This window comes from Centroberyx affinis, unplaced genomic scaffold (assembly GCF_046629955.1).
Source record: "Centroberyx affinis isolate AG114_WGS23_722 - 3 ecotype Tasmania unplaced genomic scaffold, CSIRO-AGI_Caff_v1 ptg002853l_1, whole genome shotgun sequence".
NCBI lineage: Eukaryota > Metazoa > Chordata > Actinopteri > Beryciformes > Berycidae > Centroberyx > Centroberyx affinis.
The window spans coordinates 602,893-674,199 of NW_027280989.1; the positions used below are offsets into that span (position 1 = coordinate 602,893).

At 41.9% G+C, this 71,307-nt stretch overlaps 3 protein-coding genes and 1 long non-coding RNA gene across 7 annotated transcripts; 3 read left to right on the plus strand and 1 right to left on the minus strand.

Annotated features, from left to right (window-relative positions):
- The first annotated feature begins 11,496 nt into the window (after positions 1-11,496).
- On the plus strand, positions 11,497-18,899 carry skor1b (SKI family transcriptional corepressor 1b). Its single transcript, XM_071536298.1, has 7 exons — positions 11,497-13,221; positions 13,667-13,760; positions 13,846-13,950; positions 14,068-14,127; positions 15,030-15,104; positions 17,738-17,812; positions 18,802-18,899. The coding sequence occupies exons 1-7, from the start codon at positions 11,497-11,499 to the stop codon at positions 18,897-18,899; spliced, it is 2,232 nt and encodes a 743-aa protein (XP_071392399.1).
- A 1,084-nt stretch (positions 18,900-19,983) lies between these two features.
- Positions 19,984-30,038, plus strand: pias1b (protein inhibitor of activated STAT, 1b). 3 transcript variants are annotated; one of them, XM_071536253.1, is made up of 15 exons: positions 19,999-20,022; positions 21,734-22,166; positions 22,549-22,633; positions 22,893-22,940; positions 23,618-23,708; positions 23,822-23,956; positions 24,102-24,207; positions 24,613-24,686; positions 25,161-25,321; positions 27,016-27,149; positions 27,233-27,410; positions 27,494-27,633; positions 27,770-27,807; positions 27,870-27,872; positions 27,920-30,038. In XM_071536253.1, the coding sequence occupies exons 1-15, from the start codon at positions 19,999-20,001 to the stop codon at positions 28,262-28,264; spliced, it is 1,995 nt and encodes a 664-aa protein (XP_071392354.1). In that variant the 3' UTR covers positions 28,265-30,038. The 3 variants fall into 3 exon arrangements, with proteins under 3 accessions (XP_071392355.1, XP_071392354.1, XP_071392353.1); XM_071536254.1 differs by lacking the exon at positions 27,870-27,872 and having other exon boundaries at positions 19,984-20,022; XM_071536252.1 differs by lacking the exon at positions 27,870-27,872 and having other exon boundaries at positions 27,770-27,806; positions 27,916-30,038.
- A 2,795-nt stretch (positions 30,039-32,833) lies between these two features.
- Positions 32,834-38,077, plus strand: morf4l1 (mortality factor 4 like 1). Of its 2 annotated transcripts, XM_071536289.1 has the most exons (12): positions 32,834-32,950; positions 33,717-33,763; positions 33,863-33,930; positions 34,028-34,114; positions 34,614-34,691; positions 34,854-34,879; positions 35,198-35,289; positions 35,818-35,919; positions 36,072-36,160; positions 36,400-36,572; positions 37,421-37,505; positions 37,599-38,077. In XM_071536289.1, the coding sequence occupies exons 1-12, from the start codon at positions 32,911-32,913 to the stop codon at positions 37,681-37,683; spliced, it is 972 nt and encodes a 323-aa protein (XP_071392390.1). In that variant the 5' UTR covers positions 32,834-32,910; the 3' UTR covers positions 37,684-38,077. The 2 variants fall into 2 exon arrangements, with proteins under 2 accessions (XP_071392390.1, XP_071392391.1); XM_071536290.1 differs by lacking the exon at positions 33,717-33,763 and having other exon boundaries at positions 32,835-32,950; positions 37,599-38,076.
- A 22,681-nt stretch (positions 38,078-60,758) lies between these two features.
- LOC139658190 (uncharacterized) lies at positions 60,759-63,572 on the minus strand. Its single transcript, XR_011696201.1, has 3 exons — positions 63,497-63,572; positions 62,546-62,804; positions 60,759-60,858 (listed from the first exon to the last, which is right to left on the minus strand). It is a non-coding gene; the product is annotated as an uncharacterized lncRNA (long non-coding RNA).
- Positions 63,573-71,307: the final 7,735 nt, after the last annotated feature.

The following is a 71,307-nucleotide window of genomic DNA, read 5'->3' on the forward strand; positions in this document are numbered from 1 at the left end:
ATTCGCTCATTTTTTCTTCTTTCTTATCTTTGGGTTGGCCTCTGTGTTTTCCAAACAGTTTGGAGAGATGAGAGGTGCAGATGCTGCAGAGACAGACTCCCAAGATATTTGTCATCATTGTTATTCTACATTTCCTAGTTTTACATCTGGAACTGAGAAACATAGTTGGAATAGAACTGGAGTTTTCTGTTTACCTTAAAATCAACTTGTGATGTTGCTCTGCAAATACACATTATCCTGTAATACACATATTGTGTATTTTATGCAACAGTGATTTTAGAACTGTTGGTCTGTTGTAAACTGTGATCCTATTGTAAACTGTAAGTTGCAATGTTTTATCATCTAAATAAGCAATAATACTAGGCTGCTACTACTACTAATATATATATTTTTTTATTTATGTAGCACTTTACCATTGAGTAATAAAGATTCCTTAATTGTATTATTGGTAATATTATTTTAAAGATCATTATTGTAGGAAATTTGTAAAAGCTTTATTGTGAAATTGATAATAATTTGATAGTTATTACCAGTCTATACATTAGTCTTCGGGCATAAAGGCTGTGAGCATTTACTGTGCAACAGTACCTGTCCCTCATCAGTCCACTGCACGCTCCTATTTTCCATGAATCTTAAAAGCTTTCCGTTCACAGAGGTCTGATTTTCTCGTTAAGTCTGAGATGAGATGTGAGGATAGGGAAGGCTACTAGTGGAGTCGTATTGACTGGGTTGGTGGGTAAGGTTGGTTTCCTGAGGAAAGTTGGGAAAATGTGGTGATAAAATTTGTCAACCACTGGGGGAGGCCGTGTCCAGGGTCACGGCTAAATCTGTGTGCCGCGGGCGTAAGGCTAGCCCATAATTCCAGCACAGACGAGCGGAGAGCTGACCTCAGTGCAGCTGAGGCCAAGCCACGCCGATTTCTGCTCACCCACAGGATTGTCAATGGGATAACAATGAGGGAGCGGGGAGAGACGGGGAGGTCTCACTCTCTTCTCCTCTTGGCCTGTCTGTGAAGACATCATCTGAATGTCCTTGGACACTGACTGTCCCCTTCGCCCTGCTTTTTCTTCATTCCTCCTCAAAATAATACAATTGTTCACATAACTGTGTTTGGTGCTTTTCTGTTAAACTAGGAAATACAGTTTTCAAGGTATTCCTAGAAATAGTTAGGCTATCAGAGAAATAGCTCAACAAAACACTAAAATGACAAGAATTGCAATCTTACATTTCCATTCACATCTTGTTTTTCTGCTATATTAAAGTGTTGTATCAACATGCAATCATGTTAATACTTCTTACCTATTGTGAGTCATGGCTCATTCAACTGATAAATATGTAAATTAAAATGTTTTATTGTTGATAGCCAACATTAATCTCATTTGGATGTCTTAAACCAAATTAAATGAGAAAGTGTAGCACCTAGCAGTTTGGAAAGTGTGTGTGAATTCATCTCTGAATTAAAAAGGAAATGAGCAGGGAACAGAACTTGCTTTTTTTATTACAAATGTTAATGAAAAATGTTATTGACTTGAACAAATGGAGAATACACCTGGAAATGTATATTAAAACCTCTTTCCAATTTCTCTCTCTGCGTAGTTTGCAATTATAGTTATTTCAGCAATAGTGAGGGAATTAATTTTGCGTGCAGACTGATAATGTTTCCTGTGTAAGAAGAATGGATATTGTGTTGGATGGGGGGCCTCTAGGTATTTACAAGGAGTGGAGAGAGCAAAGCTTTATTTAATTGAAAGAATGAATCAATAACAGCAGTACCGCTTTGTCAGAAAAGGCCTTGCGAAATGAGCAAGTAATTTACTGTGGACAATCCAAGGCCCAATGGATCGCTGATTGAATGAAGGTATTCTGGGTGCAGGGCCATCATGGAAAGCTAGATGCAGGTGGGTATCTTAAAAACTTCGCAAATTACAAGGATAAGTACTTCCACGGATGGTTAGCTTTACTATGGAGGAGTGACAGAAAAAATTTGTCAATACTGTCTTCTCACCTGAAGTGACGATAGGACCAGCAGATGCTTCTATGTCACTTGCCATATCTTGGTGTGTATGGACTTCTTTAAAGGCCCAATTCATATAATCATAAATAAAGATATTTGCACATAGCACGGTTCAACTGGTTTTGAAGTTCAAGACATCCTTTTCATTCTCAACTGCTTTTCTTGATGCGATTGCTAACAGTAAACAAACAACCTGTAATATATTTTTCGTGAAGGTTTCAAAGGTTTGTTTAGTTGTCAGTAATGATTTTTTTTTTCTGATGTTTGCAACATTGCACAAAGCTTCTTTCCACTCTGTAAGACAAATTCTTCTATATGAATATAAACAAAATGTATTTTGTCTTTAATTATACTAGTTACATCTCGCAGTTCAGTTTGCCATGTTTTCTAAAGAAATGCTGTCGTTAAATGTTTTCTCTGATCTAACTTATGCATCATTGCTCTTATGCCATCAATGAGATCCTTTAAAAAAAAATCAATCTTTAAGGTAAATTATTCTCCATGCATATTGGCAAGCATCCCAATATGCAAATTCATGTGCTAATTCACAACATGTGATTTCATTTCAACTTCCTAGTAAATGAGATTTTAATTGAAAATGAGATTTTCCATGGAGTCTCTCACTGGAGACGTGTGGCAGGGGAATGATACTTTTCACAGAGTGTTTTAAGAGACAAGGAGACTTTTCCTTTTTCCAAGCCATTTACAAAAAGATTGTATATATGCGTTTTCTCAACCCTGCATTCACACAACCTGGAGGTTAGTGAAAATGCACTGTGAAATTAACATTGTGCTTCCTCTCCTCGTCCGTATCAAGAGGCAGGCTATTAACATTTGTGTATTTTCATTATGTTAATGGTGTTAACACATGCCCACAGATTGCCACCAGCAGTGCAGTAATTTTGTCTTGCTGATCATAAAGTGTCCGAGTGGGTCATTTTGATTATGACACGCTAATTACATATTGCCTCTCCTCTCTATATTCTGCCTTCCAAACTCAGAGCAACCTAGAATCTTTAATGGTAATCTTTTATGAGTTGGAGTAGAGGAAATAGGAGGAAAAGATCTCTGCCTATGTTCCTGACGGCTATGCTGCACCCATGCTTCAGTGCCTCCCTTTAAACTTCCTAAATTGTGTTTCACAATAAATAGATGCCCAAGCCTTTAACTGCCAGTATTAGATTAGATACCATTAGATGTAATAGAAAATTCTCTCCCTGTAATATTTTCATAAGAGTTTGAGGCATTTGATTAATCTGACCACATTTTATTGCATTAATGATTTTTTTTCCCCTTTCCACTCTGCTGTAAAGACATTGTATACAGGCTAATGCTGTTTTCTCTCTCCCCTCTCTCCTCACTCTCATTCATCCTCCGCCGTTATTGCAATGCATTGTTGATGAGGTGAGTCGGCGTCTTATGTGCTTTCACTCCTAAAGTCATTCCTAATGGAGTGGAAACCTTATATTTTGTTTCCTAATGAAGCACAGGAGTGGCAGACAGCTCCGCTTGGGCTGTCCTATGGCTGCCTGCAGGTTGGAGCCTCCGCCCTGAGCCAAGCTGCTCTGAGGGAGCCAGCAGGGAGGCTTGGCTGGGCGGCAGGCAGCTTACACATGAACTTATACAGACAGGGCATTTTGCTAACAAAAATCTGAAAAAAGGCCATTTGTAGAGTTTGTACTGCCAGGAAGCAACCACTTAAATGCATGACATACAGCAGCAGCATCAGTCTTCACTGCACATCAAACTGTAGAGAACTGGCGCTGTAGCTGAAGGTAAACCAGTCTAACTACATCACAGTGTTACAGCACAGCATTTGAAAGGTTAAAATTATCAGCATTTCATCAGCACAAACTCTGCAGTTTTGATGGCCCCATTCACTGTATAAAGCACTGTTTAAACAGAACCTGAAGTGATAGGTCTGTGCACCGAGAGTCCACGGAAAACTATCTGAGCTATTCTGAGCTGAGGTTTCAGAGCAAGGTCACTTTTAAAACAAAATGTCTCCACCACTATCTAGGTCATAGCGCACACTGTTACTTTCTCCGAAACTTCCTTCCTGCTACAGCTTATAATTAAACACACACAATTATCCCAAATTTAATGGGATTTCAGAACCAGGCTTTTATTTAAGAGGTAATGAATAATATTTTAATTGCATATGTAACTGTGTGATCGAAATGTGCTTCTCTCATCACGTGTAATTACTATGCCATTCTTTTAGACCCAGTGTGATATTCTGAGAATATGATCAATAGCTGATGAGTGTGGACTGTCCTTTGTCTGTATTTTTAAGGTAACGGTGTGACAGTTACTAATTGTGAAATGATCCAATAGGGAAAAGAGGCGCCGTAGCCACACTTCAACATATGGAAGATGTCCTATTGTTTATTGATGTCTGTAATTAATGATATAATGCATGCCACTGAAGTAGGTTGACCTCTGAACCAATCATTATTCAGAGTGTAGAAGCATCAATCAAACTGTGCTTTTTTCAGATCTATTTCTGTACACCCCCTCAGGGACAGACTGAGCACCCACTGTATCCTCATTTGTATTCGGCTGACCAAGGCCTTAGTAAGAATGATTTAGAACTCGGTTTCAGACATGGACGGAATGAGAGAGAGTAATATGAGATTTACAATCCACTGCTGAAGTTTGAAAACACTATGTAGAACCAATCTCACGGCCTTTCACTGAAAAGAAATCAAAGAGTTGTCCTCCTTAGCAGACTTTGTTTTATTTACTGATAATCTTTGTCTTGCCAATTGGACCATAGAAACATGTATATTTACTCATCTTGGGGTGTGTTTCGAGTTTACTTTTGTTTGTTTTTTTGTATATATTTTTGGTGTCTAGTAATGATAGACTTAGTGGTGTCATTCACCCTCTCCCCCAGCCATAAGCCACCATAATGACCATACGAATGTCTGCCATAGGATGGAGTGTTGGCCAGATTGTTTGGCTATCTGGAAGGAGTGACACGCAACACTGCCCAGCCTGAGGTTTAGAGGTGGTGTGCACGTGTGTGATGTTGATGTACCACTCAAGCAAGCGTCTGAGGCACTCCTGAGGACAGACATATTAGAATAAGTCATTCCATTGTTAATTTAAATGGCTTAATACATCACTCTAAGGTAACAGAGTGATGTGAGCAGAGGAGAGAGAGGGAGAGAGAGAGAGCATGAGAGAGAGAGATGCCAAGGGGTGTTTCTTTAATATCAAATGAAATTGAATCCTGCATTACCTCACTTCTGCCGTTTCTCAAGCAGCTCCCAGGCTATTAATGGAACGCGGTAACAGGATTGGTTCAGTCTTTCAGTTCTTTAATTTCACTGCAACTCCCAGACGTTAGGTCTTTGTCTCATTGCTGATCCCTGGCTGATCTATGGTGTTGTCTTTATCCTGCCTCCAGTCCATTGTGGCTGTGTGTTGTGTTATTGGGTCAGGTGAATCTATCAAGGACAGAGAGTTGGGCAGTTCAGACACCAGGGGGATAATTACAGGGTGATTGGTGTCCTCACGCTCACTGCTCTCACTATCTTTGTCTCCTCTCTGTTAGCCTTGCCCTTACATAAACGCACACAGCGTGTCTGCCACTGGAAGTCGACCAAAGCCTCCTTAGTCCCAGGATCCTGGCCTCTGGCCTGCTCCATCTCTGGGGCCCGTTTTAACCAGCTGTGTATGTTTGATAGAAAACATGTGCACTGCTGTTTACAGATGTTTGTGGACTTATTTACACCAGCGGGTTGGCTGGAACACAGGAGACAACAGAGTTTAATTCTCTATCACCACGTCTATTGCTATTATTAACCTAACCTCCTCCCATATATAATTCATCACAGTTGCCTTCTAATCTCTTGCACTTTTTCTGTCTCGCTCAACCCTGAATCTCTTGCATGTCCTTTCTGGGTCATAATGACATACTCTCACAAGCTACTGTTCAAGTTCACATAGAAGGAATGAGTTTGACTCATTATAAGCAGCTCATTCTTGCCCTTACACTTGCTTGATGCACCCTGCATTTCTGGGATCTGTGTGCTTTTGAAAGTTTGTCATGTAACCTTGAGTTTTTTGGGCTTTTATTTGTTTGTTAGGCAAGGTTTCCCTCAATCCCTGGTGCTGACAAGCATGTTGCACACCCTCTCACCTGCATGTGATCTTGATGGAAATCTCTAGTCCTCTGTTCACACACACCACAGCCCTAGCTATTTGCACTTCCTGACTTTGAAAGCTGTCAGCAGAGCAACAGTGGGCTGTTTCAGTACTCTGGACAGCTCCTCCACAGAGACCAAGGGAGTGTTCAAACAGGAGCCTCTCACCTCACCCCAAAGTCTGACTGGGGGCTGCAAGAGTGAGTTGAACACTGTGATTTGCTATTCACAGACCATGATTGTGTATGTCTGTGCAGACAGTCCATGGAGTCACCCAGCCCTTCCCCCACACACACATATCATCCACCCAGAGCCATTCTATCTGTATGGAAATTTGGGCTCCACAGCTGGAATCCCACAAAGCACTGTCATCTACTAATAGTTATTATCTCTTTGGCCTGCTCCCTCAGCAAACCCTGCAATACAAGCACATCGCATCTTTATGGTAATGCCCTACAATACAGCCTCAAGCTATGGTGCATAGACCTTTGTTATCATTACTATAATTCCCATTCTCACTTGACTCCTCATTACACTATTGAAACTGCTCGTTGGTTGGATATAGGCAACCTCTTGTATCTTTCTTTATTCCACTGTAGCTTACATGTTGATGCACAAAACTTAAACTCTCTAAATACTCTCTAAATGCAGTGAGGGAGTTGGTACAATGAAGATTAGAGCAGTTGTCATGATGAATGACCAATAAAGAGTATTATGTGCTGTGGTATCTAGGAGAAACTGCTTAATTGAGCATGGCTGTATTCATGAATTTTGTCAGATGTGAGTAAATCCAACTCTTTCTCATTTGGAATAAAATACTCGCAAAATCTCTCTCCTTCCTTGTACTTGTAAAATTGTAGTAACACTGCCATCACCATCATCTCCTTATCCTTGTCTCCTTAGCTCAATAAAAAGGGAAAGCTGAAATTGTGAGTGGCTTTAAAGAATATTTTGCTTACTAAGGAATATTTTGGTGGTATTTATTAATGTTTACATGACCAAATCAACAGAAGAGCAAGTGACTTGCTATACATTTGTGTCATGATGTACCAAAGGGCCAGTTGTATGCAAGGAAGTGCAGAGAGACACGGACCTCACCCCGGCTGCCTTGTGTCCTTGTGTCTATCCCAGAATGCCCACACAAGGCCTCTGGATTGTACAAAAAAGTAATTGCAGAGTGATTGGCGTAGCTTGTCCCGTGCAGCCTGTGTCCCGCACTTGAAGGCTCTCCTCGGAGCACCCTCATTGTCACACAGCCTTTTAGCACCTTTGTTCCTCTCTTCCCCCAGGACCTCACAGCTCACCATTGGCAGATGAGTCCCTGTCTGTGACAAAAGGGTCCCTGCGCCCAGCCTCATTTGATGCAGTGATGAACTCCCCCAACTCCCCCCACCCCCCACTCTCTCTCTCTCTCACACACACACACACACATGTGGTGCACTCCCACACCACCTCCTGCGAGATGAAATGTTCCGTTTAGCGGTGGAGGATGTGGGGGTCAGGACCCAGGGGTGGGCTTTTAGGAGACAAATAAACATCAGCGCAGGAGAGGAGTGATGTCTTGTTTACACATTAGCAACCATTTAGCAAGTCTCACTGTTTTCACTGCGTCTCTCCGGTGGCCTCTAAAACAGCTGATCTTCCTCTTTTGTTGTCCTCGCAGCTCAGTCGTCGTAGAATCTATTCAGGATGGGCTACAATCAAATCGTGGTCAGCAGTGAATGATCTGAACAGTCTGGCTTGATCTTGATGACGATCTGTACGGCTGCAACTGACAAGAAGTCAGTTACAATAAGTCGTTTATCTTTGACTGACTTACCCAGTCAAAGACCAAACACTAGAAAGATCCACAATGATTGTCTGTCATCCAACAGTGGGATCTTGGGATCTCTCTCTCTCTCTCTCTCTCTCTCTCTCTCTCTCTCTCTCTCTCTCTCTCAATCTGTGTCTCTCTTTCTCCCCCCATCTTGCTCTGCTCTTGCTCTCACTCTCACCCTTCCTCTGTTAATTTTTTGTCATACCCAATCAGGCTAACACACACACACACACACACACACACACACACACACACACACACACACACACACACACACACACATACATACAAACTGCATCTATCCAATACCATCTAATGAGGTGATGACCAACCACTTGTTATAATTGCTTCAGTCTCCTTTTAATTTTCAAGCTTATTAATCATATGTAGAGTTATTTAAGAATGCATAAATTAATCTTAGATTAAAAAGCCTATCAAAGCCTCAAAACAATTAAAGAGTAAGGTAAGATTTCCCCTGGGCTGGCACTTTTATTTTAATAGTGTTCAGGTGATTATCATACTTTGATGCAGCACTGTGATTAATGTAGACACACTTTTAAATGAGCTTTTCTTTCTTGCACAAAAGGTAGTATAAGCATGAGCCAGATAATGACCTCACTGACTTTTTCTGCTACTTTCCCCATTCCCCTGCCTGGTTTGGGCTGAAATGCACTCAAAATATGTGATACCTGTGTATGCTACTGGTCTCATTCACAATATAACTGGTAAGCAGTATCAATGCACCTCACATAGAGGCATACACAGTGGTCTAATGTATGTGTATGAGTCTATCAATACTAGATTTGAATTGAAATTATGGATTTATAATCAATTTCTAATGATAGGATTTGTCACTGAGAAGGTGGATACGTCACTCACAACCTCAAACAATTTTCTTATAATGAAGCAAGATTAGAAATAACAGTTTTTATTCGAATTTCAGTTGGATTTTGCAGTGCCCATCAGATCTTGTCTGATGGCAACAGCGACTTTTAATTAAGTGGTTTATGTTGATGCGATACAGGCGAAGACCATAGGCTTACCTCTTCAATGATCGATAGGCACATGGAGAAGATTGACCGGCTACTAAATTTGAATTTGGTGACTGTGTTTTAACGTGAAGAGACGTGTTAAATTGGAGAACCGTCTACATTCATTCTCGTAGATTTTTGCTCTCAAGCAAGATAGCCTAGGCCTATATTTTCATTTAGTTACACAAGTTGTGACATTGATCTCAGGTGTAGCCCATACAAAACCAGTGTTCGTCTTCCCAATTGTAAGCTATAGGCTACCGATTGTAAAATAGTGATCATCATTGAAAACATCTAATTATTCAGCAGAAGCGGAAATTCTAATTTTATCCAATAGCCTGGCCTTATTATAACTGTTTTACATTTTCATTTATAACTTTATGGCGTGACAATAATTTGTTTTAAATTCAATATTGTCAAGTTTTGCTTTTGGCTTATGGCTATGCACTTCAACAACCTATTCAAAGACCAACACGTTGCGTTAAGAGACCTAGCTTACTAAAACAGCTAAACCTGTTGTTACTTGCTTTACGTTTATTTATTTATTTATTTATTTATTTATTTATTTGTTCTTTGTATTTTTTATTTTTATTTTTTCAAAATTAGGCTATTACCCAAAACTGTGCACGGGTATGGATACTGGCTATTCAAATTAATAGTGCTTGCTATGATCTTGCTTATTCATATTAACAATGACTGAATAATTACTGGACAAATTGTCATTATTGGGGAGTAAAATTCTTTCTCGCCCACTGAAGTCAATAGGACCAATGGGAACGAGTCCGGTTACCTTCATCAATATTGCATCGGGAGCGTCGTGCTCGTGCCAAATGGAAATGATTAACACGAGGCTTTATTGACTTAAAAAAAAAGAAAAAAAAAGTTATTTGCCTATATAGCGCAAGGCTGTAGGACTTCTACCTGATCTTTTTCTTTCAGCATGGGAAAGAATTACGGGCAGATCCCAGAGAATGACCTTTTGAGCAGCTGGTAATTGTCAACATGCGTGCAGGCGAGGTGTAGCTTGTAAACTGTGAATCCGTGGGAACCCAGCACATGATCAAGGCCTGCACACCGTATTCATCACTGGGCCCTGACTCCGCGCACACAATGTGTCTTGGGTCCCTGCTGTTTTTAGCGAAATGCCAAATCCCACTGCAGCCTCCCCCATGCATAATGCCAATAACATTGCGTTTTTTAAACAGAAAGGAGCGGAAGAATTAATTAAATGCATTATGACCGACACAATAGGCTACAGATTAATGAAAGATTGATTGGAATGTTTTATTTAAACATAGGCTATTTATATCGAATTTGTTTAAATGTCGAGCTATACATTAAAATGAAATAAAATGTTGAATATTGCTGTTTATTATTTAATACTTTCCTATTTTATTCTCCTCGTTCCTATGACTTATGAAAACCAAGAGCAAGCAAAACACCCGAAAACAAAAACGAGACAATCTTCAATGGTCACGAATCCATAGTTAATGCAGACTGCCTGTGTGAGTGGGAGTGCCTTGCCATAAGTTTTGCTGTCACTTGATTGCTGTCGGTGTCGTAGAGGGGGTTGTACTACAGACTGCCATGTGGACACTCTGGCGCACCACAAACCAGGCGCACACACACAGAGAGAGAGGGAGAGAGAGAGCAGAGCAAAGCAAAGAGAGAAGGACATTCACCAAGAGGGAGGAGGCACCGGACAGCCGCTGCGTCGGGCTTATAAAGCAAACACCTTTACATCTTTTTCCCAGGCTGGACTCCGTTTAGCTTCGCCGTATAGACTTGATCACAATTTTCTCATTTCAGAACGGAGGGAAGACTTTGCGATCATTAGAGGTGAGTTTTTGAAACTGATTACGGCAATATGTTACAGTCTATGTTATAGCCTGCATTTTCATTAAGTGTGAAGACTTGCATATACGTCCACTACAATCCTCTGACGTCCATGCTATTAAAATAACATTTGCAAATGTATAACCTATTTGGAACACTCTGTAACCTATATACAACCGGTGTCTTATTAACAGTGAAAAAGCTGAAGCTGGGGGTTAAATACAATTAGTCTTATTATTGTTATTAGTCTAGTTAATGCATGGAATATATATTTTTACCCTCCAACATCATGCTATAACCTCTCGGACATTGCTCCACTTCGTGCCATAGTTAAGCACCAGTGAAGGTCAGCTTTTCTTCATCCTCAAGAATCATATACCGAGTCTCCAAGAAACAGTCGTTTCTATTAAAATCGACATGTAGACAACTTTGTTCAAATATGGTATCATCCCCTCCTATCTGTTTCTAGAGCTGTGCTTTAAATAGCAGAGTGAACTACTTTGAAATAGCCTGGCGGACTGAACTGAGCTACAGTAGGCTTCATTAAAGGCCTATTAGTCTACTTGAGGCTATTAATACTTTGAAGAAAAAAAAACTCACTTGTTAATTTGAAACGCTGTCTTTGCAGCACCCAGGCCTCCAAGGATGGAATCCACACCTGCGGGGCGAGACTCCAGCTCCTCGCCAAGCTCCAAACAGGAACTTTCCTACCCCAGCACCAACCTGAAGCCCAACCAAGTCAGCGAGACGGTGCTGTACGGAATACCCATCGTGTCTTTGGTAATAGATGGCCAGGAGAGACTTTGCCTTGCACAGATTTCCAATACCCTGTTGAAGAATTACAGCTACAACGAGATACACAACCGGCGCGTGGCGCTCGGGATCACCTGCGTCCAGTGCACTCCTGTTCAGCTGGAGATCCTGCGGCGAGCCGGGGCGATGCCAATTTCCTCCAGGCGCTGTGGGATGATAACTAAACGGGAGGCCGAGAGACTTTGCAAATCATTTCTTGGAGCTCATTCACCCCCAAAACTTCCAGAAAATTTTGCCTTCGATGTGTCCCACGAATGCGCCTGGGGGAGTCGAGGCAGCTTCATCCCGGCCAGATACAACAGCTCCAGGGCCAAGTGCATCAAGTGCTCCTACTGTAACATGTATTTTTCTCCTAATAAATTCATATTTCATTCGCATCGCACGCCGGAGTCGAAGTACACACAGCCAGATGCAGCTAATTTTAATTCCTGGAGGCGGCATCTCAAATTAACAGATAAAAACTCAGCGGATGACATAGCGCACGCCTGGGAAGATGTGAAGGCCATGTTCAATGGGGGCAGTCGCAAGAGGACGCTGCCAGTGAGCGGGTCAGAGTCCAGCTCTTCGTTAAAATCACAGGGACCCAACCTTCCCCGAGACTCACCCGACATCCCTGCAAAAATCCTGCGCTGCGAGGATAACCGGGGAGGCATGAATATAACGAGTACGCGCAGCTACCCGGTCATCCCAGTACCCAGTAAGGGCTTTGGGATGCTGCAAAAGATCCCACCGCCGCTCTTCCCGCATCCATACGGATTCCCAGCCTTCGGCCTGTGCCAGAAGAAGGAAGACGGTATGATGGGAGAGCAGAGCAAACCGGGCCTGCCAGGTGTCCTCTGGCCCGGTACCAAGGACAGCGCCTACCACTCCTTCCCCATGTTCTGGCCCACGGCGGGCGGCCTGCCCATGCCGCCGTACCCCCCGTCCCAGCACAAACCCCCTTCAGAGCTGCTGTGCCCCCCTAGACAGAACGACATGGACATATCTGAACACAGCGACAGGAGCACCAACACCTCAAAAGACAGCATGGTTGATAACGAGCGCTGCTCCAGCACCCAGTCCACGCGTAACGATGAGGACAAGTCCGGGGACGAGGCGAGGCCGATGGAGGCGATGACCCTTGCACCCCGGAAAATCAGCTACGTATCTGCATTCAGGCCTGTTATTAAAGACGCCGACTGTATTGCCAAGCTGTACGGCAACAGGAGCGCGTATAACGGGTGTCGCACCGGCTACTTATCGCCCGATTTCTTAAGTGAGAGCTCCAGCTACCGGTCCATGTCCCCGTGCGTGGACAGTGAGGGCGAACCAGACGTGGATGTGGAGACAAGCAAGACGCCGGAGGATGAGGAGACGCGGCCTCTGTCCTCGGTGTGCCCCCGGACTCCTCCGGGCATGGCGCACAGTGTTTCACCAAACGATGCAGATTCCAAGACTATGCAGGAAGCCGGTCTGGTTGACTCCCAGAAAATGAGCCTACATGTGGCCCTGTCTTCAGAAAGAGAACTACAAAGCAAGCAGCTACCAGAGACCCATATAGCAGCGTCTTTTACCGAAGTGAGTGATTACAGATTTTATACAGATTTGACCCGCCATAACTGAGGTAGACTGACATTAAAGCATTGGTTTAATTGCACAAAAGTTTTCTGCAAGTGGGTTTGTTTCCTTGGTCTATGTATATTTTCAGCACAGACATAAGATAAGATAAGATAAGATAAGATAAACTTTGTTGTCCTTGCTGGGAAATTTGTCTTGGACATACAATTAAAAAAAAAAGAAAACACAACACATCATACACACATAATTTATGATTTAAAAAAAAAAGAAAAGAGGAAAAAACAATCAGTCCGATAGAAAAAAACACATCATACACCTATATAGACTTTTATTATTATTATAGCCTAATTATTATTATTATTATTATTATTATTATTATTACTATTATTTCATCACACCTCTTCTAATTTTGAGAGCTCAACGACTTAATAATTAATTCTTTTAGGTTTACACACCGGAGAGGAGCGAGCTGCCACAGAGGAGCAGTCCGTATCAGTTCAGACCTGCAAATTACCAGACTGGACTGCTCACATCAAATGGTTAGAGATTTTGCTGCTCTTATTATATTCTCTGTCTGTAACAATTCGAAAAGGGAAAATTACATCGATTTATTTTTGTTTTAAGATGAAAGTGCAAGTAAAGAGGAGCCGTCTTCCACTGTGGAAGAGATTGAAACCAAATCTTTTAATGAACAAAGCAGCGATGATAACCAGCGAGAGCCGGACGAGGGTAAGTTACATCGAGGTCAGCAAATACTTTTAAAAATTATAATCATTCAGTCACTGTTTTAGTAGACGGTCTACTTTTTGCAGGCAGTGGAATATAATGTGTTTTCTGTGTATTCAGGCGAGGAGGCGACAGCCAGAGCTCCAGCAATACAAAAAGACATAGAAACCCTGGCAAAAGGTAAGACGGTAACTTAATGTTAGAGCAACGTTGTAAGAAAAAATGATTGACAGTCAACAGCCGACCCGCAAGGAGGTTTATGCTAATGGTATAACATTATAACATTAGGCAAATTATATAATTCTTCTTCTTCTTCTTAGTATGATGATTATGATTATTATGAGTATTATGATTATGATTATTATTATTATTATTATTATTATTATTGTTGTTGTTGTTAATAATACATATTGGCCTTAAATTCCATTATTAAAAGTCGTTAATGATTATTATTTTTTAGGACAATAGAATATGATTCTATAATTTAAATTTGACTTATTGTATCGAGTTACAATGACAGCTTGGTGATGACACCAAATGATTTTAAAGTACTGATAATAGGTCTGCTATAATCAATATCGTGAGCATACTTTGCTCGGCTATTCTAATTTTACAAGCCCATTACATTTTAATTAGGCCTATGTCAGAAAAGTCCAGTCGCTCAACTCCGCAACCCCCCCCCCACCCCGTCCCTAAAAACACATTGCGATATTGCTTGTCTGTATTTCTGCATAGGCCCATTTTCAAGTGTCACTTGCAAAAGGTGAAACCATTTAACTACACGAGGCTATAGAAACTAAATGAAGCGATGCGTTAAAGAGGTGCAGGATGTTCCCGTTTTTACTGCAGGTCTGACTTGAGGCAGATATACAAGTCTTTGAGATTAGGCCTAAAAACCACTAGGGAAGAAATAGGGCAGCAGGCCCAGGACGGTCTGGATTTTCAGACAAAATAATAATGGTGTCCTGATTCCTATGATGTAGGGAAAATTGCCTTGGTATAATAAGTCACCTGCTATTTTAAGAAGACACAGTGTAATTATTTTCACCTCAGATATCCTCTGTTGTTTGTCTGCTCCATAGAGGAACTACAGAAACAACTAATGGAGCAAGTTGAACTGAGGAAAAAGTTGGAACGTGAATTTCAAAATTTGAAAGGTAGGCTTTTTCTGTAACACTGTTTTGTCATTATTTGACTTTTATCACAAGCATCCTCTTATATCATGTGTGTCACTTATGCGGAAACCTGAACCTTACTTTATGACACGACCAAGTCTACCTCAACATGGCCTGTACTCTCTCAGGGACACAAGCCTGGAAGAGGGCACCATTCTCCCATAAATGCTAAGTGGTTCTGGGACATGCTCCACTGGGAAGAGGTGTTTTCAAAAACTCCTTTTAAATTTGTTTTGAGGTGTTTTTGAGAGGATTTTGATTTCAACCCTCTGTCCTATAAATATAAAAGGGTTTTCTGCAGCAGAAAACATTTTTCAGTCTCAATTTCATTTACAGAAACATTGATATTTTGAGACTAGGCTGTTTTATAGCTTTTAAATGTATCTGGAAGTTGATTATAGAAATGTTGAAACATTTTCAAAAAGGGGAATCTGAAGGAATTTTTTATCTTCAAAATGTTGAAGGTTGCTATGTAACGGTAGAAAAGAATGGCAGTTTGATTAAATAGAATTGTCAGTATTGGAGTTAAGTTGATTTGTATGTTTTGTTGCAACATAATGTAAAAGTTAAAAAAAAATCCATCTGCAATACATACTTTTATTATGTCTGGATATATATACACATAGCCCATATGATACCACATATGTATTTTTGACTATGAAATGCCCAAAAGAGGCACAGCTGGCCATATAGAATCTGACTGAATGATGCTGCATCCAGTGAATATCAGGACAAAAGATCATTTACATTCTGTCTGTTGCATTATTCTAAAAGGAAAACCACTGCATACTTCTATCCCAAATATAGTTGCTCAAAAAAGTACTAAGCCCCTTAACTTTTCACACATTCTGTTGTGCTACAAAGTCATTTCAAAATGTCACATAAAAACAGAGAAGTGCTGCTTGAATCTACACTATATATATATGAAGGCTGGACAGGTGCTCAATGGAGCAGGTAGCCTATACCTTATGAACAATACGTCCTGTTGGAGATTTCTTGCTGGTAAAATATCACTATCCAATAGTGTAAAAGGCTAGATCTCCAATCAAGTGGAAAAACACCAAGGCGCTCTGTCTGCTGGTACAAAAGTAATTAAAAACCCTTTATTAAAATGGCTACATCATTAAAAACACGACCAACGCATCGAGCAGATCTGGTCTTCATCGGGGTCAAGGTACAAATGAACATCAGCACCATATATACACCTATGCCTTTCTGTGATTGGATAATGGGGCACCTCTAGGTTTTTGTCCTTTTGGATGGTTGATATTTTACCTGCAAGAAATCTCCAGTAGAACCTATTGTTGTCTCACTTGCAACACACCCCGGTCTATCAAAATGAAAAAGACATCCTAGAAATGTAGCCTATCGAAGTAACAGAATTCTAGGTTTTAAAAGTACTGATATCTTTTATTTATTTTAGGTTAAATGGCCACATTAGCATGAAATTCATACTCAATTGTTTAGGATAATGTCCCATCACATTTGTTACAATTCTTTCTTGCTCACAAACCTGATATCAGGTCCCATCAATGCATCTTTATAAGACTGGTGTATGGTGGACTTTCATAATAGGTACTTGAACCCAAGAATGCATTCTTTCATGCATTTATTAAATGCATTTATTGATAGTATTTGAGTTATTGGCATTTGGAAGAAAGAATGCATTATCTCATGACAGGAAAACACAACAATTTATCTGTATATTTATCAGAAGCTGGATTCCACATTTTCCATTCTGTGGTTGATCAATCTAATGGATAATTCAGCATCTAAAATGCCATTGCAATGTGTGGAGATATGCCGTCTCAGCTTTGTCAGCAAACAAGACAGAATTAAAATATTTTTTTATTGTCGTTTTATTTCTATAATTTAAAACTATTTCATACCTTGCAATTTTGATCACTGATTAATCCTATCCTCTGCCCTCTGTAAATCAACAGTGGAAATAAGTTTTAAATGAAGCAACCTGTAGCATATCTACATAGAGAGATATATTCTAATTTTAATAATATATTCTAATTTTAATTAATAAAACAAAACAATAGTTTAAACTGTCTCTACACCATTTCCCAGTAAGATAATATGGCACCATCGGGAATTTGTTCCTGGACTCCTACCTGGTTTGTCGCTCTAGCTTTAAAACAGCGCCCTCTAGAGGCGGGTACATCTGCGGATCGGCCTGGCTAGTTCAATGCATAGGGGCACTTGGGGGGCACACACATACACACACTCACACACACACACACACACACACACACACACACACACACACACACACACACACACACACACACATACACACACACAAATAGACTTCAAATAGATCTCAATATAGGCCTAAGTTTGTTGACCAAAAGCAGGAATGTAAAGTTTGCCCACTTTTTATTTGCAGAACGGACTTTGCCCACATTTTTGGCTGACAATCTTTGTAACATAAATTCATACTGTAGTAAGTATCATCATTCTGATGCAAGTTTCATGTGGATGAGGTGTTTTAAAGAAAAAAAATGTCACTTTTCTGAACGTATAATTGATTTTTGTTCATATTGGTAATTGGTGGTGCTTTTGATGAACCACCACAGATTGAAATGTATATGCATTTGTTTCCCCAGATAATTTCCAAGATCAAATGAAAAGGGAACTTTCCTACAGGGAGGAGATGGTTCAGCAGCTCCATATCGTCAGAGGTGAGAAAAATAAAGCAGAGGAAGCGGCGACGAGCGCTGTGATGCACAATGCGCTCCAATTTCTGCCAACACAGAGATGGAGTATTTGCCGACTTGATTGATGATAGACTATGCTCAAAATAGTCTGTGCTCATGTCATGGACTTGTCTGGTTTATTTGTATCATTTACACTGCTTTGATATAGGAGCTCAAGTCACTTGTATTGGTATTGGAAACTCTTCGTATTGAACCAGATTATTTTTTTTCTTTGGTCAAGTTATCAATTTAGGCTACACGTGTTTATTATAGACATACAGTATGTCTACAGCTATTTACAAGCTAGGTCATATAGAGGAAATAATAAAATGAACTAATTCCAACTAGATCCATTAGGCCTAAATTACGGGCTTTTTTTTGCCTGAATGAAATGGACTATCAGTGCTCAGTATGCATCTTAAATTCATTTTTGTCTTGGTTATCCTTTGTATCTTTATGCAGCGACTTGGACGAAAGAAAGAAAAGCTCGTTGTTACAGGCTATCGTGAAACGAAAATGCCCAGGTTGATATGTAGACTAGACTAGATTTCTGGACCTTTTCGGGGTGTGTCAGGACCGGGACAGTGTCTTGACATTGAACACCATCCATTTGCCCGATTCTCATGTAGCCTGCAGCGCCGATCTTGTTTCATGACAGTTTTTGAACACTGGCCTTGAATCAATTGATCCTTATCAGAGCAATTGTTATTCAACCCCAACCTGAGATATAGACAGAAATATCCCGGCAGTGGTAAACTGAGGGCATCATGTTGCATTTTTTTACTGAAGCATGAACGATGCAAATATCTAGCCTACAATGTGTTCCACTTAGCCACGTCATTCACCTTTAACCCCCCCCCCCCCACACACCCACACACCTTTTACACAGACAGACACACACACACACACACACACACACACACACACACACACACACACACACACTATTCATTGTTTTATCTCTTTCTTCCTAGAAGCTCACGACGCATTACACCATTTCTCGTGTAAGATGTTAACTCCGCGCCACTGCACCGGGACCTGTTCCTTCAAATCTCCTCTCCTACCGCCGTAAATCAAATTACTACATATTTATGAAGGAGGAACAAAGGACAGGACTACAGCCTCTGTCGAATGGCCGAAAAAAAACAAAAACAAAGAAAAAACAGAGACATTTTGAGGAACCAAGCTTGAAAGTAGCCTGTGTCACTGGCCCTCTTGTAATTAATTGTAATATATTGAAATGTGTATCTTCACTCTCAGTGTATCATTTATATAACCTTCTTGCATACGGTGAAATTTGTTTTACTGAAATGATACCATTGATATTTATTTAGTGGCAAAGTGCAATGACAATGTATGTATCTGTAGTTAGAGGTTGTTATTTCGGTAGGCCTATATTCTGTTGTCAGTAGCAGCTGCAACTAGCCAATTCATTGCTCTTTAGTCCTCAGTATTGTGAATTAGCCTATTACTTTTGCTGTGTTCATCTATAGGCAATTAGCTTACATATTTTTTTGATGTTATGCACTTTAAATGAGTGATGGAAATTACCATATAGGCCTGTGCATTGAAATACAATATGTTTATTTGTATCACACCGTGCATCAAACTATTTGTTTTAAAGACTTTGCAAACACAGTAGTAGGCTAAATTACATCCGCTAACTTGTAAGTAGCTACATATCCTATTAAGAGTAGGCTATTTGTTAATGTAATATTTGTTTTGACCGCTAATGAATAAATCATTTTATTAAAAGAAATATGGAATCTTCCTTAAAGTGTGTAGCCTGCTTTAGTCAATGTACTCTTCCATCTTCACCTTATGTTCTTTTTTGCCTCCTCTGAACAATTTATCTGTAAGATAACATAGCCTACAACCAGCCAGGGTTTGTTATTGGGCCTATTGAGGCTAGGCAAAATCCCTCAAACAAATGAAATTGGATTTCAAAGTTAGGGCAATGTTAAACGTTGATATTAATAATAACGGATCAGATATACCCAGATATACCCTAGATGTTCTATTTCTGTAAAGTAGCCTACCTTCTGTATCCAGCGCTCTATTTGTGTTGCGACACCGCCATCTAGTGTCGGCTACGAGTAGGCGACAGCCAAATTGGTCCTCTAGCTGTCCCTTGAGGATGGCTATTGCGCCTGCGCATCCAGTGTAACAAGATGGCGGAGAGTGCGGAACTGAAGGTAAAGCGAACCCCAACAATATATTTGACAAATAAATGTTTCATACACAACAGTTTGAATTGCGAATCATAGAAACACGGTTACTTGACCATAGTGAACTGAGAAGTGTTACTATAAAGCACATGGCAAGAAAACGGCAGTGAAGTGGAGACCAGACCAACTGTTAGCTAGCTGGCTAGCTCGCTAGCATTAGCTTTGTTATTGTTGCCGATGTTCCGTTAGTCAGTGTTTCAGCTATGTTGCTCACCTGCAGATAAGGCCAGCTACTGCTTTAAGTAGGATGAACGCCACGTTTGTGCAAACATTTCGAACCCTAGTTCAGTGCAATGTTAGCCAGCTGACTTTATTAATAGTTTGCTAGCCGCACCGCCATGTATGCTAAAAAATGGGCTCTGTCTATTCCCTGGAAGTGAAACGCAGTTTAGCAACCGTTATTAGCTGACTAGACATAGTCCACGGAATTTAGTCTCTGCATATACAATCTGATTAATCATGTAATCCGAGACGATCAATGTTGACATGTTTGGAATAATATGAACGATGTGTTGTGGTCTTGTTGTTGTCTGAATACAGCAGCATCCTGCAGTTTAGAGAGAAGTTAAGGCGCTGTTAGCTAGCTAATTCATTCAGTCTCGCTCTTCCCTTCTGTCATCTTAATGTTGGTTTTCAAACAAATGTGCAGTCCTTTCTAAATAATTTGCAGGTCCCAGGTTATACGTTTGAGAGAATATTTCATTTTTATCTCATGAACTGCTCTGCTGACGCTCCTTTATCATAGCACATAATATTAGCTGTATCACTGGTACACATTGCAGTTACAGTATTTGAGGATGCAGTCCAGATTTATAGTCAGTTTTACAGTATCAAAGGCAATCGACATGTACAACATGTAGCCTACTAACTCTTTGTATATTAAAGAGTTTCGATGCAAATATCGCTGGTGCCATCAGAATATCTATTGTGTTACTGAAAAAATCACCTATTGTAGTTCCATGTCTCTTGTCAAATCACTTAGCATAGATGAGCTTGACCAATAATCAAAGCAGGTAACCAAAAGAATAAGCAAATTGATTTCCTGAAAGCAGGTTTTGTTTTTCAGTGCCAACATCAGAGCTCCTTTAGTGTGTGCACAGTTTTGATGTGGTGAGTTTTTTTGTTGTTGTTGTTTTTTTCATGGTGCAAAACTCTACCAAGAACCACACTTACTCATGGATAGGGACATGGGATTATTATATTTCCACTTGCAGTGTGTAGTGATACAGTGCTTACAATGGGCCACCCAACCAGCTGTATGATTTCCAGTATTGAAAAAGTAGACAGAGTACCTAAAACATCAATGTGTGGTCTCTTCTTCTTATGTATCTAAATCACAAAGTCACTGTGCAGTTAAGCTCTTGTTGTCAGAGTCTTGATTGTGATACTATTGCTGCAAGAAAAGGTAGCCAACAAAATAATGTTTATCTTTCTACTCCAAAACAAAAAATGTTAGTAAGTTTCATGGGTGGCACAGGAGTCTGTCACACAGTTGTAGCCAAATTTGCAAGCCAGTAAATGATTTCTATGATAAATAAAATAAATATTTATGACCAAAACCATAAAGCTTGAAGTCAAAATGAGGTATGTCAAAAACCTGTTCTTTTACATCGGCTAAAGAAAATATGCTTTTACAGGGTACTGTGTAATAAGCCATTTTTCCCTTTTCATTTTTCAGCAAATGGTAATGAGCCTTCGAGTTTCTGAGCTCCAAGTGTTATTGGGGTATGCAGGACGGAATAAGCACGGGCGGAAACACGAACTTTTGACCAAAGCCCTCCACCTACTGAAGGCTGGTTGCAGTCCCGCAGTGCAAATGAAGATCAAAGAGCTCTACAGACGGCGCTTCCCCACCAAAATGGTGTCACCAGTGGACCTAGCCTTGCCCAGCGTCCATTCCGCCTCCAGCCTGCCCGCTGGCCTTGCCCAGCTGGGATTCGACAGCCACGGTTCCCCCTCGCCCCTGCTGCCTGTTTCTTTACTTGGACCTAAGCATGAGCTGAGTCTGCCTCACCTCCCCTCCGCCCTGCACCCTGTTCACCCTGATGTCAAGCTTCAGAGATTGCCGTTCTATGATATGCTGGATGAGCTCATCAAGCCGACCAGCCTGGGTGAGACCACCACTTCCTTCTCAGCTGTCTGTTTAGCAGTAACACTTCATGTACCCACCTGCTGAGCATTGTAACTACAGACATCTGGACTGTGTCTTGTCAAAACCATGCATGGTCCTGGTCAGCGCTAATGATTAAGCTTTGAAACAACATCATCACAGTACCTGACTAAGGTTATAGTTCACAGAGCAATCTGACTGGTGTAGAGCTAAAGCCTCTTCAAATACCTGTCCCTTAAAAGTTTGATATAGTTTATTGTTACAGATATAGTTTGACATACATTAGGTCTAGCAGTAAAATCTTTAAGTTTCTCTTGAAATTGCCAGCGTCTCTCAGTAATGCTCGCTCTCTATTTTATTTTTCTTTGTGTCATTGCACATAGCCTCAGACAACAGTCAACGGTTCCAGGAAACGTGTTATGCCTTCGCATTAACACCACAACAAGTTCAGCAGATCAGCAGCTCCATGTAAGTGAGGAGGCTCTACTGTGCATGTTGTCCTGTCGAACAGATGGGAGGGAAAGGGCAATAATATTGTTAAAGTATTGTAAATAAGTAACTGTAACTTATTAACTCATTACATGAATTGAAAAGCTGATGTGTTTTGTTTCTATCACATCATGTTAAATCTGATTCCTCTAAGTTGTTACTAAGTATCGAGTTACACTGCTCATGAACTCGAACAGAATATGACCAGCTTCACCTAACTTCTATTTTAATCCTATAGGGACATATCTGGGACCAAATGTGACTTTGCAGTTCAAGTCCAGTTAAGGTAAGTCCAACATATTTTTATGCACAATAATGTTTTCTTTTTTATTTTAGTGAAGAGGTGCAGGAAAGAGTAGAAAGAGTAGTGGATCTGTATTTACACATTCAACTTGTCTCACAGTCTTGAAGAAGCTATAAATGTTCATATCGAAAGTCTTGCATTTCTGGTAATTTCATTTTTCCATTAGTCTAAAAATATATCACACTTTTTTACTTTGCTTACGGTCACCATCAGTGATGTTATCAAAGAGCACCATAGGGTTAAAATCAACATGGATTATTCTGACAGTTTTTTCATAACAGAGTTTATTATTAAATTTGTGGGTGAAAAATAATATCAAAAATGATAATATCGAAAAGGATCTTAATGGTTTGAGACTGGATTGACACTTGAGTGGAAGAACATAAGATACCAAGCATCTATTGACAATTCTTGGTTGCAGAATGATAAATTTACTGTATGGAAGAAAATGCCTGCTAACAAAGTGTCCAAAGTGTCCGAGTAATTTTGGTAGATATTGTATATCAGAGATGGTATTGGCTTTACTCAACTGAAATGGTAAAATAAGAAAGCAAACCAACGTTATTGTGAGAGTGATTTACTATGAGGAAAAAATTGCTTTTGACATCCGTGGCTCATTTGAATTGATCTCCCATTTAATTACTTTTCTTCTTTTCCAGATTTTGTCTATCAGAGACAAGCTGTCCCCAGGAGGATCATTTCCCCCCCAATCTGTGTGTGAAGGTGAATGGCAAGCCCTGCAATCTCCCGGTGAGTTTTGACAGTGCACCGTTAGTCTATCTGTCCTGTAATATTTGCAGTGTATTGCACCAACAGTTACTGAGAATCAAAGGCACTGATGTATGATGTGTTTTTCCCTGCAGGGATATCTTCCTCCAACCAAAAATGGAGTTGAACCAAAAAGGCCGAGTCGCCCCATCAATATAACCTCTCTTGTTCGATTGTCCACCACGGTCCCCAACACAATTGTGGTGTCATGGACTTCAGAAATTGGGAGGGTAAAGAGATTCAGATTACAGTATTGACAAAGCTTTTTTGAAACAAGTGTCATAGCATGTCCAAACTGATGTTCCTGTGAAGCCTGAGGAGAATATTAGTCACTTGGGCATGACCTTATTTACTCATTTTTATGTCTTTTGTCAGAGTTTTTCCATGGCTGTGTATTTGGTAAGACAGCAGTCCTCTACAGTGTTGTTGCAAAGACTACGGGCCAAAGGAATTAGAAATCCTGACCACTCCAGAGCGCTGAGTAAGTGGCCACTTGATTTTGTAAAAACATGGGGCTAGCATTGTCACTCTGCCCTAAACTGAGTAGGGAGTGGAAAAGAACAGCCCATCAATTTTTTCTTGTTCCACTGCAGTTTTCTTTTACCACTCATGCATACACACTTCACATTTCCCCCACTGTATATACTGTGCTGTTTATTGTATATGGCATTGTGGATTCATCTCATTGTGTTTTTCTCTGAATCATGTTCCCTGTATACAATCCAATCCAAAGGATTATAGATGAAAATTTGCAGTTTGCTAATTCTGGGGGAGCTAATGTATTTATCCACCGGCCCTGTTAAATATGTAAACACTCATTGCACACACTGAACAAAGAAAAGTTGTGTATTTAATACTTCCTTTTTGCTTATATCCCTTCTCACAGTCAAAGAGAAGTTAACAGCTGATCCGGAGAGTGAGATCGCCACCACCAGTCTACGAGTCTCTCTTCTATGTCCTGTAAATACTCTACACTACTGAATTTAGATGGAAGCTGATGTTATTCTAGCTACGGACATGTCATATATACTCAGTAGCCTGCAGAGTGTCTGTAACAGAAACAAAAATATGTGTGTGTTGTATTTTTTTTTTAAGGTTGCAATCACAGACCCTAAGTTGTTATTCGGCCTTGTGACAGAACAAATTCAGCCCAAGGTCAATGCAAGTTAGGTTCTGGGAACCCACAACAGATAAATTATAGATGTAGACAGATATATAAATCAAAACAAAGTTCATGTCTCAACACCCAGCTGTTTTTTCAGAAAAGTCACACAGTGGTGATGGGGCTTTTGCTTTCAGTCTACTTCAGAAGCACAGTCCATATATTGTAGAACACTGTTGCTTTGTCCTACACCATCCAATCATTACAGAAATTTGAATGGTATTTCATGCAGTACTGTGGGGTTTATTTTGAGTGCCTCTTGTTTTTTTCAGCTTGGGAAGATGAGGCTAACAATCCCTTGCCGAGCGTTGACGTGCTCACACCTTCAGTGCTTCGATGCTACGCTTTACATCCAAATGAATGAGAAGAAGCCAACCTGGGTGTGTCCAGTGTGTGACAAGAAGGCGCCTTACGAGCACCTCATTATTGACGGGTGAGAAAAACACTGTTCCAGCTAATTCTGGGCAATATAGAAAGTTCTCCAATATGTAGATGTTGTTTCATGAACAATATGAGAAATTCATTGTGGTGATATTGAAAATATTCTTATTTTCAGTTTATCTTTCACCAGTTTAAGGGAACATAATTCGGCAAACGTTTCTCCCCAAAATCTCAATTTATTCCCCTTTAACTTTGACCCTGCCCACTTGTGGCTGGTGCAGGTCTTGTGTGTGTGTGTGTGTGTGTGTGTGTGTGTGCGTATGTAAAAATGGAGAAAGATGGGGGGGGGGGGGGGGGGGGGGAAGAAGAGTTCAAATGATTTTAGATGCCAGCAAGGATTTAGTCCCCAAGAAATGTTATACTGCCTCTGTTGTATGGAGATGGTTTGGTTTCAGAATGTCACAACAAACAAACTGCAGTTATTTGCAAAGTTTGCCAGAGAGAAGTGGCGATACTACAAACCTCTTGCACCATTCCAAGCAAAAGTGTGTTGCTGTATTTAGGAGTGTACCAAACTCCATGGGGTAGCACACCCTTTTCCCATGCAAAAGCAACACCCTGCAAAACAAATTACTCTGGTAGTTTTGGTCTTTCTTTGCATACCATGTGAAAGGAGAAGTAGTACGTGGGAAGACATAACAGACACATGGGGCTCTATCTTACACCCGGCACAAAGCGCAGCGCAAGTGTCATTGCTAGTTTCCGACCGACACAGTTGTCATTCTCATGCCCAGCATTTCTACCTTAAACAGCAAATGTACTTGCGCCCATCTTTGCGCCCGTGGGTGTGTTGGCCTTAAAATGAGGTGTGGTCAGGTGCAGTGTTGGCGCATTGCTATCTTGAGGCAGCGGAAAGCGATTGCGCCATTGACCAACAAAAACCTGGTCTAAAGTCTGCCGCAGTATTTTCCTGCTATTTAATGGGCGCATTATTCAGATAGTAAGATCTCTCTCTCTCTCTCTCTCTCTCTCTCTCTCTCTCTCTCTCTCTCTCTCTCTCTCTCTCTCTCTCCTCTCTCTCTCTCTCTCTCTCTCTCTCTCTCTCTCTCTCTCTCTGTCTCTGTGCACTTGCGCCATGCGCTGTAGACCATGCGCCATGGATCGTTTAAATAGGGCCCATGGTATGAGTGGTTGGATTTGTTTTTTTGTTTTTTTTTGCTTTTTTTTTAATATATGACTTTCAACCCTTTAAAGTGTCATGTTTATGTTAAAGAAAAACTCTTTTGCAAGTACCTCCTTAAGCAGTGTGCTGACTAGATACTATGGCTAATAATCAGTCAATATATTGGCTATAGCTTCATAATCTTATTTAATCTTTGATTTATATTAGTTGTTCAGTCAATTATTGACTCTTTGTATTCATTTGAGATTATTTGTATTTTGTATGCCTTATTCTGAAGTCTGATTTCAGTAAATAAAGACGGATATAAAAATGAGGAACATTGCTGGAAAGTGTAATTAAGGAAGAGAAAATGTGATCCATGTGTGATGACACATTGTATATCAATGTTTGGTCCATAAATATCATGATATCATTTTTAAGTCATATTGCCTAGATCTATCTTTAGCAGATATGAAATGGCTTTTCAGGTATATAATACAAATGATCAATAAAGCACTTGTAGTTGTGATTTGCCATATTGCTTATTTGCCAAGTTTAGTTGCAATATCTTGCTGTCTTCACAGGTTGTTCATGGAAATCTTGAATAGCTGTTCTGACTGTGATGAAATCCAGTTCAAAGAAGATGGAAACTGGTCCCCCATGAGGTCAAAGAAAGAGGTGCAGGAGGTGTCTGCTTCGTACAATGGCGTAGACTCTGGTACGTAGCTAGCAGATCTCTCAAATATGATTCTAGTTTTTTGTGATCAACGAACACAGGGTGAGTTAACTCTTTCTTTGTAGATTCGTGTCGGACAGAAATGCCAGAGCAGAAGCACAGCTCATCTAATGACAACAGCAGGAAAGTGGATGTTATTGACCTGACACTGGAAAGCTCCTCAGAGGATGAGCTAGATGATGAGCCCCCTCCTAAGAGGGCCTGTCCCTCACTGTCACCCGTCTCTCCACCTCCAAGCAAGGGGTAAGTCTGCGAACCACAGATCCTCCCGCTTTATCCCCTCACTCTGTCTGTTACTATACTGATGTGGCATTCTCTCTACTCAGAGTATTGAACCTGCACAGCCAGGCTTCACCTGTGACCAGAGCTCCCAGCATGCCTCCTGTGGAGACGAGCTACATTCCCCCTCCTCCACCTCTTATCCAGGACTACCGCCACTATTACCACACACCTAGTGACCTGCCAGGTAGGGCCGTCACTTGCCTTAAACACAGATGTTTGTTGCATGTTAATTAACATGTAAATATGGATAGTATATACACAGAATAAAGGGAACTCTTTTTGACAAGTAAATGGGCTGAACCTTCTTCATTTTCTTACAGATCTAAATTTCTTCTCCTTCCTCCAAGGCGACAATCAGGTACATTTACTCACAGACATTTGAGCTTCAATGCAGTGCCAGTGGGCAGCATCATACTGCAGCCTGTTCATTTCCCACTGTTGTGTAATCTTCACTCTTTCTGTCCTGTCAGCATTACAACATGGTGATGGCTGCCGCAGCAGCAGCGTCTGCCTCGGCCTCAGAGGACCACGACCTGCTCCTCAACCGTTTCCTGCCCTACGGCTCCTCTCAGATGTTCCTAGAGCAGCCGGGCACCCCTGGGAGCAGCACGCTGGCGGCCACCAACGGGGGCAGCAACAGTGGCAGCACCAGTAGCTTGGTGTCTTCCAGCAGTCTGCGGGACCGCGACAAGGACAGAGAGCGGGACAGAGACAGGGACAGCCACTCCATCTCAGGGTTGTCGAGGTCCTCGGCGGAAGCGGCGGCGGCAGCGGCCATTTATGGCTCCATATCTGACGTTATCTCTCTTGACTAGATCCACACAGAACTGAACAGAAACAACTCAAGGGAGAACTGGAGAACAGGAGCTCTTTGTAAATAAAGAAGAGGAAGATGAAAGAATACAGTGCTATGTACAGAGAGGAAAATCTATTTTCAATTTTACTTATCATATGTATATAAACTTAGGACGCTTCTTGTCCAGTGAGTTACTTCAGTTGATATTTTTCTGTGAATACTGAAGACTTTTTCACACCTCTTCATGTGGTCCTTTGATTATATTGTACCTTTTGTACTTGGTTTTTACGGTTTTGTTTCGATATTCCATGTCAGTGGCATTATCTCTATATAATGTTAAGTGCACAGAACCCTATGAGGTGACACCTTATGGAACATGATGTTTAGAATATAAAGAAAATGGGCATTGTTATAGATGTGCAAGTGGCAAGTCGCGGCAAAACAGGAGAATGTGTAACTTTCTTTATTTTCTAAATGGCATAATTTCTGTCAAAAATGTTTTGACAGCAGAAAGATCTGGCCATTGTTTTTGCCATCACTAGGTTTTTCTTTCAGACATTCATGCTGTGGTCATTTTATTATTTTTAAGGAATTATTTATGATGTAAGTTATGTTGGATGTATGCTGTTTAAAAAGCATTCCCTATGCCCCTAGGAGCTGTTGCCACTAGAAATGCAAAAGCAAATGCTAGATCCTTCTGTTGTCATAACTGCACTTTTTTCCAGCTGAATTCACCCGTGCGTCTTTCAGTCAAGTCAGATATCAAGGCTGTTCATAGTCTACTTAATATACGTATAAATTGGAAATTAGTCAGTATTGTAGGACCAGGCATTTTCAATGTGGGAATGAATGGCATTGGTCTAGCAAGCAACCTTCTGTCATCAAATTACCTATTTGGACCATTATACAAATCTAAGATTAGGAATATTATGTAATTTATTTTTCTCAAATACAGCTGTCTTATAATGTGTGTTACACTTTAGGAGACTGCAGTGAGAAGGTGGGGAACCTCGGACATCTGCTCCAAACAAGGCTAGTTTCTGGTCAACTCACAGTAATTCTTTATTTGAAAGGCGTAAGGTTTGTTCTGAGTGCAGGTTGATAAATGATATTACATGATAATGTTTGAGTTCAGGCACTTGCTTTTTACATAAAGGCTGTTTTGACCAGTGAAAGGTTCACAGTTATAGTAAACACTTAAGGCATAGTTTTCAGCTTTGCATGCCTGCTGTTGCGGTCTCTGCGAATCACCTGAAAGTTCACTTGTTTGACTTAGTTATGCTTCTCCTGCGTGAGGCCATAGGAGGCATAGCCTACTTTGTTCAGTGTCTTTGCAACAGCCTAAAGAAAACCTATAAGATAACTGTGATAGCTTAGTTCTTTAGTATATCACAATGCATTCTGGCCCAAGAGTTAAAACGATTGAAGTTATTTTGGCCCGACCCCCTTTTTTTTTTTTCTTGACTTGTGCTTACAATTAGGATTATTTATTATCATATATATTTTCTGCATTTGTTTGATTCGTGGATATACATTGCTGTCATTGTATGTGATATTTCTTTTGTAATTATATAATTAATGCTATTTAAAGATGTCATTGTTGCTTGACATGCATTGTAACATTTTCTGTTCTGTTTTCTCTGTCCGTTTTACTATCAAATGATGTCAATAACACAATAGAGGCTTTGATCATTTTGACCCGCTACAAGGTCTACTGTGCTGTTTGATATTTGTATGAATTAAACAGATATAAGAAAGTGTATCTTTGTAGTTGGTCTAAGAATAGTCCTGAATCAGCTACCTATGTGTTTTTCTTTTACAGTATGTTGTAAGATATGTTTTTATTTTATAAAAGAAAATCCTGAACTTCATCCCACCTTTTAAACAAGGAAATGTTTGATGTTGATTTCTAGCACAATGAATGAATGAATTGTGGTGACTGCAAATAATGCAATATCTCATACTCTGCATATTTTATTAATTAACATCACTAGGCTGTACTCGTCTCCAAGCCACAGGTCTCAAATAGCTTTTGGCCGCCAGATACTGTTGTGGCTAAACAGGTGTGGGATGCTGACTTTGAGGATTGATGAAGGATCTCTGTGTCCTTAACTGCAGGCCAGACGGGGACCTTGAGGCCGACATATTGCCATCTGGTAAGTTTCCCTAAACAGTGATTTGGGCCAAGGCTCCTTCTGGTTTAAAGAACAATCAACTGTGTTTTAGCTAAGCCTCAGGGAAACTGGTTAGGTTACACTAGTAAGGTCCATAGAGGGCAGAATACTGATCAGAGTGAAAATCTCGAGTCCCTTTGCTGCTGACCTGTTACTGCTCTCTCCACTGGGCCATAACAGCTAACCATCAGGAAGGTCGGCCCAGTTGCTGTTAAAGATGGAGCGCTTCAGGAGAGTGATGAGCTTGTCATGGACCTTCCAGATGTGGACTGTCTGCAGATGAACAGGAAAGGGTACATAACCTTTTGGCCAGATGGTCAACGAAGGCAGAGAAGACTTTTGTAAGTTCCTGCACACCATTCCTGCCTCCTGAAAGGAAACACTACCAGTCTATCTTAGTATGTACCAAAATAGGTCAAATAAAACAGATTAGCACTTGGTTACATCTGGTTGGGAGTGCTAAATTGGCAGTGTTTGTCACACAGGGCTATAGAATGAGCAACAGAAAGCTTAAAAATCAAAGGCAACTTTTTGAATATCAATTTAAAGTATTGCAATGTGACAGACACAATAACTCCCACCCATCTGGTACTTAAGACAGTTTACAACATCACCCAAAAATCATGTAGAATCACTGTCTGAGCCAGGTCTGGTCTATATCAGGAATCTTGTGAGCTTCAGCTTTTGCATGAATATGCTGAAACCTGGTTTGGTCATAGAAACCATCATACCTTTGGCATCTCCAATTGTTTTTCTCTACAAAAGGAATGGGGAAGATGAATGTGCTCATCCTCCCTAAAACCACCAGGTCCAAGGTTTTCCTGACAAATTGGGCTACTTAGAGATTGCACTGGGAACTTAAACTGTATAAAGTAAAAGACTGGTGTAGTAAAAACAATGGAGTCAAAAATATCTTCAGTGTCCCCTCACAAGGTCTGATGATCACATTTAGAGTTTTAAAAGTAACATGAATGAGCTAACAGAGTTCCAAAGAGGCCAAATAGTTTGTTCCCAAACTGTAAGTGCATTGGTCAGAAAAAACTGCAGAAATATTTTATGTGGAAAGAAACCTTGCTGTTTTATTTTGTCTCCATCTTTTGGTGCTAAGCGGTCTTTGCTGTGGTGTTTTTTCACTGCACTTGATTGCCAGGTGACCCAGAGATCATTTGGCGATCAAACAGTGTGGCCAGTGCTGTGACGTCTTTTTCCCTGGATTTTCTGTTGATGAAGTTTGAGCTTTTGTAGGCCTAGGTGTCGCTCTTTTCTTTGTTTGTTCAGCCATGGTGACTATCGTGTCAACTTAGTTCAAACCGCTGTTGTTGCTGCCAGAAACTTCAAACACATCACTTCCTCTGCATCACAGGATTTTTCCTGGGAAAGTCCTACCCAACATTGTGGGTTTAGAACAGCAAATGTAAAAGATTTTATAAAATGGATATGGGTTGAATTGCTATTGTGTTATATCAATTGGTGATAAGAGCTGAAAAACCTTTAAAATGATTGTCACTTTAATAGGATAGTTGCAAAACACCACAAAACTATGGCCTCAAAAAAAATAGCACTGTTAAATCAACACCTCTGTGACAGTCTGAATAAAACTGTTCATTGTGCGCTTCACAAAGCTAGTATTCATGGTAGGGCTGACATTTGCAAACCCCTTATATCTGAGGCCAATGCACAAACACATAACTTGGTGTAAGAAGCACAAAACCTGGAGCCCTGAGCAATGGAAAAAAGTAATACGGTCTGATGAGTTGTCTTTCACCCTTTTTCCTACATCTAGAGGGGTTTACATTTGGAGGAAGCCAAAGGATGCCTTCAACACACAATGTCTGTTGTCAATTGTGAAACATTGTGTTGGATCTGTAAGGTATGGGCAGTGCTGTGGGAGTCATTAGGTCTGATGGTTGCTCTGCATGGTCGTGCCAAGGAATATGAGGTTATTTTCCAGGACCAGGGGCACCTTGTGGTGCAAACACTTGTCCCACATGAAAGATGATCACGCCCCCATACACTCCCCAAGCCGCCCCAATCACCAGATGTAAACATTGCTGAACTCTTGTGGGACGTTCTGCAGTGCAGTGTGAAGCCATGGATGTATTAAACTAGTGTGAAGCACATTTCCACCTCCTTCATCCTGGTTGTAGGAAAGGTAGGGCTTCCCTAAATCATGCCAGCGTTTAAACATTACATCAGAAAATGTAGACTGAAACTTAGCACTTTTACACAGAATGGTAAAGAGGTCCAAGAAAACAGTTATTTTTTCACGTCACACAAAGTAATAGGGTAACATTGTAACTAATTTTAAACCCTTTACTTTAGAACCAACCACTGTTAAAAAAAGAAAAGAACCAACAGCATCCTCCTTGGTCGCACTACTAATACGTCAGCGGTGGACGTGACGTTAAAGTGCGGCGCCGTTTCTGACTGGAATGGGAGCTGGCGATGCCTGCATTTGATTTTTCAGATATTTTGCTCGTTTAATCTGTGAATGGCGCCGAAACAGGACCCTAAACCTAAATTTCAAGAAGGTAACGAACTGTCTATTTAACTTCTGATATATCTCTGGCGAAGGCCAACGCAAGAACCATTGGCAAGTCATTCAGGTTAGCTAGCTGAATCAATGCAAACACCCTCCCGCCGTTCAGTAGCTAACGTTAGCTTTCAGCGTAGTTGCTCTTAATAAAAACAGATGCAATTTCATTCGTTTCATTTTCAGTTTGATTCTGTCATTAACACAGTGTAACAGTGCCATACCCACAAAGTAAATGCTTTGAATTTGATTACTGTCGTTGCAGCAACTGAAAACGTTAGCTAGCTTGTGCTGAAGTTAATTCATTCACACAACGTTAGCTCCTTACTGATCACCTATCTGTGCTAGTTTATAGTTAGCTTATGATCTCAGGGTCCCAGCCAGCCTGCTGTGTGGCCAGATCTTTGCCTAATGTTTTTATATCAGGTTTGTTTGTTATGTTTTGCAAGTAGTGGGCAGTGGCCTGTGTGTTTAAGCGAGCTTCCTTTGCCAAGCCATTCATAAATCTGAGTTTAATTGCTGTACTTGAACGTCCGAGAGAGATCAATGATAGTTTCTAATGTACGCAATATTCGTGAATTTAATAAAAGGTGTTATATAGGTGTAAATTGTTTTTATGGCTTATTCACTTTATGTATTGGGAAACCTAGGCGAGAGCTTTCATCTTATCTATGTGCAAGTAGTTTACGTGTTTGCACAATTAAATTTTTCTGTACTTAGACTGCTCTCATGCTGACCTTTTAATTGACTGACACTCTGTTCAGGTGAAAGAGTGCTGTGTTTTCATGGGCCATTACTCTACGAAGCTAAGGTAGGCCACTAGGCTGTCTAGTTAGTGTCTGTCTCTCCTGATCATGTGGTCCTCATCTATAAATGTGTTTTAACAATTGATCATATCTCTCTTTTTCAGTGTGTTAAAATAAACATCAAGGACAAGCAAATCAAATACTTCATTCATTATAGTGGGTGGAATAAGAAGTAAGTTTTTGGTTAAAAAAATATCACATGTTTTAGATTTGTGCAGTAAAGATTACACAAGTGCTTGACTCATGCCTTGATGTTTTATATTTTCCAGTTGGGACGAATGGGTTCCTGAAAGCCGAGTGCTTAAGTATGTGGACAGTAACCTGCAGAAACAGAAAGAGCTTCAGAGGGCTAATCAGTGAGTCACTTCTCTCTTTTGTTGATGTTAGGTTTTTGCTTTGAAGGTAAAGAAACCAGACATGAAAATGCACAAGTACATGCTTGTCCAACAGTCACACACCTAGAAATTAAAATCTTGCTAAATATGAATGTTTTTCATGACTTGCAAATGTGGTTTAATGTGAGAATGTATAACTATGTAAAAACAGTCTTCATTACACAGTATACATAAGTCAATCTTAATAACAGATTCTTGATATTGGAAATAAAAAGATACACCCATGAGCTTGGCCAATACTATTTTATGTATCGATTCTGATGGGTGAACTTTAAGTCACTTATTAACTAGCATTGACCTGACATCACACACTGCAGGAAACATTGTCAACTTTAGCCCTCAAGCCTCTAAAAGCCAGGAAATCCCTGAAAACAGACTGTATTTTATATGAATAATGAATGCATTCTTAAATTATCACCCAAGTTATTAAACGTATTTTCTTCTGCCGACTTTTGTTCAGAGACCATTATGTAGAAGGAAGGATGAGGGGTGTTGCACCAAATAAGAAGATACCTGCTGCATCGCAGAAAAATGATGTGTGAGTTCAAGTTGTTTTCCTGTACATTCCCTTTTCCAAGACCTTTGTGGTATACCTGTAATTTTCTGTGATGTCCTATGCCAAATTTCTTTACATCCCTAATTTCTTTGCTTTTGTTTTCTGCAATTTAAACGCCTCCAAATTATTTTTTGTGTTTTCTAGGAAAACCAAAAAGAACAAACAGAAAAGTAAGTATGATTTGAATGATGTGTATTTGCATATTTGACACTGTTTGCATGAACTTATAGGTTCTACTATGTCAGTGTAATCTGTCAACACAAAACCTTGATACTCTAAATGTTAAATGTATGTTGGAAAACTTTTTCTGCACTTCCTCAATTCAAAGTTCCTCGCACATTCAGCAGGTTTGTGCACAAGTGCGATCCAATTATCATTAGGAACTGCAAGTCATTATAATCAGGATTCATCAAAAGTAACAAAACCGTAGTCGTGACAAGTTCTGCCACAGTAATCTTGATGCCTTTTGTTCCTCTCTGTCCATCCAGCTCCAGGAGCGGGAGAGGGGACGAGTTCAGGGGGAGACCCAGCCCACCCTCCACGCAAGAAGAGGGCGCGTGTCGACCCGACAGTTGAAAGCGTACGTTTCTAAATCCACTTCAGTATTTTTACACATGATTTTCTTGGGTATGTGGTTCTTTGATTTGCCAGTTAAGGTCAAATAATATTGAGCGGCACTGGAAGTAATTGAGTAAGCAGCTCAATACTGTGTCGTTATGTTAGGTTAATGTTGGTTCTAGATTGAAAAAACTGTTATGAACGGGGTGGAAGTGGCCTTCAGTTCTGATTGGATGAGTCCCACTCGAAGCCGTTGTAAAATGAATAAACACGCACCTGTGACCACATAACTTATTTTAGATTCAGCATTCATATCGGCACATAAACTGGACGATTTCTAAGTATTGGAATGAAATGGCCTGATTATTATTGATCGTTAGATTGTGGAAGAATAACATATTAAAAAATAAAGGGATTTTTTTTACATTTTTTTTTTTTTTTTAACATTTGCTTGTGTCTTACCATTGCTTCAGTCGTTCTTACAATAACTGTTACTGTTCAAACGTTACTGTAAAGGACGGCCTCTCATCGTTTATTCCTGTGTGTTTAGGAGGAGACCTTCATTAACCGAGTGGAGGTTAAAGTAAAAATCCCAGAAGAGTTGAAACCATGGCTTGTGGATGACTGGGACCTAATTACACGGCAAAAGCAGGTTAGTGACCAGAGAGTTTGTATAGTCATTTCACAGAATTGTGTCTTTTTGCTGTATAATATCAATAATACTGTTACATGCTTTTACACTATAAAGTTTCTAATGTTTTTTTCTGTTTGCTTGTTATTTTATTTATGTATTTTAATCTTCAGCTTTTCCACCTGCCTGCCAAAAAGAACGTTGATGCAGTCCTTGAAGATTATGCAAGCTACAAAAAATCAAGAGGAAACTCTGACAGCAAGTAAAATACACATGAATACATTTTGTTGTAAAAGAACAAATTCTCCCCTTGTAAGAGTTACTTGTCATCCTCCCCTAGATATGTTTTTCCATACTTACTAGCCTGTTATAGATCATACAGGCCACTATTTTGCAATATCCTCTGTCTATTTGCTGTCATGCGTCCTGTAAATAAGGTCTGTTTCATCCATGATCTAGCACTGTCTGTCATGGAGACTTCATTGTTTGTCTCCTCTCCAGGGAATTTGCTGTGAATGAGGTGGTTGCTGGCATCCGGGAATATTTCAATGTCATGCTGGGGACACAACTTCTCTACAAATTTGAGAGGCCGCAGTATGCAGACATCCTGGCCAACCACCCAGATACGTCTATGTCTCAGATCTATGGGGCTCCTCACCTACTCAGACTCTTCGGTACAAACATCTACACAATAATCACTCTGCTGTATTAGTTATTACAGAGACGGGCAACTTCAATGTAGCAGGGCTGTAATCATCAAGAAGAGCCAAAAAGTGTTAGCAAAATGAGGTGTCTATAAATGAAACCATGTGCAGAAATTCAGTGTAAAAAGATTCTGGTTTCATAGCTTGACATCGTTTTTGACAGTGTCCCTATCACACATTGCAGTGGATAGGTTTTAGAAGAAGACATGCACCCCATATGTAACGTCTTTATCTTAGGGAAAAGAAAATCAGGATATTTGTGTCCAAGCTTTTTGGAAACTTTTCACAGAAACTGCCACATTTTTAGACTGGCAGTGTGAAGCATTGCATTTGGAAATAATTGCCTTTTTCGACAGGCAAAATGTTTCTAAACTCCTGTTTTGATTGCCCAGATGAAAAACCCTCAAAATTCTTCGATAATATTTTGAAATTCATTCTGGCTTCAATGAGTACAATTTGACAGTTACAATGTTTTACAAATGTAAAATGATGAACTCATCTTTGTAGAATTGAAGCACTCATAACACTTTCCTAACCCCCTAGTATATGGTTGTCTTGTACTTGCATGAATTGGTGGGAATGAAAGATAAGAATGTTACCTATTCAGAAATAACAGATATATCCATATTTATGCTTTGTTCCCAGAGTTATGGATGAAGTCGTTTTAAGCCATGGCAACTAGAACTGCACACAGACATTAGAAGTCAATCCAGGGAACATATTTAAAGAGTGCGGTGCTAGTCTAATCTGCGGTTGCTCTCCATCTTTGGTAAGAGGTAATGTAATGTTTTATATTCCCCTGTCTTTGGTTTTGCCAGTGAGAATTGGAGCCATGCTGGCTTACACTCCCCTGGATGAGAAGAGCCTTGCACTGCTGCTCAGCTATCTACAAGACTTCCTCAAGTGAGTACTTGAGGCTTCACAAAGCTGTGTCAATAAGGCTGCTCTTGATTCATTTGTAACAGTGTGAAATTCATTATTTTTGCTCCGTTCCAGGTACCTTGTAAAGAACTCTGCATCACTTTTCAATGCAAGTGACTACGAAGTCGCCCCTCCAGAGTACCACCGCAAGGCAGTTTAAGGTTTATTTTATTAGGAATTGAGGCATTGTCCGTTGAAGTTTGGAGATGATGTTCTTACCCATTGAAAGGATGTGATTTCACAAAAAGCCTTTGGAGAACAGATTGTGGGAGGTCTCTGACGATTACTGAGGAGTGTTTATAAGAATCAGTCCAAGATGTCACACTAATCCCTGGACAAAATCATTTACTTTCATGTGGAAAGCTGCTGAGAACGCTGTTCCTGTATTGGTATGTTCTTGAGTACCACTTTTTAGTTTCTATGATATTTGTTTTGTCTGGTGTTTACCAAGATCTTTTGAAAAGGAATTTCATCATGTTTGTTTTTTTCCTTTTTGGTTCAAATGCTGGCTAAATTTGTCTTGTTGGCTGTTGTCATTTTCTAATAAAAGTTTTTCATTCTCTATTTGTCAGTCCATCTCTGTTTTGAAGCTGATTAAAATCATTTTCTTACTGACAAACTAGATATATTGCTCAAATGACATGAGGCTGTTCTAACTTAAGTATATTGGAGTTCCCCCTGGTTTAATACTCATGGAAAATGTGCTTTGAGTGGATTTATGCATGAGTTGGGAAGCTGGTTCTCAACAACATTGAAAGACATGCTGGTTAGCTTAAATCCTAGCTACAGGCACTAGGCAGTAATGAATGATGGTACGGGTATGAACACTGAAAGCTTGTTGAGCTTTACATTTTGTCTGAAAAGCCAGACATTTCAGAAAGGAGCCATGTTTGGTTAGTATCTTGAGAAACTATAAAGTTTATTAAGAGTAGGAGGTTTATACAGTTGCACTTCTGTTATTCAAACAACTCTTGAGCTATTGCTTACACATGTGGACATGTGGTCTTAATTTAAACACTTTTAAAAGGAATGTGGGCTTTGTGCAGTAGTTCTACCTCAAAGCCTTTATTAATGCAGCTAGTAAAAATTATATTTTAACGCAATGTGGTGGATGTGGCCAAGCTCTGGGATTACATTGACACCTGTGAGCTTTTTCCTCTTAGACTTCTATTGGCTGGGATGAGTTTCTCTGTTTTCCTCCTCTCTTGGTTTGAGCGGGATAGATTCACCAAAGCAGAGTCTCCTGGCACTAATGGTGGAATGTCAAATCGCAGTGATGGAAATCATGTGGTGCACCGAGGGTATTTTGTAGAGGAAAGAAACTTAATATGCTATTGAAACTTGGCCAAAACCCCTTCCTCCTCTCACCTCTCTGTACTTAAATTTGTTCAGTCGAATACTCCCAGCCTTTCTTCTTTTCCATTATTGTGACTTGCTTGACATGAAAAGGAGAGGCTAAATATTACTTTCAGACTCAGTGATTTGTGGTTTCATCAGTGTCAACTGTTCTCAGTAGTTATGACAAGTACAATTCAGTGTGTTTCAAGAAGAATTTCCTTTAATCCCATTTCCCTAGCCATAACCAAGACCATATGCCTGTTCACTGGCTTGCCTCAGATTACTGCGAGTGTGTTTTAAGATCACAGCACTGTGATGGCATTTAACAGCCCACCAGAAAGATTGACACGCAACAGCCATAAGTCTTCTCTGGAGATTCGTTCAGGGAGATACCTCAGTGCCTGTGTCTTTCTTGGCCCCATTCACTGCTGTGATGAACACTTTACACAGCATAAGTGGCTGGGTCACCGAGAGGGCTTCCTCTGGTGTGTTTTCCAGTGGGAAGGCTTTCATGTGACCTTGGTGACACAGAGCCTTAGTGCTGTCGTTAGGCTATTGCTGAGAGACACATATGCATGACACAACCATGGCTAATGAGGGTGGTTCAGGTCGGAGTGATTGCTTCAGCAGGTTTTCTCCCCGTGTGTCTGGTCTGATCTGGGAATCTAAAGACACACTTGAGACCGATCTGGAGTAGCTGGTTGGAAAAGGGATCAGAAATGCCCTCGCTGTCCTGAGTTCATTGTTATTTGGGGATAATCACAGCCAGACTTTAAGAATATTCAGGCAATGTTCTCTAGCATCTCTATGCGTTCAGATAAATTCATGCTTCTCTTTTCCAAGTGACCCAAGAGACTGTGGCAAGGAATTTCTATTTTATGTATAACAGTAAATACGCTGATACTGTATGTAATGTTTGATTTGATGCAGTGTGGTGTGATAGCCACCAGATGGCAGGATTGCACATAGCAACCATAGACCAACATAGTCTTGCATCACTATTAAGTCCAACAAAATTCAATACTGTGGTTTGCAGTGTACAGTGGTGTTTCTTTGAGGTACTGTGGATGACTGATTTTTCAGGATTGCCACTGACACTACAGGCTCCTGTGACTTTTCAGAGTTCATTTTTTTTTCACAGCTGCGGATTACAGACAATCACTCCAGGGAGGGATTAAGTTACTGTGGAGATGTAATGCCAATAAAACAGATTGTCATCCATCCTTGTTGGGCTTCCAGGTTCTTTCAGTCTAGATTGACCATAAACTCAAGACAAACTCCTGCAGGGACCAGTGAGAACCCCGTCCTATTAGACAGCAAATGTTATCAGTTTAACTGAGTGATGAAAGCCATTTGTACTCTCTATATGATTCCTCCAGAGCGTATCCATCTGCTTTGGGCTCTCTGAGGTGAAAAACCGTCAGTGTTTAATGTGGTTGTGAATGTTTCCCCAGACTATGAGTTAGTGGTAGACTAATTACACAGTGGGCACAGAGCCTTAGTAGCACACTGCTGCCAGAGCGGTGTGTGACTGTATGTCATTAGTATTGGAAAATGCATTTGCCACAAAGGGCTGCGGTCACTTGGAGCCATTAAAACATGAAAGAACATACCCCGCTCTTCTGGAGGAGGAATTTGCAAGACATAAACAGCCTGTAAAATGGAAAACTACATCTGTGTCCATTTGTTTTCCTGAAAGGCGGCCAGATTTGGTAATTCTTACTGAAATTCTTTCCAATAACAGAGAGCAGTCCAAATAAAGGGAAAGGGCTGTTTCATCCATCTGTTTTCAATGCGGTGTAGTAGTGGTTTTGTGCACAGGATCTTACGCAGTGGGAGAGTGAAAAATTGTGGAGGCTTCAGAGCGTGTTGAGGCCTTTACTCAATTTACACACTGGGTTTATCATCTGTGTGACAAACCTTTTTCTCAGCTGAAACAGGAACCTCCCAACCCCCATTTTGTTCTGATGTGAGAGGAGAGTCTGGCCTGAACTGCAGGAGGTCTTGTCTGCACCACTGCTCCATCCACCCAGCCTCCTCTATCTCCCCCCTCCTCTTCCAACCCCTTCTCCCCGTCTGTCCAATTAGTCCACACTTTTTCAGGCATTATCATTGCTTGTTTTATTTGGTCTTATAATCCAATAACATACTGTGAACAAACAATGAATTAGCAAAGCAAGACATTGTCTATTGTGAGAGGTAGTAGCCCCCCCTAGCACCAAAAGAGTTGATTGATGAAAATGATTTGGGACTGTTAAGTGTATGGAAGTCCACAGTTTGTTCATTTCCAAGCCACAGGGATTCTAATTCATATTTTATGGAGCTGCAATACATACCAATAGTGTTGAGACCTCACTTTAACTAGATAGTGCCCAAGTGAGCATGTCAATGAAGCAGTTAAATGTTAATTTAATCTACAGAGACCACACTATAAATAGACATCATCTTGCCAGAAAATTGTGAGTTCTTTCTTTTGATGTGGAGGAGAGGATGTAAAAGGCTGCGAACTGGCAGCTCTGAATATCTAATAAGATAACCCCCAGTCTCTCTACCTCATTAAGCTGAATACTGAGCTAAAACACCTTTTCATGTCACCTTAGTAAACAGCTTAATCTGTACCTCTTTCATCTGCTATCCCCCTGTGTTTCTCCACAGCTTTGATCCACGCCTGAGTGTCTGGGTATGATTGCACCTTTGTGCTATAGATTTGTCTCTATGTTAATTGAGATTTCCCGATGAGCCATTTCTGAGGCCCCTTAACAAAATAAATGCAGGGTAGAGATGTCATTTAACCTCTGACACCTCTCAAGAGTGATGGACACTTTGCCCAGTAGGCTGCCTCTTGGCTGAAAAAATGTCAGACAGCACCATGCTTAATCACAGGGCTGCTCAAGTGTGCGTAGAAAATAAAACATTTTGTTTTAACCTGCAGAGGGCAGACTTGTCTGAGAAATGCAGTTAAACGACTGAAACTGAGCTGAGAGCAGAGAGGAATGGAGCAGGAGATGAGCTGTGATACGTTCTGCATGGTCAACAAGGAAACAAAATACTTGAGTAAAATGATTTACTATACATTACTTTCTGGACTCAAATTAAAAATTATAATTAAAAGTATCAATGCAAGTGAGGAAATGCAATTTTTATTACTTTCTATCCCAAATACTATATAGATATAAGTATAATAGTGGTTTTAGATTAACCTGACATTTCTAACAGACTTTGCTTTTCTGCATGACCGGTAGTAGCAGCATGGTGCATATTTATACGAATGTAGTGGTGGTATCTCATTAGGAGGCCCAAACCATGACAGCTCCATCTCCAGACCATGCTGCTGGTCAGTTCTGGGTTGAGTGATTCCTCATGACCTTGGCGTGCCACAGTATTGCCCTCAATGTTCAAGCTATCCTTGTTGCTTGTTGACAGCAGCTCCCTGCTGGGGCTGCTGGGGATCGGCCTAATGCTGACCTCCTGCCAGTCCGCTGGAGGAGAGCAGAGTGGTTTGGACTGGGAGGAGAGGGGTGAAGAAGAGAGGAGAGAATTAGGGAGGGGAGAAGAGTTTCTTGACAGCTCTTGCCTCAGCTTGCACACTCATTTGGCAGAGGTAATCTGAGGTTTTGTAAACTATTCTCCCGCACATTTCCACTGTGTGAGTCAAAGGGCACACAGAGTTCTTTTATTCAATTAGTATTTTCATTTTATTTACGGATACTTTTGTACATTCTAATTAGTTATCAGGCGTATAATGACAACAACATCATGATGCTGTTTAAAACCAGTGTTGTAATTTAATTAGCATGGCAAAACGCTTTGCTCTAAAATAATGATGCGTAGCTCAAATTAGCTAGCTGATATAACAGAGTACAGCTTGCTTCATGACCAACAGGTTTTGTTGGAATAGAGAGTGGTGTATTATTGTAATTTTGGAAGTAAATGATAGGTTCCCTCTACGCTAATACATAGAGTAGCTATCAACACCAAGCAGGACTGTGGAGCTAAATTAGCCCAGAATTTTGTGCTCTAGATCAAACAAAAATGGTGGAGAAGCAATTAATGATTAATATGCCATCTGTTGGTGGTGGTGTTTTGAATATCAATACGGCTCCCCTAGGATGTTTAATCACCTGATACTGTTGTGTTGGAACAGAGCTATCCTGAGGAAGTGCTGTAGTGTCAGTGAGCTCAAATGTTTTGATCCACCTCCATGGTGCTCATAAGATATTCACCGCTCCAGTGGGGTAAAATGTCTACAGGGCCCCAGCAGTGAAGTGTGCAGATATCTGCTCTGCGTCTGGGGCTGCTGTGGAGATCCCATCCTAGGCCAGGCTCCATTCATGCCGCAGTATGGAGGATATTATGGATATGGCCTTGACAGCCTGCTCTAACCCTGGGGCCTGTAGAGGGACAGGAAACAGTTGGCCCTTGGTAGACTGAAGTGGTGCCTGGGACTTTCCCACACGCCTTAGGATCCTCCTCATTCAGCCTGGTCTGTGGTTGGAGCGTGTGTCTGCACCACTTCACACCAGGGAGAGGCGGGGAGGGGGGGGGGGGGACACATAGGCTTACCGTAGAAGTTGGAGCAAACTTTTCAGAGGGGATTCATTGCCCCTTAGCTGAAAGAACAGCATAAATTATTTGCGCTGGCAGATGTTCACAGACCCAAATATGCATGAATTTGTAGAGCTGGCAGGCTTCCCTCAGCCAAACGTACTGGTTTTCACGATGCGTGCAGGAGCAGTTGTTATTCTGGCTGTTTTACAGAGAGCATTAATCTGAGCTGTCAGCACCACCAACCACTTTGGTGGAAATTATTTCACTCCTTAATAAGAGAACTCTGGTGCTGTATTACATATGGCGGTAAGGGCAACATTCTTGGTGGGTCTGTCATCATGTAGCTGTTCTCCAACAGTGTGCCTTCTGTATTTGGCCTGTAGCGCACTGTAACCCAGAGATGAAAAGAATATGTTAACTAGATGTTAAACGGAACCACTACCTCTCACATCCATTCTGCCGTTGGAGAAGATTACCTCCAGCAAGGAAGTGGGAGAAATCCAATATATTGACGAGTCTCTGAGTATGATGTCAGTTGTTTCACTCAGGCTAGAAGTATTATTTTGAAAACAGGCTTTTTGTCTTTCCTCATAGATCTTTTCAACTAAGCCGATGTGTTGTCATATGATGCTTAATTCATGTGGCAACCTGTTCTGATTATACCTATCCATAAGGAAAGGTAGAGTTGTGTCAAAAATACTATATGATTGTAATGGAAAATGGATTATGAAAAGTCTTGGCTTAATGCCCTCTATGGTCAGTTATGAGGACTATCTTAAGCAATGATCATTATGGGCTCTGACTTGAAATAAGCAGCAATTTGCAATGCATCAGCCAATGTTTGTGGAACATCATAGCTTACTATTTTTCAGTGTAGCTATACGTGTGCAATCATGAACTTAAAATTGTGTCACACACCTGTGTGTGAAGCTCATAACATTTAGACATTGTATAATCAAGCTATCATCAGTTCTCTAAGATGCAATTATAATAATAGTAGAGTCAGACAACCTGTAAGTGTCACGCTCTATCTAACTGCAGAGGGAGAAGTGACTTAGAGCCTTTCCTACAGGAGGGTTTTGGCAGACTGCCACCAAGTGTGGTCCCCCTGAGGGCTCTTACTCATGAATCAGAGAAAATGGGAATTACACATATTAAAGAGGGTAAACGTCAGTAATCACAGCACTGGGAGGAAGCTCAAGGACTCATCAGGCCCGCTGCTGCTTTTAGAGACACTTGTTTCAAGAAGCCACCTTGTTTAGCAGCTGACGGCACCACTGCGATGGGCAAAATGACACGTCTCAGACATCAACCTATGGGATTCACCCTCAGCACACCTGTATTTATTCAGTGTCTCTCCAACTGTGTCATATCCGTGCACTAACTGACTCAGTGTGTGTACTGCAAGGGCTATGAGAACAGCGTTTGACCTCCTGGACCATGAGTCATGTGGCAGCCAGGTCAGGTTATAGCCTGCCGTGTCCCTTGTTGTCTTCTGTCAATTGATATTTCCAGCGTGTTTGTCCTACATTGACTGCCTTGTGTTTCCCGACAGAGAGGGCTTGGTAATTCTGACATGGAAAAGTTTGTTTGTTTGTCTGTCTGGTCAGCAGAGGTCACCAGCGGTGTGTTTGTTTGTCGGGTCAATTGAGTCCGCTAACGGAGGAGGCTAGTGAGGAGAGATGATGGAGGGAGAAACACTCATTAGCGGCCCTTCCTCCCTGTGTGTTCCTCTTCTGGTGGAGATGGCCAGACCACCAGGCCCTTTAGCCTGACTCCCAGATAAGAGGTCTGGAGTCGCTCCACATGACTTAGTGCTGTTGGTACTTTGACAGAAAACAGCCCTCAAGGGAAACTCAGGCACCCATAAATATTTAGGCACCAAAGAGCTTTATGGAGTTTGTTGTAAAAGGATTTATAGCAGACTGGGAGGCTATGCAGCAGTGTCAGAGGGCTTGAGGCAGCCAGTGTTTAGAACATAGCATGTGAATCCTCCCACAACTCCAGGCCAAGCATGGAGGACTGAACCAAATAAGCACTTCAGTGCTAGGAATGCAAACATTACATCTTTTCCAAACAGGTTTCAGAAAACAGGTGTGAGCTAAGCTTCTCCCAACCCTCTCAAAAATTGTAACTGCCTACAGAGATGATTCACAAACAAGACAAGTCAAAGGCCTTATATGGACAGATTTTGAAATCTTGGTTTTATGCCTCATGAGCATTTGATACAATTATATGCTCTATAAAACTGAAACTAACAACTAGCTTTAAAGCTGACAAGCTTGTAATAGATACATCCTGAGTTAGGAGTAGTGTTCTCTTTGAACTGATTTACCATGAGAGATAGTCCAACAGTGTATGCCTTGGAGAGCCGTTCAAGTGTACATCAGTGTGTGTTCAAATGCAGCCTCAGCCTGTAACATGTTGATCTGTTATGCATAATTAATCAATTTATCGACATATGCTCATACGCCTGTTTATATAAACAGGTGTACACAAACAATCTTCCTGGGTAGCTGATGGAATTAGTATGGCTTGTCCTCAGTGGCAGTCAGATGTTGCACTGCTACATCTGGACCCCTTGTATCCCTTCAAAACAAATCACTTGTAGTACCAGGCTGTCTAGGCAGCCTCTACCACTACACCTCCCTTACCAAAGGTCTCCTCATCAATGTTGCATGAGGTGTTATCTGCATCCCTCTCATCTCTGCCTTCCACCCCAGGTTTTATCCACCCCTTCTCTTTCATCCCTATCCTCCAGGGCAGCCGGACATCTCCTCCCACCATCCCCGCCACCCCTGCCCCTGCTCTCTGCTATCTGTCCATCCTCCCCTGCTACCCTCCTTCTCCCCAGCAGGGTCACTGGGCTGCTTTGTCCCAGATTGCTGGAGGATCAGGATTCCTCATTATCCTGTTAACTGTACATTTATCTGACAAGGCAGAGGAGAGAGAGCGACCCCCAGCATCATTAAGCTTTAATGGACAGCCCAGAAATGAGGGAGAAGCCATAAAAGCAGGAGCCGAACCAGAGTCTCTCTTTAATGTCTCTGATCGCCCTGACAGGATTATTAATCAGGAACTAAAGGAATTTCAAACCTTTGCTCTCGGCTTCCTCACTTAGAGTCTTTAGCTTGCACCATTACATAGCAACCCAGGGTCAGGAGGTCTGCGGCTAATTGGTTCTACAGGGTTTTGAATAACAATGAGCTGAGCCCAATTACTGAACTACAGAGAGGCGGAGATGAGAGGAGAGGGAGGGGGACCCAGTGGAACAGGCACATGGAGGATGGAGGGAGGAGGAGGAGGAGGAGGGGATGGGGGAGGCTGTTTCACGGCTGCTGTCTCTCTCCTCCTCAGAGTAGGGATATTAATGAGATCAGTAAATGAGTGCTGGCAGAGACGTGGATGTGCTGTAGAAAAACAGCCGCCCTGCCCCTGCAGGACAGCAGCAGCGCCTCATTCGCTATTCCATTTGACTCCCAGATTCACACCAAATATGCGCGCCTTATTCTTTTTGTCCCAGATTTTCCTTTTCTTTGTATCTCATGTTCATTTATTAGTGATGTGTTTTTCTTCTCTTTCCTACCAACATGGGGGATCTGTTTCTGAGGTTCTTTGATAGCGGCACTGTATTCCAGGCTGTCTTGTAGCGTCATTAATGCTGTCTTCAGGGGTTCTCATTCAGCGGTGGCTAATACAGTTAGTCCCAGCAGTCTAGAGGCAGTTTGGCTGTAAATCTGTACACACACTCTGAGCCATTGTTGCTACTGGTGGTTCCTTGTATTGGTGACCCCTGGTGTTTCGGTGGACATCAAGGCTTGTTTTTCATCCCCTTGATTATCCATCATTACATTCTGGTGCTGCATATACAGCGGATTAAGCTACACGGGATTCGCACAATATCTCTCCACTCTAGTGTGCCATGTAGAGTCCCCTTGCCCTGATATTGCTGATGAAACTGGTTTGGATGGAAGCATTATCAGATTTAGAGAGCTAATTTGTTCCAGCGGCTAAGGGCTTTTCAGGCTGTTGAAGGGATGTCTTTTTTCACTTGTTCTCGCGCAGTATTTTTTTTTGCCCTTGAAGCATTGCATCAATGTTGAGCTATAGGACTTTTAAATTGATCTCCGCTTAAATAATCTCTTTCAGATTCATGAATTCACATTGAGCAATCCCCTCTTCTGAGTATTCATCACTTTCAATAAACCCCAGAGAAGCTGTCATTACGCTTCAACCTCCTCATCCCGTTCTAAACTGCTGTTCAAGGGCTGCAAATTGGAAATGTGATTTAAATATTGCTTGAAATGGATAGTTCATATTCACCTAAGCCCTGTGCCAGGCTCTGTCAGGCGATGAAAGCTGAGGATGTCGGCTGATGATCACTGTACTTCTGGCAGCATGAGTAGACGACATTAATTGCTGCTAGCAAAAGGTTTAGCTCTGACCTTTCCAGATCATGAGGCAAACAAAATCCTCTGTAGGGCTGGTATTCCGTATGCTTTTGTCACTTGTTCTTCATGGCTGGATTTCTCAGAGATGAAGAGGATTCTCTTTGCTTACACTTTTAATCGGCTATAGAGCAGTGAAATACTCCAGCTGGAATGAGAAGGAGATAAATGCCTTCTTAACTCTAGACTGCAAATGGACTACAAATCCTTGAGCTGGATTGCTGTTCATTCTTCAATTATATAAACCCCCATCTGGGTTTTTTTTTATCAGTATGTCAATTGTGTGTATATACAAATATCTTCTTGACAGGCAAGTTTTATAATATCTTTGCAATTTTCATATCCCATGGTAAATCAAAATATGGGTCCATTTTTCCCAGTGTTTTTAAGCAATACAAATGTAAGTAAACCATTTACACATTCACAGAGAATGATCTGCTGATGATCTCCTGGTAATCAATGTCGGCTTAGAATATACATCACCACTGATTGACTGGTGTCATGTGAATTTGTGAAAGCCTCTCATGCAAATACACTTTTAAAATTCCTTCTCAGCAGCATGCTTAGATCTGGATTACATATTGAATCTCATCATTTTAAAAATGGATGCCAATGCCATTCATTCCAAACAATCCTTTGAGCCAGTAATGTATTCTGAACTCTTGAATCTGCATATTTGCATACTGTAACAGAGTTGCAGCTGCGGTCTCAGAAGAGTTTATCATTATTTCACATTTATTTTGTCTGCCTAATTACCTAATTAATTCTGTTGTTTTGATTGTGGTGTTTACCGTTTGCTTTGTGGAGGCGTAATCCTGTTCTATTTGTCTGTTTGAAGAAGGAGCAGTCTCACTGAATTATTCATGCTGCGCTCCAGCGACAGCACAGCCGTTTAAATGATGAAGGCATTCGTGAAATCCTCTCTCTCTCTCTCTCTCTCTCTCTCTCTCTCTCTCTCTCTTTCTCTCTCTCACACACACACACTCTTTCACTCTCTCTTTCTCACTCTCACTTCTCTTTCTCTGTGAGTGCCTGAGGCAATGGAAGTGGGATGTTAGGAGGGGAGAGGATTTCATGAGACTCACAAGCGCACCTCAAATGAGGCGATGGGAAAACATGTCCCTCTAATGTGTCTGACGGAGCTCTGAGAGGGCCAGACTCAAAGCCATGTCTAATCTGACACCATAATGTGACCTTTCATCTCCACTTCTCACAGGAAACAGTGCTCCACCCTGCACACTGTACATGCCTGTGTGTGCGAGTGTGGTGTGTGAGTGAGTGTGTGTGTGTTCCTGCCTGGGCTCAGGGCCCACTGAGAAGGAATGTGGACACTTGAGTCGACACAGGCCCTCTGGAGTGCTGCTGATGTGTCAAAACGTTGTTCACTGATTGGATATCAGCATGTCATGTGGTAGCTGGGTGTCCACTTCACACCTTCAGCTGTGACTTTTTCCACAGTATAGGATGTTGAGGATACTCGATAGAGCAGTAGTCAGCAGAACCAGTGGATCTATTCAAGCCACTGGGAGTTACTGGCATCTGGTTTGATTTCAGAAACGCGGTGCCTCCGCCCACAGTGTGGTCTTAATGGTGTTCCCTCTCGTCTCCAAACAGCACTTCCTCAGAGAGAGGGAGGAGGAAGAGAAGGAGGGAGGTGATGGGGCTCTCTGGGGATTGTCTGTTTGTAGTGTTTACTGGTGAGCCCTTAAGGACTTACAGGCACTTTCATCAGCGCTCAGTAGTACATAGCACACACTTCCCCGTCTTTGTTCCTCGGCTTTTAATGTGTTGTTTTGCTCTCACAGTTCTGTGCATTTTTTTGCTGTTGTACATTATAATGTATGACAAGTGTGTGTCTCAGGCTTCACTGCAGTCACTTGTGTGCCTGTAAGGACTGATTGCCGTCTCCTAGCGGCAACCCGCTCCTATTATACACTCATTTACATGAAGTGAATCCTATACCAACCATGTGACATCATTTGCTCACAGCTTCTTTCATGGTTTCCCCTCAGGACAGCATTGTCCTTAAACCACACAAATCACAACCGCTAGCTTGTGTTTTCATGATGTCTGCTTCTTTTGATGATAGTGGGCTTGATGGACGTTATCAGCCTCCACGACTCCAGGCTCAGACAAAGCCTCAAGCATATGTATGGTTTTATTTAAAATCTTTTTAATGTGTTGTTTTCTCTGTAGGCTTGTGGGTTCTGCATTCTATTTGATCTGCCCTAAACATACATCTTTAATCTTCGCTGCAGGCTGTGTGAGAGGGAGTGTGTCACTGCCTCTCCATTGAGGCAGAAGGCTGCAGGCCTGGCTCTTACAGCACTGTAGGCCCTTTGGGGGGCCTGCAGAGGGCAGCATACTAAACACAGCGTTACCTCCTCGCTCCCTCCACCTGCACCAACACCAGTACCACCACAGTTATCTTTATTAACACACATCTTCATTAACTCACAAGAGGAAGACGGGGAAAAAAACAACAGGCTGAGAATGAAACCATCATGGGCCCGTGGGGTGTTCTACTGTTTGTACTGACACAGAGGACGAGTTATGCTAATTGAGAGTTCTTTGCATAATTAGGGAGAAAAAACTTTATCATTATTATTAGTGGAGAATAGCCAGACAGAGGGTAATTTCAAGTTTCCCAGCAGGGTGCTGCCAGAGAATAGAAGAGAAAGGACACCCTCTCAATGTTATTCCTGCTGTCTTTTGATGCAGGGAGCATAATTCATCTAAGATACTTAGCCTGAGTATGCTTTAATGATGATGACTTTTCCCAATGTGATTTTTCAAAGTGTTTTAATGTATTGTCTTCATAGCGGATGTGTTTGCCGTGGTAAATTCGAGGACTGCATATTAAGTTATCCACCTAAATGAGTTTTTCTTTCATGTTTAATGAGCCTTCACTTTTTGCCACTGCAGACATCTTCATGCTGTTTCATGTGCATTGTGGTTGTGGCTCTTGTAAGGCTGGTTGTAGGGACCAGGGAGTGTTGGTGTTGTGCGTGTAGTGAGATCATGTGTAACACCGCTGAGAGATGGCTGAGAGGTGATGTGGCTGGCTGTGTTTTCTCCAGCCGCTCAGCCACACAGAGCTGCGAGTAAGTGGGCCATGGTTATAACGGGCACACAAGGCAGTCACAACAGAGTGCTGAATCCATTAGTCCCTCAGCAGGGTTTCAGCAGGTCATTAAGGTTCAATAAGATCGTGTGATATCCTGTTATACACTTTTCCTCTTCATCTAAATCTGCTGATGCTAACTCTACTGGATGCTGTGTGCAGGAAGTTGTCTATCCCTCAGTGCAGAGAGCCAGTGCTTTAAGACTGTGAACGATAGTTTATGCCGCAGTAAGTATTCCTTTCAAAGGCTTTACAAGGCACTGGGGATTAAGAGACTGTACCACACTCATCTCATTTGTGTCAGGGCTGGGAAAAGGGAGCACTCTAAATACGCGCTGCACCAATAAGCCGTATGGGGTAGAGTGGAGACAAGGGCTCTCATATGTGAGGGAAACACGTTGCACCTGCCCCAGTTGTTCTCTACCAACATGGCCGTCTGTACTGCCTGCCTCACGAATGCAGGGAACATTCCCTCGCTTCAAAGGTTCCCCTGCTTTTTTCATCTTTGTGCACCAGCCCACGGCCAGAACCACGGATTAATATTTCAAAACATGTTTCTTGCTCGCCCCCCTCCCTCCCTCTCTGCTGCTCTCTCTATACCTCCCTCCCTCCTTGCCCCCATGAATCTCCTCCCCCCACCACCATCTCTCACACACAGCCCATTCCCTGTTCACCACTTATTCTCCTCTCTACTCCGCTCTCTCCCCCTGCCTGCTTGCTTGCCGAGATGTGTGATATTTTTCCATATCTCGTGTTTTGCTGCTCCAGTGCTCCTTCAATCCAATCACCAGTGCAGTATGTTTTATGGATTAATAAGAAATGATCCTGGAAGGTCCAGTCAGGCAGTTGAGGAGCCAAAAGCAGAAGGATGAAGCGAGGAAACTGAGGGGGAGAGGGGCAGGGTGCCGTCTGCAGTCGAATTTTAATGAGTACCAAGGGGAATATCCAATTTTTTTTTCTTGGGGTATCCTTCTGGTGCATCGCTCTAAATCACTGTCACACAAACAAGGTATTTCCCATCATGCCTCTGGTTTGGCTGGTAACTGTGTCATCCTGTGGCACAGGCGCCTCACCGGCACACCTGCTCTGCTGTCCTAATTGAACAGATGATCTGCCAATTTGTCATGTTTATCTTCAGAGGCGTTCTGGCGTCAATGCCCTGCTCTGCTCAGCCCCCTCAGAACACAGTGCAGATGTTAGCAGGGTTTTTTTTTATGACAGATCTTGTAGTCATTACTGAATAATTCATCGCTGCATTAATGTCTTTAGATAGCATCTCTAGCATCTCGCTCCGCTTTTTGGCTCCCTCTCTTTTCTTCCTTCTCCATCTCCTCACAAGGGAAAACTTTATTATTCTCTCCACTGACAGCAAAGTATACGGATAAAAGATAATTGCCCGGCTTGACTCAGCCATTGATATGAAAATGGGATTGAAATTATTCACTGCGGTTTAAAGGTTAGTTGAAGGTTATTACTGGGGGACAGGCGTGGAGAAGAGCCTCGACGTATTGCTTTGTGGCAGTCCTGACAAGACAATTCTGAAAGGCTAATTTGCTGCGCATGTTGCAAAGGCCATTCATGAATAAACTGAAAGGGTCTCCTGAGATCTTAACATGTGAGAAGTCAATTATTTATGAGCAAATTATGTCATATGGCATATTCTGTGCATAAACACGATATGCTGTAAATAAGATAGAGAGCTTGATTTTCAGTGCACTCCAGTTTCTTATTCAGTTGATTATTGTTTGTCCTTTTATTCAGTCTTTCATGCATGGTGGAATGTAATAAGAACACTGTAATGAAGAGGGAGAGGGCTTTTTCAACCAGTTTAATGTATTCGATCCATTGCATGCTTATAGGCTTGTTACGGTTCAGACAGACTTTGAACATGGGCTTAATAAATCACCTCCACTAGTAGTCGTCTGATGTCTCTGGTTAAGAGCCGCTCTGATGTCTGTGGTTGGCCCGTCACTTCTTACGCCAGACTCTATTACCATGGCAACTGGAGGGACGTATGCAGGTAGTGTGCTCTAAGATGGGAGAAGTCATGGTGTGCTGTTTGATAGCAGCCATACAGCAGTAGACAGCTCTCTCTATCTGTCTCTGTATGTGTGTGTGTCTGTGTGTGTGTGTGTGTGTGTGTGTGTGTGTGTGAGTGTGTGTGTGTGTGTGTGTGTGTGTGAGTGTGTGGACGGCCCTCAGCACATCTGCTTCTACACCAATATGCCGAGGAAGCACAGCAAATACTCTCTCACAGTCATTTGCATATTTCTTCACAAAGTGATTTACAAGCTCCTTTTGTTTTCTTCTGTTGCCATATAAACACAATTTAATAAAACATCATTTTGATTTAGGCTAATGGCGAAATCAATATGATGGGACTGGTAATTTTTTGCTATTCACTCCCTAAAACACTCAAAACATCCTCTTCTTCTTAATTTTGTGTAAATTGCAATGTGAAAATTCCCCTTTTACTAGATTTCATATTGTATATTTATAATGAATATAATTTGAATTTATTGGCAGTATATTGTTAGTATAGCCATTTAACCTATTGGTTAAACCATTTTACTGTTGTAAAACAAGACGTTCCCTTTTTTACAATTAGTTTGACTCAGTTTGGAGATACTGAGTCTGAGCTGGTGGTATTTTCGTGTGAATACATCAAAGAGAAGTAAGACGAGAGGCAGAAATAATCACACTCTGGGGAGGCAGGCAGCTATAGTTCACACCTCCTCCTCACCTGCTCCCCCACTCTCTCTTACTCTCTCCTGTCTCCATTGAGGTTCAGTGTCTTCCTCCTCAGATGCAGGTGTGATCATTCACTCATTCATTGCAAGGTGAAACCATGTTTCCTGTTGCCAAAATAGACATCCGGCGTCAGTTTCTATCAACACAAACACCCAACACTCATTTTTTCAGTTTACACAAATTCACCGTCTTATACAGTTTGTCAAGACATTCAGCTATACTGATCATTTTTTAACAGAAATGTAAGTAATATTGTGCCCACGCTCAGAAAGCATTCTCTCTTGCCTTTGAAAAACAGGAACCCAGAATTTCAAGAATGCAGCGTCTCATTCCCGAGTTGATTTTTGTTTCACCCTCTCTGATGCTGCGTATACTACAGCCTCACTGCAGGAAAAATACTCTCAGGCATCGGATGCCATTCATAAACTTAACTGACTGGACCAAACCCCTGAATATTACTGGTCTGGAAGTGGTAGCAGAAAATGTGTTAAGGGGCCATGTGCTGAAGGATTCAGGGGTGATGGGATCCCACACAAGTGTTTCCAGTGGGTCATAGAGGGGCAGTGCTGGGCTGCCAGGGCTGATGATAGACAGGGCGCTGTCGATATCTGTCTGCTCTTCTGTTTCAGGGCTGTAGTAAAGATCACTGACACCGTCTCTCTCTCTCTCTCTCTCTCTCTCTCTCTCTCTCTTTCCCTCAGTCCTCTCCAACGCTGTGCAAAGAAATTGGATGCTGTCCTTAAAGCTAAGCACTTCAGGATGAAGTTTTTCTGAAGCTCAAACTGCTTGTGTGATTACAGACAGATCGATACCTTGTGGTGTCCCCAGCCAGCTCACCCTGCTGGCACAGGAAATGATGCGATCCATGCGGCTCTGACACTGACAGGCCCCAGAGAGGCGACAGCTTCACTTACCAGAAAAATGTTCTCCATTAGCTCGGCTGGGCAGCTCTGCCCTGTCATTGTTATGCTAGCAAGACCCTGACATTTGTATTATATGGATGGCAAATGCCTTGCTAATCGGCTGCTTGCAATAGAATCTGAATTTTCATCAACTTTGATGGACAGCTCCTCGAGAATTATCATCAAGAAAATGAAATTCTCCCTGACCCTAAATGCCACGGCTCCTACCACTCCCTAATGGTATCCCACTGTGCTGGAGCCAAAGGCTAGGCCTTCACACACCCTCTCCCCCTGTGCTGCTGCCCTCAACTGTTGTGTTGCTGTCAAGAGGTTAAACCTCATGGCCTTTCTCATAGTCGTGGAGCAGCCTGGTGATAGGCTGTGTTCTTTCTCGAACCTCACCAGCACCGAGACCCTCTGCCCTCCCCTCTGCCCAGGAAGTGGTGCTTATATCCGTGTCAGGGAACAGCAGCACTTTAGGGCACAATGTTTTTACGGCTGAGCCAGCATCTCTTAAACCCAAGCACTTGTATTGACCCCTTCTCTCTCTTTCTCTCCCTCTCTTTCTCATCCCCCGCTGTTTCCTTGTTTGAAACAATATAGCCTGCCTGTTGTTATTGATTCCAGAAGATTGGGCCCCGGTAAGTGCTCCTTTGAGCCTGGCGTTATATTAAGCAATTGTTCCAACAGCAGATGACAGGGCTGGGAAGGTTTTGGCTGCCTCTAATAGGCCTGGTATTACCCGTGTGTTAATTGATTGGGCACCAGAAGGAGGGAGGAAGTGGCTGCACTGAGAATTCAAGGCTAGGGAGCCGAAATAAACACAAAAAATGTTCCATGTTCCAAATACACTTAAAAGCTAAATGCAATTGCTTCATAATACCAACAAGCCTGATCTTTTTGTAATCATTGGTTTAAAAATGAAAGCACCAGATGACAAGAAGACTTTGACTATGAACAATTGTGCTTAACAATGGAAATCTTAAAGCTGTGGTCTTGAATTCTCCGAGTTACATAGTCATAGTCTTGGGGGCAATCCATACTCTGACTTTTGTTGGCATAAAGTGTAGCCTAACTTAATCCAATAGGCCATGCTGAGTGTATTTGTTCAGGGTTCTGGGGAGTGTCTGGGCTGCACAGTCAGTAGCCAGACATTGTCAGCAGTATGGGGGCAGTATTGCATGGAGGGCTGTTTTATGGAAGCCACCCGTAGTAAATGCTCCATTCATCCTGTCTGTCTGCACTGGCCTCCATTTCCTCCTCTGTCACACGCATGATTAAGACCAGCTTGAAGCATTTATCACAAGGCTAGAACATGGAGGGGTGGGGAGGTTGGTGTGGCGGAGTCCAAGCAAAGGGAAAGAGCCCACCTTGCTTTTTATTTCCTAACACATCCAAACGTCTCTCACTTCTCTCACCACCAAAATGTCAACAGCGAAATCCCACTCAGCTGCCCTGCCTCTTGTCACACCTCGCACAATGATTAAGTATCAACTCAATGTCTGTGGAAGTGATGACATTATTTTGACAGCCGTAATGCATAATGCATCTAATACCATTAGCAGTGAGTGGTCATCAGTTGTTTTCAATGAATTCAGTGTGTGTGTGTGTTTTTTTTATTTTGGTCAAGTGAATCCCATTAGATTCCATTTCCAATAACAGCATGTTTTGCTGCGGTTGCATTTCTGTAGAGAGGTAATTTGCTAATGGCATGGCCCTTATTAGAAAGCAATTATTATTAATTACCAGTGGGTGATACAGGAGCTGATTTAGTTCTTAAAGCCCACTGTTTTTCTGCCAGTGTGTATGTGTGTTTGTGTGTGTGTGTGTGTGTGTGTGTGTGTGCGTGTGTCCATGCTGTCTTTCTCAGAGATGATTGCCAGCCCCCCACCATCGCCCTCACCTCCCACTGGCCTGCTGCCAAGCAGCGACATTGTCATTATCAGTGTGCCAGAGGGCTGGGTAAATGTCATTATTGTAGCCGGTGGATTCCTCCAGGGAATCAGCAGCTACCCGTTTAATTTCTCTAACAGCCCGGGAAATATTTGTTGCATCACCAACCCAGTTCATGGCAAACATCTATCGCTGCTATGCAATTAACGACATAGATCATTTACATAGTCACAGAGCTAATTTTCATAATGTTCCCTTTATTATCAGAGGAAGAAATTAACCCAGGAATTTATTTACACACCCACTGCAAACGGTAACAGTGTGCTAATTGGCTGTTAGATGATTAATAAGCTTATAGCACATGCTAATGAATGGTGCACTCACTGTTTCAGAGGTGCTCCAGCACTGTGCTTGTGTTTTGGCAGCTTAATTAGACAGATAATTATGTACTTGTTGCTTTTGCTTTCAAGCAAATACCATCAAACATTAAAAAAGATTAAACTGGCTTGCATTGCTATGAGCTTGTGGTGGCTCTCTAAGTTCTCTTTTGTTGTAAATGGGCACATTACATCAAGGCTCTGATTTGTTCACACCCAACTGTGTGCTGCAGTGTATCTGAAATTGGTTTTGTCTCCTAAATGCCTGTGTGGGAATTAAGAGGAACTGTAGGCCAAGTTTTATTGTTCCATACAGAAAACAGGTGCAGTTTAGTGCAATGATCACTAGTAAATAATGAAGCAATAATGCAATATAATCAATAATTAGAACAGGTGTTCTTCTCATTATTGCAACATTTTATTTGTGCAACTGCTAAATCACTTCAAACACTTTAATATGAGTCCAATAGGTCCTCATCTACAGACATCTACTGCTCTAATCCCTGTAACTTTGTAACTTTGTTCCACTCACATACAGTGATCATATTTTATTCATTTTGCTGTTGTACTTAAAAGACTGACTGAAGAACTGAGGCATTAATGTAAGAGTGGACCTCTTACGTTATGCCTCAGTTCTTTGGAGGGAAACATAAAGCAGAGACCAAACACTTTCTGATGACAAGGCAATACAGTGCTGACTTTGTCCCAGGAGATTGCTTTCATTGACTGCTGGGGCAATGTATAATGCTGTTGTGTAACATGTTGTTGGCCAGCCATTCTAACATGGGTTACAGGGGGAGGATGGCCAAAATACACAACATTTTTATGTTCTGTTTAAAGTTCTGTTTTCACAAAGCATAAAGCAGCACTTTGTAGATAACTACTGCAGTTTGCAACTTGCCTTACACAAGACCCAATTTGGAACAGCTCCGTCTTTATGGAGAATTCACTTGATAGTTTTGTTTTCCATCTGCTCTGTATAGTATAAAACTCAGTGGTTGTCTGCGGTGGCGAATCCTCTGAGAGAGCTGGCTATGAATATTTGATGTAAATCCTCCTTTTTATCACTGACACGGCTCAGAGCAGGAATCCTCATTGATCTGGTGTTATAATCACAGATTAAAAGAACTCTCCCCAAACAATTCCCTGATTAAAGCCCTGTTTATACGCTTCGTTCATGACCAACTGAGATTCACACAGGCCTTGAAGAAAGCCCCTGTAGGATGAGCAGAGCTGCGAACACACACTGTCTTTAATGTGGCTCCCACTGGCTATTGTGAACACCAAGTCTCTGGATCTGTTTCAACTCATTAGTTCCCAAACTTGGCCTGAATCTAACATGTCATGCTTATGAATCAAATCCCCAAAGAGATGAGGAAAAAAAAAAAAAAATAGAAACATTTTCCAGGATATTCAACAGATTTGTTTCCTGTGGATCTTTATGTCTTATGTGACAATTCAAAGCTTTCCTTTTTCACATGGTATGTACACTGTACATAGAGTGTTTGTGAACAACAGATGATACAAAATATATTCTGTAAATGAGCTTCTCTTTTATGTGTTCAGTGTAGCAAGGCAAGTCATTATCTGACATAGATATGAATATGTACAATTGCATAAACACACGTTTAATTCATGACATCTATAGATCCAGCATCTAGTTTCAAATTGAATTTACACATTTTCTGCTTTTCTGATATATTACCATTTGACCTTTACCCAAAGGTTTACTAGAATCCCAAATCCTGAATGCTGATTAAGGAAACTTAAATATTGGCTCCTCAGCTCAGCGGAGACAGATAAATACCTAAACTGCAAGCCAATGGTATTTCAATGGGCTCTTGGCCTCCTGTCAAACCTCCATTTGTGAGTTTAAATGATTGGTGAATTTCATCTTAATTACAACAAAGACGGGCCAAGCCCAGAGTTCATTCTCATCTTGTTCGGTCTGCCAATTATGGATGTGGCTGGCAATGCAGTGGCTTCCTCCTCTCATTTCTCAACTCATATTGTCCCCGGAGCAGAGGAGATTGGTACGTGCCCAGCGTCCCACTGCTGTGCTCAAAATGAAGCAGATGAGATTACTGTGTGCATGAAGATGACTTCACCTAATATCAACTATGAGGCTGCCCTATGCATACCAATCATATGGATACGTTCTATCATAAGGACTAGCTCTCACCTTCATTAGTGTCTAAAATTAAACATGCTTTTTATGTGATTGATATTCCAGAGAAGTTTACCAAGTGAAAGACTGCAGAGACTGACAACTGTGACAAAGGTAGACTCTTCCCTCTCTCAGGTCAGTCAGTAATAATGACTAAGCTTGGTATGGAGGGCATTAATACATAGGAAATCAGGACAAAGGCTGGTATTTTTGCTTGCATTCAGTGCTGTTCAAGGGACAGTTAATTCATGTTTTCCCATATCAGATTAAATTTGCTTTCTTCATGCATGTCCTAAAGATAATCTGTTCCAGTGCTCAGAGTTATGATTATCCTGGTGGCAAGGACAGAGAGATAGAGAGGCTATAGCAGCCCCAAGTAATTAAATTAGCCCTGAATGGCTAATTGGATCAATTTGGAAGGCAGACACTGTCAAGGATAAGAGTAATCATCTATGCAGTAGCAATCTTTTATTGCTCAGACATGTCTTGTTAAAAGACAAGGTGTGATCCAGAAGGTTAATGTAATTACTGTCCAATTCTCTCACTCACTTTGCACAATAACGCTAATTAATCTAAGATCTCTGGACTATAATGAAGCGCGACAAGCCAGGTAATGCTGAATTATAGTATTTAGGACATCACTGAATATTCTCAATGTTATTTCCTCATCCTAGGCATGGTGATGATGATGTGTTACTCATTTCATACAGTTTTACAAGACCATTGGCTTTAAAGCAGATGGATATGTGATCTACTGCGAAGTGAGTATATTTTGTTCTCACCTGCATGGCGTTTTAGTATGATAGTCATGCATTTTGCCCCAATAAAGCAGTGATTTACATTTCATCCAAGGCGAGCTCTCTGGGCTCAGCGAGGTGTAAAGCAATGTAATGAGAGAGAGACTTGGCTTATGAACAGAGCATTCATATTCATTAGCAGCAGGCATTAACATATGATGCCCGTGACAGATCTGTGATGCATGTTTTATGAATGCAGTTAATGGCACGCTGACGGCACGGCAGGCCATAAAGGACCAGAGCAATCCACCAAATGAAAGCCACAGAGTAGTGGGACGATTATTGATTCTCCCCTGTGTCCTATTGATCTCTGACGTTTTCATCTGGCACAGAGCTGCTAATCTGCTGTGTATCTGAGAGACACCCACAGTGCAGCCCATTGACTCTGCTATCAATAGCCACAAAGCTGGATATCATTAAATCCTCATCACTTTGTTTCCCCCGGCCAGCCGCCACAGACGACTGAGCACTCTGCATGACCTCTGAATAACCACTGTCCACTGGCTTGTTTATGGCCCTAGCTTTTGGTGCCTGACATTTACTGGCTCTTTTATAATGGGCCAGTGTAACGGCTATGCTGTACATAGAACCAATATTGAACACCACCTCAAAGTGTATGTCTGGACAAGGTTTTATCCCATCAAGTTGATCCACTGAGCACATATAGTAGGTCACCCGCCGTAAACGGAAAATCCACTCAAGCTTTGTCAGCAAACATTGCCTGTATCTTCCTCTAAGTCATCAGGGCAAATGTTGAAAATGGCTTACAAGCTCATTTGAGGACAAGTCCACAAGTCTACAGTATTTTGCAATAAATAGAGTGAAGATGATGAGTAACGTTAAAGATATGAGATATGCAAATGACGACTCTTCCTCATTGTTTTATTATTGTTAGCAGACTGTGATTGAGTATGAGTAAGGCGGAGGCCAGAGTTTGATGATGTGCTCGTCATTGTTTCCACAGGGCAGTTCCCAGGGTGACAGCAGTTTCTAAAAGGACAGAGGAGAGAATTATCGGCAGGGCGGCACCAATGAGGAACATATTTCAGCCCTGACAGGACAGGAGGAGCCACCCTCCCCCAGAGAGTAGGGCACCGGTGGGACAAGGACGGGTGACGTGGGGATCGATGGTGCTTAAGGTGTGGGGGTGACAAGGACAGGTGCGGGGGAGCACCATAGCATGGTCCATTAGAGACGGAGGCTCCCTGCTGAGAGCAGACAGCATGATAAACAGCTTCAGCTCTGATAATAGTCTGGCTGATCAATAGCCTGTCCGCCCACTGCCCCTATGGGACAAGCAGGAGCAGCAGCCACGGCTGCTGACCCTTAGGTTGTGTGTGTGTGTGTGTGTGTGTGTGTGCATATGTGTGTATGTGCGTTTTTGTGTGTGTGTGTGTGTGTGTGTGTGTGTGTGTGTGTGTGGGGGGGGGGGGGGGGGGGGGGGGGTGCCCGTGGAGGGAGACAACTCTCACTGAATCAGATGGAGCATCACTTTGCCCTCTTGACCTTTCACCCTAACCCTATCATCATAATGTAATAGAATCAACCAAGCATATCCAATTAGGATCTGCATGTCCTTCACTTAAGCTCTGATGGTTTATTCATAGTAGTACATATGAAACATTTTCACATCCTCCCCTGTCGTTCTCATAGACAGTGTGAGGGGGTCACACCTCTTCTCTGAGAATATTCATCGCAGTGAGCCCAAGTTGTCCATTTTATTCATGGATGACTGATTATTGCTCTTACCTATCAGCACTGTTGCATAAGACTGAAAAATATGGGATGTGTTATATTGATAGTTTATGCTTTCTGTGCTATTATTAATAGCCGTGATGACAATATTTAGATGAATTGTGGATAGCACTGCTGTGGTGGCGTTGCTAAATGTAAATTGCTATATAACTTTAACAATGTTGTTTTCACAAATATGTGCTTCGGGTTGTAAACTGTCTATTGTGCAGTAGTTGTTTGTTTGATTCCAGTAGGTACAGCTCTTTGAGAATCTTTCTTGCTGTGACTGTGAAGGAATCCAAGGGATTAGTTCCACCGTGCGATGATGTGAGATTACAGAGAAAATATCAGAGACTGGAAGCTGAGCGGTGGAAACAGAGTGGGTGACTGACAACCTTTGGCCTCTTGTGGTTGAAATACGACGACTCTAATCATTGAAACAGTGATGTGAGCCAAGGTTGTTGAATTTCAGTAACAAGAGGTGCTGTGTGGCCCAGTGGACTTGTAGTGGAAAGTGAAAAATCCCATGTCTGCTACACATAAACACAGTTGAATGGCACTTTTTTTATTATTCATAATTCATTGTGTTTATCTGAGTACAAATAAATATATTTTGCCATTTTTGTCAGGACTATCTAATTAATTCATTTGTCAGAAAGCAAAGGAGTGTAAAAAAACGTTTCACCATACAAGAAGCTGGCAAGCATATAAAGTAATAAGAATTGCACGTGTATTTTGGATGAAAGAGGCAGCAACTATTTGAAAGTAGAGCGAGGAGGAAGCAATATTACTTCAGCAAGTGGTTGCAGTAAAGTACTGCATCAGTAGGCGGATGTGGAAAAACAACACAAACTCAGGCGCATGCATACACACACACACACACACACACACACGCACCCACCTACACACACACACACGCACACACAGTGGTGTTGTCACTCACTGAGTCAAGACCACATGTCTGCTCTGAAGTCCTTTCTTCTCAACGTGCCAGCGTTATCTCACCGCTACAGTTGTGGCTTCAATGGCGGTGAGACATCCTGACTTGGAAAGTGAGACTCCATATCTTGAGCAACCCCACAAGCCATAAACCACAGGCAGCAGCTTCTGCAGCCCAGCTTGCTGTGACTTCAAACACTAACAAGCTGGAATAACATTTTGCTTGGGGTGGCTTCCCTTGACGGCTCCCAGCTGCTGGCAAGCTGATGGAAGGAAGACAAGATTTATTACAGGCCTTGTTGCATTTGGATAAAACCTAACCGCATCGTATAGAAACTGTGGGATCACGGAATGTGTGATTACAGCTTCTTTCTCTGTGGATCAGCGCAGGATCCAGAGTGCAATCAATCCATTGGAAAATCAATTTCCATGTCTCAGCTTGCGCCCTGGTTTCAGTGGTTCTTGAAAGCTGTGTGTGGAATTAAATTGACAATAGAGGTTGATCGTGAATTGCTTTAAACTTCCATTCCATTTACATGATACAATGAGGCCTGAATGAAATACTTTTGTGACAGCATTAAGAGTTGCGCTAGGGCTGGTTCTTCACACCTTGAGATAAGCTTCCTTCCCACATAGCTTCCGCCCTCATGGTTTGTTAAGATGTGTTTTACGCTGTGTCTTTGTCGGGTGTCATGCTATTTCAAAACAGGAAATGTGAGGTGATGATGAACCAACTGACTGACCCAAAAACACCCTCTCTGTGGGACTATACAGTACAGATGGGATGACAAGAGCAGATATCTTTACACGAGACAAAACAAATAACACTCAGACATGTCAATGACTACCTACCCATGGGAGTCTGGATTTGATACTTTTACACATATTGGCCTGAATTCTCTCCACTGAATCATCATGTTAGGAATGAATGCTGAATACACAAAGGGCCACTTACCTTTACTCAACAAGTCTGAACAGAGAGGTTCGATGCAGGTTGGACAGGTTACAGTTCACAAACAGTGTTTCTTCATACCTGTGAGACAAGGAACTGAAAACAAGAGTGTGCAGCATAGTTACACCACAACACAAAACAGGAAGTGGGTGGAAAGTATATGCGAAGATTTTCAGTTACGAGAGGGCTTTGTGAGCTGTCACCGCCACTGTGGAAAGGTCAAGTATGTGCATCTGTGTATGTGTGCGTGTGTGCGTGTGTGTACTGTGTCTGCATATGGCGAGACATCCGCTCTCCTCAGCTGCAAACACTCCAGCAGAGCAAATCTATCACAGATGCACCAACAGACAACCTGCTCAGGGCTGGAAAATGATATGACACTGTAACCCCATCTCCATCATGCCATATTGTTTTCTAGAAGTAATCAGTTTTACCTTCTCTCACCTTGAGTTCAACGTGTAATTCAATACAGCGGTGGATCAAATTACATTAGAGGCTATCACTGCATATTTCTAGTTTAAACAGCGCAGTGGCTTGGCTCTATTTTAATTGGTTTATAATTGAGCAATTCTTGTAAAACAGTACAACAGAAATTGATTGCTTTAGGATAGATGCTGTTTATGCTACGCAAAAATGGATATGAGACGAAGCTGATGAGACCACCCACCTTGATTTGAATGTGAGGCAGGCAGACTGCGGCCGTAAAGCTATGAAGCCTCTAACCAGATAAATCTTTGCTTTCAAGAACCACATAAGAAAGGTCTACATCTGCAGAACATTTCAGACTACATTTGGATTTAGTGCAACTTACAATTTAAACATCAGAGAGCTGTGAAGAGGTGGAAATTAGGGATTTGACTCCATATGATGGAAAGTCATGTGGTTAAGAAAACAGGATGAGTGAAGGACAGTTATTCATCTGGGTGGGTGGATTAAACAGGGCACCTGCCTGCATCAGCACCCTGTCCTGCCTATCTGTCTGTCTGTCTGTCTGTCTGTCTGTTTTAGAGCCGGCTCAGAGCTTGCCATTGTCTTTAGTAAAAAGGCCATAGTCCTCTCACCTGCACCCTGAGTTTGTACAGATGTGTAGGTGTGTGTGTGTGTGTGTGTGTGTGTGTGTGTGTGTGTGTGTGTATTTGTGGGTTGAGGGTGAATCATCATCCGCATGTCTACTGGACAGGCTAAATGAAGTAAAGAAATGGGGGTTGATGTTAGTGGTTTTGTTTTTTTTTCCTTTTCACATTACTTTGATTTATAACTGCAAGCCAGGCTGCATTGCACTAAAAATAACAAAGGAGCAGAAGCAGCACTCGTGGTACTGTGATTGTATTGATTTTGATAGCTGGCCCCAGTGTTTGTGTGGCTCGGGGCGTATTTTATTGAGAGCAGTAAAATAACAAAGGAGATGGGCTGGAAGTTCTCTATGTATACCAATCAGAATTTATAAATTGCTCCATTACCTTTATTTCCCTTGGTTACTCTGGGAACATTAGCAATTATTCTCTCATGGGCTTGGCTCATAAAACTAATAATCTGGTGATTTAGTGCCTCGTGGCACGGTGCACCCAGTCTAGCCTGCTCTAATCCATTCATCTTGCCACCTATTAGTTTTATTTTGGAGGGACAAATTGCTTTCCAAGAGAAAATGGGTCAATAGGTGTCCTCTATTAGAAATTGCTAACAATGTAACTGCTTTTTTCTGTGCGTCTGTGTTTGGTACAGAATAGTGCAGGCTGATTATCATTCTATTTGCATACTGGGAGGTTGCCTCAATTATCTTTCTTGGGCTGCATGACAAATTGCAAATAGCCAAGGTTATATATGCAATACTTGATTTATTCTGTATTTGTTTCTGTAGGTGTGTATGTGTGTATTTGTCTATGTGTCAATGTGTGTGTGTACGCATGCCCGTGAGTGTTTGCGCATGTGAATGCATGCACGTGTGTGTCTGTGTGTGCTGCCAAATGGAGTCAACATTGTTGTATTGCTTTTTTGGTGTATGATCATGGAGATGGATGTCAGGGCCTGTGAGCTGAGAGGACTTCTATCGCGTGGTGGCTCCATCCCGCTGTCCCATTAGCAGCTCCCCAGGGAGAGAAAGACCTGGAATCTGGGGAGACAGTTCCAGATTAGCTCATAAATCACTGCCCTGGGGACAAACGCAAAACAGTGACATCATCACTGTGAGACCTTCTGTCCTGCGATCTGGCTGACTATGCAGTCCGGCAACAGTCTCTTTCAGCTGATATGAGTTGGCAGAAGACTGTGGTGCAAAAAATTCCATCCTTTCTCCAGAGCTGCTAGGATTATGTACCATCATAACACCTTAGTAACTTAGTCTTTTGAGTGGCTTACTATGTCTATTAAACAGTTTATTCATTTTCTTGCCATTTAGAAATGGACCAACAATGAAGTGATGCATGCATTGAGAACAATAGAGGATACCATTTCATATCTTTGTGGTTGTTTTTGATTGATTATTACACAAAAACACGCTTTCTCATGCTGCTCTACCTTGTTAAAACGGCACAAATCCTGCAGTGTTAGCACTGGCTGCTGCTAGCTGTGAAGTAGCTGTTTGTGAGGCCCAGTGTGTTGTTGGGTCTGTAATAAGGCCTGTGGATCCCTCCCTCCCTCCCACATACACACACTCAGAGGTCTGTGGTCACACAGCTGGCCCGGTCTGGCCAACCACTCCGACCTCACCACTTCCCCTCTCTGGGTGGGATGACAGAGAGAGGGAGCGAGAGGAAAAGAAGGAAGGGGGACGGCCTTCCATTGGTCACTCCCCAAATGTGGCCTGTCAGTCTGTCAGGATGGAATGTGCTGTACATACAGTAGAAGGATAGAGAGAGATTTAGAGGAACAGGGAGGGTGTGTTTATGTATCCTAAAATGAACCTTTCATAGTCATATGGCACCTTCGCGGCTCCTGCACCGCAGAGGGCCTGTCCCACGTCAGCTGGCTGGTTCTTCTCCTGTCAGGACTGCTGTTCTTACCACACACCTCCACACAGCTAACAGAGACTTTGATCCAAATGGAGCATTCTGCCCACTCCGATCAGTATCACTGTACATAGCACGCAGCTGACAATGAAAACAAATGCTGTGGGGTGAACGTTTTGGGCTAAATGAAAGTTGACAGTTTTAATTCCGGTTTCTTTGGGGACTCGTTTTAAATGGCTGAGAGGAGCCATCTCCCACGGTAGACCCAGGTCCTGCTTTGTTAGTGCATGAAGGGTGGAGGAGATGTATTTGTCACATGTGGGGAGTCATCATGGTCCCCAGGCGGCTGGCCTCTGTCCCCAGCAGGCTCTGCTGATGTAATCTGCCAGACTAAACCCTACATTTACACAGGATCCACAGATGAGATAAGAGGCCCCAAGGCTGGCTTATCTGCTGCTATCAGAGGAGAAGAGCGGAGCCAACTTCCCTTCTCCTTCTCCCTCCCTGTGTCCTAGAGCCCTGTTGCTCTGTCAGACTGGAGCAGATTTGTGTAATGACATCAGAGGGAGACTGAGGCCTGGCGACAGTGGCCCAAAGGCGCCCGAATCGTAAACCTAATTGGTGGCTGTCGCAAGTTAACTATGTAGCAAATTTCCACATTCTCCCTGTGCTGCTTTATTATTTGAATGGCTGTGAGATTGGAATAGCCATATTCAACAACTTGTATCAGGGGCTTCTATAAGGGGTTTTGACATTCTGTGGATGGGTATTAATGCAGATGATTATTATTTCAGCATGAGAATGTTGCTGTACCTTTATTTCTCCATTGTCAGTCAATGGTGCAATTTATAGCCTTTGCTCAGCTTATTGCATGGTTAACTTTGCCTTGTAGTGGGGTTTGGGGAACATGAGGATAGGTAACTAGGACATAATGAGGGAAATGATGTGCACATTTATAAAGGATCTTTGGCTTCTTTGCCTGAGGAGCCATTATAATGATGCGTAAGCTGCCGTGGTTGCACAGCCATAGTCACAGCACGCAACCACAGTGCCTCTGCCGGAGGCACCCTTTACGCCACCACATTCAAAAATACTGTATTTGGCCCAGCCAATCGGCTGGCTCCGTAGCCCAGGGTTAAGCGGCTTCCCGACCTCAAAGCAAGGGGTCAGCGTGGAGGAAAAACATCACACAAGAGCCACAATTGCAGCCCTCAAACATGAAAAGTCTCTTTTTATTTTTGACAGGCTTCCCACTTTTAATGGCCGGGTCTACGTGCTGCATAAACAAACAGTGAGGCTCGGTCTGTGCAGGCAGCCAGCAGCGGTGGCTTTGGTGGTGAGCTGGATTACAGGCTGCGATGGAGCTGTGGTTAAGATGGCACACACTGAGCTCCACTCAGACTCTGTGACAGTCAATTGAGCTCTCTCCCACTTTCTAACAGCTCAATGGTGACTGCAACATTTCCAGATGTCAGAGCTGTGGCTTCTAGAGGAGCCAATCCACACTGTAGGCTCAGTTAGGTGTAAGATATTTCCTACAGCTACTGTTTAATATAATATGTTTACTATTTTTCTGCACTTGATAGTATATACTGTATGCTTTATACTATATATTTTTTAATTCTGTACCTTATATCAATGTTTTTCATATATAGGTGTGTGTGTGCATGTGTGTGTGTGCGTGTGTCCATATGCGCTTGTGCTGTAACTGCCACTCTGTTGTGTTCGCCTCTGTGTCTTTGCTCCTCCCACTCCTGTTGCAGCCCCTCCCCTTTCCAACACTGCTAATGAGAGGAGGTTTAATTAGTGCCAGCAGATTCTCCCACTAACTGTAACTTCATTAACTGCTGTCAACAGGCCAACCAACGCTGCACATAAACACAGCTCATTACGATTCTCCTCTATCTTCTTTCTCCTCCCTGCTCCAGAATCCCCACTATATCTCTCTATCCATCTATCTCTCTATATAGCCATATACAGTATATATACAGTATATATATATTTATATATATATATATACATCTCACGCCATAATGAGGGACCTTCATTTGGGATGGATGGGAAGGCTTGAGGTCATTTTTCATACCCTGCAGGGACTGTGACACAGGGAGCTTTAGAAACAACATAAGCATGTAAAATTCAGGCTTGTGTTTCACTTTCACTTTATAAGGTGGAAAGGGCTAAAATTGTCTGTATTTCACATGGACAATCCAGCATTTGGTGGTCATCATCCGAATAGTAATGTGATGGTTCATATCAAATGAGTCTTAATCATGAGACGATAAATTGGAATTAATCACGCAATTTAAGAGATGGTGGAACCCATGTGAAATCTCATATTGATTTATTCTCTGACCCATGAATCTGAAACGTATCACAATTAACTTTACAGCTCACATCAAAATGCATTGATTGACCCCAGCACAATCTTCAACAACAAGATCAATTTTCTCTAATAAGGAACCCTGATGGGTCTAGGTTTATGCATCCCCAATGGTGGATGTGGCAGTGTATGAGTAACACTGTGGCAGTAAATCCAGTTTTGGCTCACAGAGGAGTGATTTATGAGATTGCAGAGGGTAAGCTTTCATGACATCACTTTCCTTTCTGGAGAGTTGTGTATATCACATGTAAATGTGATCATTTGCCTGGTCAATTATCCTCCATCCCAACTCTATTTGGCTGACATAGTGCAGCATTTCACCACTGTTTGGCTGATGATAGAGAGATAACCCCAAGCCTTGTTAGATTCCTGACAGGCGCGGCTTGTCAATCTGTGGTTCTGAAACCTCCCTAATCGAAAAATCTCTTGGAGCGAGCCAGTGGATTCTGCAGGGGTGAACGTCATCAAAGCCTTTCATGTTCCCTGGCTGAAGGGAGTGGGAGAGGGAGAAAGCTTTAGCAGGTACACTGTGCTCTTTGTTTACCCTTTCTCTTACCAATCTGGTGCACAGATGGCCAACAATTATTTCTCTGTGTGCGCATTGCCGCTGGCGAGCCACCAGCTTTTCAGAGATTGGTGTAATCCTTTATTATTTATGATTGTCTGGGATTTTTGGATCAAGATTGAACACAATCTGTTGAATAACTGAGAGGAGCGGGAGGCAGTGGAGTGGAATGAAATGCAAACAAAGAGGGTGGAAATGGAGAAGTCAGGGCATCCATAATGAAGATGTGATGCTCACTGTTAGTAGAACTGCTCCTGAATCCAGCACACTTTAATCCCATTAACACAGACTAAATATACCATTTGTTTTAAGCTTGCCAGTGGTGGTGTTTATGCTAATAGCCTGGTCGCTCTAGGCGGTTTTAGAAGACTTTTGGAGGGCACCGGCTAATAATTAGATTTAATAAGGAAGTCAATTTCTATCCTCATTTGAAATAAAAATAAGAGGCTTAGCCTCTCATAGGAGAGGCATTAATTTGTTGATTTGGTCTCGCTTTCTCTCTCAGGGGTTCTGTCTCCATAATTCTTTAACCCTTTGTGTCCTTGTTTAGGGAACTATTCAGGGAAATTACATTGATGGCTAAATTTTGGGAAACATACATGAAAAACAATCTGATGAAACATGAATACGCTACTGATTCCCTATCTACTTTGTGATATGAAGGCTATTGAACACTTGGGCAGAGGCAATGTGGAGTAGATGTGGAGCTGAAGTGTATAGGTGCTATACTCTGACCTGTCCTGTCCAGCAGAGCTCATCATGCCAGCCGGCTGTGCGGGGCTCTGCTCTGCCGGGCTCATGAGCAGGGGTTCCAGCTGGAGGAGCTCTCTGATCTCCTGTCAGACGCTAGGCTTACTCTCCCCAGCCCTGATAACTTCCTCTGCTCTCTATTATTCCTCTATACCCAGCCAAGCTCTTTCACATCCCCTCGCTCTGTCTCTCTTTTTCAACTTAATAATGGAATCAAGTACCCCTCCAGAGCAAGCAGCAATGCTGGCTGCTGGTGAAGGAATCATTTTCAGTGAGCATGTGTCAGTCAGCAGGTATAGGAGCACTTGTGGAGTCAATTTGGCATGGAGGAGTAGAGCTATATTACTGTGTGCCAGGGAATATGAAATGCTCCTCAGTGAGGCAGAAGTGGTGAAATGCAGTATATGAGGACAGAAACCTGTGGTCTCATAAGGAGATTTCTGAGATGCTAGACAGCTCACATCATAGTTCTGGAACTAGAATATGGGACCAAGTTCGAGGTGTGTGTTTACCGTCCATTATACTTTGTGATCATTTCAGCTCAAAATTCTACAAAGCTGCTTTATCACATTACTCTTTGTGGGTTTTTACCCAGCAACATAATCTCCATTTGATGTTGGTGAATGTAACACTCTCCCTAGAAGCATAGCCTAACAATTCAATTATTTTGACCTTAGCAGCAGTTGCACTTTTTGTCCGTGGCCTGTTACTTTGACAACATATTTTCCACCAGACAGTCATGTGAAGTCATTCCCGTATCATGTGAATGTAATCATGAACCATAACTGAATTTAGTCCCAAAGAACTTTAATCACATTAAGCATTTAGCAAACTGGATTAGAGTAACAAAATCTTTAAGGGAACTCAAGTTCCTCTCAATCAACTGGTACTGCTTGATCCTCTGATTAGTTGAGCGTTGAATCTTTTGTGACTATTTGTGTCCTGCATTATGGAAGGCATCCGGGAGGAGACAGTTGCCCCTGAGTATCCAATATGCAGCCCAGCTGTGAGCCTCTTTAGCTTGTAACTAGCTGTAATCTGCACAGTTTGTTGTCATGACACAGTTGATATAGGAGTGACGCAACTATGCAATTGCTGAGCTGAGGGTCTCTCGAACAAGCTCTCACTATGGCAATTCTGATTCCTGATTATGCGGTGAAAAGAGCGTGAG

Excerpts from the sequence above, each read along its gene's own strand:
- morf4l1 (XM_071536289.1), top strand. The coding sequence starts at position 32,911 with ATGGCGCCGAAACAGGACCCTAAACCTAAATTTCAAGAAG. Across the intron at positions 36,573-37,420 it reads TCACCTACTCAGACTCTTCG|TGAGAATTGGAGCCATGCTG; the intron begins GTACAAACATCT and ends TGGTTTTGCCAG. Across the intron at positions 37,506-37,598 it reads TATCTACAAGACTTCCTCAA|GTACCTTGTAAAGAACTCTG; the intron begins GTGAGTACTTGA and ends GCTCCGTTCCAG.
- skor1b (XM_071536298.1), top strand. The coding sequence starts at position 11,497 with ATGGAATCCACACCTGCGGGGCGAGACTCCAGCTCCTCGCCAAGCTCC. Across the intron at positions 14,128-15,029 it reads CATAGAAACCCTGGCAAAAG|AGGAACTACAGAAACAACTA; the intron begins GTAAGACGGTAA and ends TCTGCTCCATAG. Across the intron at positions 17,813-18,801 it reads GCAGCTCCATATCGTCAGAG|AAGCTCACGACGCATTACAC; the intron begins GTGAGAAAAATA and ends CTTTCTTCCTAG.
- pias1b (XM_071536253.1), top strand. The coding sequence starts at position 19,999 with ATGGCGGAGAGTGCGGAACTGAAG. Across the intron at positions 22,941-23,617 it reads GCAGTTCAAGTCCAGTTAAG|ATTTTGTCTATCAGAGACAA; the intron begins GTAAGTCCAACA and ends CTTCTTTTCCAG. Across the intron at positions 27,634-27,769 it reads CACACCTAGTGACCTGCCAG|ATCTAAATTTCTTCTCCTTC; the intron begins GTAGGGCCGTCA and ends ATTTTCTTACAG.